Source organism: Populus trichocarpa, chromosome 8 (genome assembly GCF_000002775.5).
Source record: "Populus trichocarpa isolate Nisqually-1 chromosome 8, P.trichocarpa_v4.1, whole genome shotgun sequence".
NCBI lineage: Eukaryota > Viridiplantae > Streptophyta > Magnoliopsida > Malpighiales > Salicaceae > Populus > Populus trichocarpa.
The window spans coordinates 2,291,565-2,353,801 of NC_037292.2; the positions used below are offsets into that span (position 1 = coordinate 2,291,565).

The window sequence follows — 62,237 nt, forward strand, 5'->3', positions numbered from 1 at the left end:
CGACGCCAGCAACATGCAAATAACTCAACCAGGATTCATCATCGACATCATGGACGTTAAAATAGGCCGTAAATCACAGAGCTCAATGCAAAGCATCACAAATAGGTGCCGACCTCGGTTACACCCTTTGTGAATAGATGCACTTTGTTTCGTGTTGGAGCACGGTGCTTCCGTAGCTGTTTTTTTTTTTTTTTAAGGAGGCTGTAGGAAAAGAAAATATCTTGTTTTTAGAGACAACCTTGGGCCTTGAAAACCGTTGCTTGTAAATTGGACTGAAACAATGAATCAAGGAGGAAAAAGCTTTTTAAAGGTGTTGTTTGTGAACTGGATCGAATCCAATCTCTTGAAGATGTTGTTTCTTTTTGGTCCTTTGGGCCCCTCTTGTCATCAAAAACCCCCAAGAAAAAAGCCTTTTATCCTGCGTTGACCTGATGACTTTTTCTAAATATTTTTTTTTTTAATGTCTAAGAATAAGGATGAAAGGTAGCCTTGATCAACTTGCTTTTTTTTTTTTTTTTCCTAATTAACTTTATAAGTCTATCAATATTTAAGAATCAAGGAGGATTATCTTAACACAAACCCTTGTTCCAGAAACGCACCTTTGTGGGATGCGGCAAGTTATTATTGCTGGCAAAATCCTTTTTAAAATAAATTATATTTTTAATTTTTTAAAAAAACAAAACAATAGATTTACTGGTTAAGAACCGGTCGACCGGTTAAGTTCATAAAATTATTTTTTTTAATTAAATTAAATTTTTCTTTGTTCGGTTTAATCTATTATTTGTATAGGATTTTAAACCTATAAATAAAAAAGTTGTATAAAAGAGAAAAATACCTAATAAAACATACTTTATTCTCAAATTTTTTATTGTTTTTTAGTTTTGTAATTTAGTATTATTATCCATAATAATTAAGCTAAAGCATTAATTTTCTTCCAACATCCTCGTGATTAGTCTTCCTTTCCTGTTGCTTTTAATGAATCTTAAATCTGGTCATGAGATTGGATGTTTTTAGTTCTTCAAATAATTATATATTTAAATGATATAAAATCTATGGTTTAATTCTTAGTAAGTTCAGTATCGTTAATTTACGAGGCTCTTCGTTTTTAACTGTGTGTTGAACAGAGTTTCGTAATAAGAGGTGCATCAAAAAGCTGATCTACAGTTTTAAGGAGGTTTCAAATGGAGCAGTCCTTGGATTTGTTGCTGGAAAAAGATCTTGGTACTATCAATTTTGTTTCTTTCATAGAACAAAGTCCTGTGAAACGACTCGTTTCCTTTTCAACGATGATATAAGATTCCTAAGCTCGAGATGCATAGAAATTTTAACATTAAAAAAAGAGAGAGAGGATAGCTTCTAACGCTTGCAGGGAGGAAAGATCAATTATTGCCTACCCTTTATGCTACTATGGTGCATAATTGACAAACTCAACTCGATCGGACCTGTCTGGTCCAAACCATTAGCCAATTGCTTATCAGTTCAATTGTCGGATTGATTGTTGAATCGAAAGGTGATGGACGATATAAAATAATCGGTGCAACGAATTTTAAAAAATCACTAGATTTTAAAATTAATAAAAAAATCCTGAAATTTCATGAGAAGAGAAACCAATTATATTGTCTCGGAATCAAGAACAATCAGAATCATATATAGGCTTCTTAAGAGCCAACGAGAGCAACTATAGAAAAAGAAAAAAACAAAGAAGGAGATGATGAAGAAACACAGCTTTAATTTTTATTTTCTTTTCCCTTTGGCTAAGATTTACATACACGATGAAGTCCGAAATACGTAATATCTAAAGAATCTTATGCTTGTACTGCACATTTCTAAACGTTATCGTCACTGCAGTTTGATCCACAGAAGCATCTCACACAACTTATTCTCTCCATCAACATCATCTTCTGCAACTGATCCAAGCAGCTGATGCAAATAAATCCTTTAATTTAGCCCGGAATTTATTTTTACCCTTTCCCTGGCTCTGAACTGGTTGAAGCCTCACATGATTAATTCTTGCAGGATATGCGAGAAATCTAAGAACTCGGAGTACAGGGTCCTCTCCAATCCCAGATTCTTTCAATTTAAAATGCAAATAGCTAGCAAAACCAGGCTTGAGAAAGCTACGAGTATATAGTTAGACTGAACTTGAACCCCTACCATAAAATATGCATGTAGAATCAACTCCATAATTAGTTGAATCTTCATTTATCTTACTCTTTAAAGAAATTACGGTAATAATGAACATCTTCTTTAGGTCCAAATCCTTGAAGAATTAACTATACATGACACCGAGGAATTTGAGAGAACTCCATGGTAAAACCCAACGTGCTTTTGATGTCAGTTGATATATTGGGGTTTTACCATTTTCATGAAAGAACACGGGAAAAACGTATTTTTAGTTAAACGTAGGAAAAAGAGAGAGGTGTCTGCCAGAGGAACGACATCATGCATGTACCTCCCCCCTCCCCCACCACCCTACCTTCCAAACATAAACGTGCATAACCTTGTCTTTGAAAGAAGATTTGAAGGGTGTATGGAATACAATTGTAATTGGTTTTTTTTTTTTTAAAGAATTCATATAAAAAGTGTGTATTTTTTTATTTTTATGAGATATAATTTGTGTTTGAGGAGAATTGTACCTTTAATAAAAACCAATCATACTTTTAAGCCAAACATACAATATTTTTTTTGCGTATAAATTTGAAATCATGATCTGGTATTGTTAGAGAATAATATAAATTATATTTTGAGAGTTTACCTAACAATTTAAGTTATTAGATTGAATTAGTTTTTTGATATGATATCAGAGTTTTGATGATCAACCAGTTACGAGTTTGAATTTTATTATTTTTATTTATTTAATAAAAATTAAGTACAAATTAAATAATATGTGATTGTATAAATTTTAAATTTAAACTATTGAATTGGATTAATTATTTAAGAGATATAAAAAAAATGTTACTGGTGGATATTATTACACTTGATACTTCACCGCCATTCATAGGTAGACATAGAATAACATAGAGTCTACTTTCTTCGACAAAACAGTGGAGAGGGTGGTCTTTAAAAATATCTTACGTTATCAATAACAAAGTTTGAGATATTGTTTGAAAATATTTTTTATTTTATGTTATATTTAAAATTATTTTTTTATTTTGTATTGAAAGAATATATTTTTTTCTTGTAAATATAGAGTATATATATTTATTAATTTTTAATTTTACATTGAAAAAATAAATGAAAATCTATAATTGATTCTATTATGCACATCCTGATGAACAACCTGTTGAATCTTGGAGGATTTTCTTGAGTTAATGAAATATATATAGATAATATTTTTACATGCATCAGGTTTAATATTTGTTGTTTCCTGTACACGCCTCGGTTCTGTTCTTCGTAATCTTACAGCACAATCTTCTTCTTTTTGCACCATTTATCCCCTAATCAATATATAATCAATATAAGTAGGATAACCATCTAGATGGTAGTCTAATGATAAGAGTTTGGAATCAAGAGGTTTGCTTCTTATATGGTTTTAGGTTTAAACCTTGTGGTTGCTCATATGATGGCTACTGGAGGCTTACATGGTCGTTAACTTGAAGGCCCGTGGGATTAGTCGAGGTGCGCGCAAGCTGACCCGAACACCCACATTAAACTAAAAAAAAATAATAAATAGAATGGTTTCTGTAGATTATTTGGCTCCCTGGTTTTCTCCCCTTTCTTACCAAAAAAAAAACGAATATATATATCATGAAAAAGAAATGGAAAATTAAAAAAATCCCATTTCAACAGTAGATCTCCAATGTGGTCCCTCAATTTGCCTGACAGTGTCCTTTAGACCAGCTTTGACCGTATAATATATACTCGAGTGGCCAATGAAAAAGAGAGACACAGAGTAAGCGGGGTCCATTTCTTTTTGTATGAGATTCCCAAGTAGCTGTAATCATAAACCTGCTGCTGCCCACCCTCCACTTTACTTTCCCTATAATCCATACTTCTTTTTCTTTCTTGAATCCCTGGCCCGACGTCCGTGTGTGACCAGCATGATTATGCCTGTACTTTTTTATGCAGATTAACCTAAGCATCTAAAGCATGCTGTTTTCGTTGTACCTGGGCTTGCAGGTGATATCACCACTCCACAAATAGTATAAATTTTTATGTGTAAAACAAGGACGACGACAACAACGACAGTAATTTGTGTGTTGCTATTCATCTTTAATCCATTAATTAGCCTTTTGCTTTTGATTTATTAAAGCAGGAGAGCTAACTATAAGAAGCGTGGTTTTCTTGTGCTTTCATGACACTGAAACCTAAAGCTGGACACTACTCCACCAACTATCCTCCAGAGCAAAAACACCACCGAAAAAATGGGCTGCGCAAGCTGTTTTATAGTTAATTGAATGCATGATTGTATCCACCAACAACAAATTAAAAAACCCTTCGCAACTTTAGGTTCTTTAGACCTGTTCCACTACATAGACGGAATGTGTTAATTTTCAAGTTCCTTTCGCCTTTACACTTTGCCTAGCAACATGCCCGAAAGAGAAGTCTCACACACTTGGTAACCAATTTCAGTTGTAGTCTTTTAGCATTGACTTATAGGAGTTTTAGTTGGTGTTTTGTTAAATACAAGACAGACCTTCTTTTTCACAAGATTTAACCAACACTGCTCCAACAGCATAGTATCTAATTGCCTTAGATCAATAAAAAGAAGAACAACACTAGTAAGCCTACGGCCACAGAAAAAGCAAAACGTAGACCTAGATGAAGCTGTGTTAATGGTAGTTAATCAAGCTTAAAGGGGAAGTCAAGGTTACTCAGAGTAGATTAACATCCAAAACCAAACATGGAACGCGCAACCAGAAAATTTCAAAGAATATTCCATCGATGTAAACATACTAATCATGGCGGTATAAATATCACTAACAGTTTTACTTATTAAAACGTACTGTGAAGAAATATCTCGTCGCTTATATTATATTTATTGTTAATTTCATGGGTGATTTTTATACCAATGAATATAATGATGAATTATTGCTGTCGATCTTTAAAAACAAGGTCGATCAATATTTGTTGTCAAATTAGTTGAATATTAGCCCGTTGGCAAATGTCTGTCTCACCGATGATTTTTCTAATATATAAATCTCTAACGACATATTATGTTGATAATTCTATGGGTGCGGTATTATCGATGAAATTCTGATGAATATTTCTGTTGGTAATATATCTGTCTCATTGATGTTTTTTTTTTCTTCTAATATATCACTTACGATATATTATGCTAGTGATTCTGTCAGGGTGAATTAAAATAATTAATTAATAATTCCATGAAATTTTCTAAAAATATTTATCATTTACCATTGAAAATTTCACCTGTGTTTAAACAATTTCACAATGAATAAATTAAACAACAACGAACAAATTTTATATAAAACAAATCAATTATTCCATATTTATCTATACCACCTAGCACCAACTTGGAGTCTCGGACACTAGGTACAGCACACATGACCAGGGTTTCCAGTCTTGTTTCCCATGATCAACGAACTGCGATCAAGATCAACTGTCTTTCTCCCCCTTTTTGTTAGTGGTCAAAGCTCTAGGACATGATAGCTTGACTTTAGGTCATATGACATGTACCTGAGGCAAGCATGTGTTACAAGAAGATGAGATGGATGATATGCAACTCCTATGTTGTCAGGAACAAAAAATTATAACTCATCCACTGTAATATTTTGAGAGCTAAGAAGATAGATTTATAATCAGATCTCTCGATACAGATGCAGTACCTAATATTCATGTTAAATCACTATCAAGGAAACATACATGAGACTATTTGTAATGAACAAATTATGCTGAAAAGTAACTATTATTCTCTCCTGCAAAAGCTTTTAGATTAGCATCACATCATGAAAACCCTAAAAACTATACAAGAGAAGAGGATAGGCAAATACCTTTGCATCAGAAAGAACCTGATTCTATTGAAAATTACAATGCTGCCCTTGCAGACTTTTAAGCTTCAAATTTGGACAAAGTGATAGAATAAATTTTCCTTCTGCGAGCAAAATTAAACCATGTATAATATACATGCGAATATGCATGGCTCCTCATACGCCATCCACGGAGGCCATCGAGGATCCGTTGGGCTCTGCAAATGGCATACAGGGAGCCAGGCACATATAATATATATGGATGCATGGTGGTGAAAACATGTATATATGTGTGCATTATGGTTTATACTTATAGACTATAGCGCATTTCTAAGCATGGATGCGTGTGTATAAGAGCTTACCCATAATTGCATAGGATGCACACTACTTAGAATGAATAAATGCATGAACTACAAGTGCATGCATATAGAAGATGATCTATTCTCTACCATAGGTTGTCTTCCCCGTGAACACCATACCTAAAGAAGTTGACGAGAAAATGTATTTAGTGAAGCATCAAAATTAGGGTAGAGGGAGGGAGGGAGAAGGAGGTCGATAGAGGGAGGGAGAGTGGTATTTAAGGCGGAGAGGACAGAGAGATTGATGGGAAATAGAAACTGGGTCATAATCAAATAAGGGTTTCAAAGCCCCACAAAAATTTAGCCCTTTTGAATTGGCGTAACTCAGGGAAACCAACTGCAAACTAGCTAGACTTGAGAAAGAAAGGGCCGGTGTGTAGAAGGTTATTATTCGGAAGGGTTTATGTGTGGTTGAATTGAGAGGGAAAGAAGGAGAGAGGTGGGGTTGTAGTTGCACCCCCAGCTCGCAAATAAATATAGACAGGCACCATCATATGAGAGAGAGATATTCAGACAGAAAGAAAAACGAGAAGTGGAAATGGTGTGGTTGGGTTACTAACCACGCAGTTTCCTAAGCTAACCCTTATGGTGGTTTGAAATCTCCTTTTTCTGAGTCGTAAAGCAAAGGTTGCTTTTCTTCTCAGAAGCTCATTTTGTCTGGGAGTGCTTGGAAACGCATGGATTCTCTCAATCTCTCTACTTTCTTTACCTTTATTTAAATAAAGTGCTCAAAAAAGAAGAAAGAAATACCACATAATTTACCCTATCTACGTACCTGTCTATCGATCTTTCATATCCTTTTCTTTATCTCCATCACTTCCTTCTTTTTATCTTTTCCATTTCCTTTTATACCATCATTTTAATTACCACTCCCACTATTTGGTAATATTACTACTTTGTTAATTAAGCAACTGAGATTCTCTGTGCTAAACCCTTTATCTGTCTGGATCATATCCACCATCGATCCCACTTAAATTCCCTCTAACGGGCATGTCTTAGTGCGAGTATATATGTACATGTTTGTCTTCATATACAAATTAGATATTAATTATGTTCTCTATTAGATCATTTAATCAAGTATATGCATGTTAAACGGTCATTTCGCTACTTACCTTACCTGGTTTTTATCAGCAAGACTCGTGTTTTCTTTTGAAGAATACTATGAAGGACCTGTCCATGTCCAAGTTCTCTCTTAATTCTGATGGAAATCTGTTCTTTCCTTAGGTTACAGTCCATTATGGCATGAGTGATTATTAACTCTATACGGTCAATTGCTAGACCCATTTGTTCTTCACCGCGCGCCTAAGCCCATAATATTTTCAAATGATGCAAGTAACGTCTGTGATTGTTCCTCGAATAGTCAATATCTTTGTGAGAATCTTTTTCTGTCAGTATAAGGCCACTTATACATTTTTAGGGTTGACATAAAAACAACAGGTGTCAGGTTTGCTTGTATGTCCATTCTCAGCCTTTCGTGGTCTGCATGAATAATTGTTGATTGATTTCTGTACTGTGAATAAAAATGTTAACTGACTAAATTGTTTGTTTATGGTAAATGACCGGCAAATTAAGATTGTGAAGATGAAATGATTCTAATCAGTCAAATAGATTTTTTTTTATTCTTATTAATCACCGTTTTCTCTCCACGTGCCTTAATTATTGATGTAGCCGGGCTAGCATAAGTTGAAGGTTTTTTAGCAGTCACATGAAAATCTTTCACAGTTTGATAAAGATTTGTCATAAAAAATTATGCGGATACCTTAGGGATACCTTGGCAGAACAACAGAACAGGGCTAGCTAGTTCTAGGAGAGAATATGGTCGCATAAGATGAACACAGTGATAATAAAAGAACATAACTTTCAAACCAGTTGGATTATGCTTTTTTTTTTGAAAGTTCTCGAGATCCAGTTTTATAAAAGGACAGACCGGCTTCATTGGCTCCATCCAGATAACCCTTAAATTAGATAATAAAACTTACTTGAGCTAATTTTGTTAATTTTTCTTGATTTTTTTTGTATTTCTAGTTTAATTTTGGGTTTTCTATTATTTTCAGTTTTGTTTAGAGATTCTGATTCTAGCTACTCCCTAGTAGAGATTGATTTTTAATCTATTAATTTAAAGAGTTATAAATCTCTTAAAAATACTTTTCAGTGATAAATTAGCTATAAATTAAAATGCTTATATTCTAACTCTACTTCGACCAAGCTCTGTTTTTTCTATCCTTGTTTCTACCCTTATTACAGTGCTTCCGCCTACATCAATTATTCATCTGGTTTATTTTTTCATTTTTTCTTGAGCTATAAAATATGGAACTCCACCTTCAAATTCCCACAATACCTTTTTTGTTTTACTTCCACTGTAAAAAATTCGTTTATTCTTTTCTTTTAATTATTAGATCAAACGATTTGTCTGTCCTGCAAAAGAATACAGAGGACACACGATAGGGGGCATAGTCCGGCAGGTTGAACCAGCTTGCATGCCCTATAAATTACTGAGATATATAGAGTCAGTCCATATAATTAAGGAAATCAATTCTGTAATAAATAAATAAGAAAATCAACATGTTTGTGAGATCTGGGAGGTGACTAAAAGTAAGATCTGCCAAAATCTTAGCTGAAGAAACATTTGATCTTGCTTTATACGAACCATGACTTTCAAAGATCTAATAAAGTGGCCACATTCCAAACACAAGATACTCTTACATGACATATGTTGGTGTATATCGTTATTGCATCAAGAATTACTCTCTGAAGGCGTTTTAGATTAAAGTTTTTTATATGTTTTGGTTTTTAATTGAACTGAAAACGTTTTTTTTTTTGAAAAACAAATAACTACAACGGTATTAATTAGTAGATGCAGTGCTAAACGCACGATATAAGATAATGTCGAGCAATTAGGTATACGAAGCTGATATTTCACTTAACAGGAGTTTTGGTCCCTAGCTTGAATTATACCTCTAGGATCTACTGCTCCAAGCGTAGGCCTGCATTAGTACAAGAGACAAAGACGCACAAGGGATATACAAAACGGTGACAAGAACGCCGATATGTATTTGTTTTGTTGACTTGCTTTTGGGGCAGACACGTAATTAATCCTTGCATTTTGTAAAATATTTGCTCGTGTGGTCTTCTTTTTCTGTAATTTTTTGCCTTTTTGTTTTTCTGGTTTACAGCCACTCATCATCTGAATTCTGAACAACTCCTCTTCAATTCTTTGAAGCAACCTCAAATAATTCGGTCTCCAATGAATGCACGGAGGAAGAGAGTACTGATGTCTTGGACTATATATATGAATTATTAAAGCTAGAGCCTAGGGCTTTTTATAACACGCTTAAACAGGATATATAGTCCTTTGGAAAGTCATAAAAGTACTCCTAGCCCAAAACAAATGAAGGGAGCGGATCGACAATTGATGAAGCAGAGACAGCATTTTTTTATTTATTTGATCAATAGACAGTTTAGCTAAGCAGAGACAGCATTTTTTTATTTATTTGATCAATAGACAGTTTAGCTTCTGAGGTTATACAGGGGGGGGGGGGGATGCTGGCTAAATTTAAATTCATAATCCCTGCTAGGATTAGTTTTAATCTTTTTTAATTTTACCTTTTAAGATACAATTATGCAATGGTTGGTGTGCAGGGCGGAGATGGAATTATATAATAGGAAGGGTCAAAACTTAAGATATAATTTATTATTAGGAAATTTATCTATTTAAAAAAAAAATATTATATTATCTTATATTTAAACACTAAAAATACAAAAATTTAAAATATTTTACCCTGTTCCTGTGTATTATGTAATGGTATGGACAGATACCTGATTGCAACTTGCAACTTGCAACTTGCAACAATGCAATAATAAAACATGAATAGGTTATATATGTCAGGCAATGTACGAACTTGAGTTTCTATCAAAGAAAATGAATAATAATGGTGATATGGTTAATTAACATCCAGCACATAATTTCATGCAGCTAATTAGTTTTGTTTTTTTTTCCATAAAACCACTCTTCATTTTTTCCTTTTGCATTGAAATGGCAAGGCCAGTTCAAGCCTAACCTTTTCTTTTCGACCTGATCATCACTTTCCCCGGAGGGCAATTGAAGAAGACAAGTAGCTTGAGATGTATACCTGAGTGGATAGTACAAGATCAAGTGGGATATGCGTGAGCCAAAAAGTTGAGTTACGATGGCCTTGGCTTTTCCACTTTGTTAGGATTTTGTCATCTGTCTCTAGCCTAATCAATTGATATACCGGATGGGCACAATACATGTGCAATCCTCTAGCATGTTGGAACCTGAATGATAATATAATTAAAGTCACAGCTGCATGTTAAAATCCTAGCACATATATAGATCGATTTCTGTTTCTGGTCAACTTTAAGCCAGCAACATGGCCCAGTATAATTGTCACTACACAGGAACAAAAAGATATGGATAAGAAATTCAAAGGGAGCGAAACAGCGAAGATAGGGCTAGCTAGCTAGAAACAATAATCTACACACACATGCATGTTTTGTAGATAAAACCAGAGGTTAAAACCATCATGGACAAGGGTTAATGACAAGAACTGTCAATATTTAAGACACTAAAAAAATGAAATATGAACCTCGAGCAAGAGAAATGAAGCTATAAGGCATGCATGAGAGAATTAAAGATATAGATAGGAAGAGTAGGTGAACAAACAGCTATTTTATTACCAAAAAAAAAATTAAAAAAACAGCTATTTGTCCACTTGGAATGGAACAACAATGTGAGTGAGTGAGAAAAGATAAAGAGAAGTATTATAAACAAAACGTATGGTAGTCAAAAAGGGGACTGCAGGGGGGGTGGGTCTGAGAGAGAGCGATCGATCTTCCATGTCTAGGAAAGGCTGCAGAGAGGGGAATTTTCCCACTTCCCTTCTATGTAGAAAATGGTAAACGATTCAAAAGGGAAAAAAAAAAGAAAGAAAAGAAGAGGAAACTCCTTATTAAAATTGGAAAAAGTTATTCATCATTTTATCGTGTATAGTGTTGGAAGGAACAAGTGTGGGAATCTCTCCTGTCAGAGATTTATGGGTCTGATAATCTCTTCTCCCTTTTCCTAGCTGTTAATTTGTATATTTGCAAATGTCTCTCACGGTAAGATTCTTCTCTGACCCCTTCTCTCTAACTACTTCTACAGCTATACAATTTTAACGTAATTAATGCTAATTTTTTTTTAACTATCTAATACCTATTCTTGAATAAACCCTACCGGTCGCTGAATCTTTCGGTCGCGAATTCTCGAGAAAAAATGTTCCAGATTCGAGGTTTTTTTATCAATGTATGTGTGCTAATTTATAAAACAGATCAGTTTTGTAACCTTCTCTACTTCTATGCGCCTCGAACTGCACCCACACAGCAAACAAGTATTAGAATCATGATGATGAGGGTGGCGCAGAGTGTCATGTGCTAGCTTTGCAGCATTAATTCTTTCTTTTGCTTTCCACATGTATGCGTATGATCATTTGTGGCGTAAAATCAAGAAAGATTAATATCGCTTAACATTATACACAGTAACACATGGTTTTATTCATTCCTTCCTCGAACTTAACCCCAACACCAACACGCATGTTGCTGTGGTTGTACCATCCCCGCGTACATGTTTTGCATTCGCTTCTCTTCTTTTGAGACTGTTTGCACATCCCGCCGGTTCTCTTAGTCAGCTATTTTGTATCTGTTTTATCAAACCCTACGCCCTCCCTCCCTCCCTCTCTCTCTCTCTCTCTCTCTCTCTCTGGCGCCTGAGCTGTTCTGAAAAGTGAAAACCCTAGTTTTACTTCGGTGGTTACTAGGGTTTCAAAGAAAAAGGGGCTACCAAATTTACTATAACGAGGTACTATTCACACCAAAAAAAGAAAAGAAAGAAAGACTTGAAGGTGGGGTCAGATCGATGATAATGAGGAAGCTGTAGCATATACCCAGTTCATAGGAACGTCATGTACATGTACATGAAATTCACTTGAAACTTACATGTCACTCGTTCAAGGGGGCATCATCATCATCACTACACAACGAAATTGTTGTCACTGGGCCGACATTTTGCGCATCTCGTGGCAAAATAAATCTGTTGTCTTTGCTCTGTATTTGGGATTATACTGTGAAAATCCCAGATGTTAATGTGATATGGCAAATCGTTTAGATGATGAATTTCTTTATCTGCCACCCGGCCACGTATAAACTAGTGAATTTTGCTTGGATCGAAATATGAGAGTTCGATTCATAATCTTACATTAATTTTGAACTCAATAATTTACTAGTTAACTTCAGATTTTCCATGGAACATGAAAATTCATCTTGTCGATATTATATATCATTGATTATGAATTCAATAATCTATCCTAGATGAAAGAAAAAACCAGCAAAAAAAAAAAAAGAATTCATAAATTTAACATTAAACTTTAGATTAGTTAATACCACCGAATATGATAATCCAATCTCCTTATCTCGACTTCTTACGATTTGAACTTTGATGACTGAGTGTTTTTACTCCCTCGTAATTATACTGTGGTGAATTTCAGAATTTGAATTTCAAGATAGCATTCAATATTATGATATTGGGCAAATTAGCCCCGAGCTACAGGTTAAGGGTGAAAAGGAGATGTCAATTGATCAGTAGCCCCATGAGGAAAACGATTGGGATCTGGAAGATGGTTCATTTCAATGAAACATTTTAGTCTCTTGCAAGACGAGAAAACATCTTTCCACCAGAAAGAGACACAGGGGGCTAGAAATCTAGCCTAACCACGACTGCGTGAACATGAAAGCTCGAAGAAGAATTCAAGAGCCAATGGACCATCTAAGCAGTAACTATTCAAATTCAAAAATTTTGATTTTTTTTTTGGGTGGGCAGTAGAGAAAATGTCCTCGACACATGGATAAAAGATTTTATGTTTAAAAAATTAAGTTTTTAAAATAAAAACAGCAATCTCAAAATCACACACTAAGAAATTACAATGTTGGGTCAGAAAATATTATTCAACTACCGCTCCCTAGCCGTTCTTGAGGTTTTTTTTTTTATATATATATAAAATTAGCACAATAAATATAAAAATTTAATAGAATAGAATCATTTGAAAAAAAAAAACTAAATAACACATTTTATTATTGTTGCGCTTCTAAAAAATAATGAAGTAGATGTTACGTTTGAAAAACACGACATTTCATAAATAAAGAGTATAATATCATCGTGATAAAATTATAATTAATGTTGCGATTTATAATAATTATTAGAGAATAATATAAATCATATATTAGAACCTTACCTAATAGCTTAAGTTATTGGGTTGAGATGGTTCTTTGACATAATATCAGAGCCTTGATGACCAAGCGGTCACGAGTTCGAATCTCACCATCCTCATTTATTTGATAAAAATTAAGCACAAGATAATGTAGGTCTATGTAAGTTTCAAGCCGAAAGGACTTTCACTTGAAAGAGTATATTAAAGAATAATATAAATCATATATTAAAATCTCACCTAATAGCTTAAACTATTGGGTTGAGATGGTTCCTTGACAATAATAACATATAGAAACTGCAACAAAGAAATTTTCATCTTCTGTTAATTCGCTATTTGTTTTCTTTTTTCTATGCTAATTACACAATTTACCCGTTCATGTGGTCGTGGTTCTATACCCTGGGAAGGGTTAAGATGAGCGCAGCAGCAGCAGGAGGCAAAAATGTTATGTTCAGAGACTGCAGTCTAATAACAACCCATGTTTAGAACTATTCTATTTGTGAGCCCAAACTTATACTTGAAGCCCACAAACATTAAACCATTTAGGGAGAAGCCCTTGTTTGGACATCTCTGCTTGGGCTCTAGATTTTATGTTCGGCCCAAATATCTAATATCTGTGCAGATTTTTACAAAAACAAGCCTTGCACGCATAGTTACCAAACTCTTCCAAATGGGCCTATTTATCGCATTATAAAGTAAGAAAGGGAGAGAAAAAGTCTCGCATGTGCTTTGGGCACACAAATGGGTTTCTATACATCGTTTTATGCTAAAAGGTTAAGGAAGTTACATGAAAGTATTTACTTAAACTGGATATTTTCTAACTGCTGCAACCAAGTGGACTTGCCGGAGTGGTTATTGATCACGACTAGAAATCGTGGGGGCTCTGCCCGTCCAGGTGTTCGAATCCTGCTGTTCTCGTCATGTTGTTTAAATTCTTAAATATCAACCTAATTTTCACAATTTGATCCTCAATGTAAGCTCGGCTACATCAGCAAGTTTAAGAAGTGATTCCACATCTCTTGGTAAAGGCACATTCCGGTCGATAATGGCAGCTGCCCTTCCCCTCCTTATCAAAGGCAATGCCCACTCAACGATGCCTGGAGGCTCGCAATCTCTATCGTTTGATTTCCTTCCGGTTAACATCTTCAGCAGAACAATACCAAAATTATATGCATCACTCTCCGTATCTCCATTTACATCTGTCATTAGCACTTACAATCCCAAAATAAATAAATAAATAAAAGAAAGTGTGTGATTGTGTACAGCTAAAAGGAAAGAAAAGAGAGGCTGGCTGTGTTTTTTAGGGTATGCGGCTACAAAACTAAACAGCAGAGAAAAATATAGAGAATGCCGTGAGAAGAAAAAAGAAGGAAGATTGAACACTTTCCGTTCAAGTTTTGATATGCAGCGCTGATTCGCTATTAGATCGAGGTAATTTCTTACAATATATTTCAGACACATAACTCTTCATCTTTATTAAAAATGTCTAAACTGGTTTGTTCTTCACATTAGCGTTCTTGTCTGTTTTATAAGATTTGTGTCAACTCTTTCTCTGGTTGACAAAAAACATACAAATCTTGTCTGTTCTTCACAAAAAAAAACATAAAATACATGCCTGTCCTGAGATACGCAGCGCAAACAAATACATTCTTTGTAATTAGTGACAGTGAGAATAGTCTGTGATGTTAATATTAAATTTATGGGACCATTAGTGTAATCCAGAAATCTTTTTATTTGAAAAAATCATTTTGTAAGGTTAGCATCATTCTTGTTGATTTAAATTCTAAAAAATCATGAAATTCTTTAAAATTAAGTCATGATTCAATATATTAACTGAACCAGATATAATCGCACGCCATCAATTATCAATAAATACCAAATTCTTAGAGTATTTATGAAAAAATCAAGTTCAGAAGCCAAGAAATCCCAACGAAGCTTCTTGGCTTTTGGCATTTCAGTAATTTAATCAAATACTTTTTTTTTTTTTTTTGATTTACGTGGGTGTCCGGGCCAGCTTACGCGCACCACGACTAATCCCACGGCCCACTGAACACCCTGCAAACCCAGTGGACATGTAAGACACCGCGAGGATAACAGGCATGCACATGAAGACTCGAACCCAGGAACAGCAGGAGGAGACAAGCCCCTGCTACCGCCAGTCCAAGACCCTCAGTGCAATTTAATCAAATACTTGGCTTCAGCATCGTCTGTCATGTACTGTGTAAGGTGTTTCGCGTGTGGGTTCCTTGCCAGGTAAGTTCATTGGGACAGTTTCTCTGGGCCCTAGGCTTTTATGTTGTTAGTTTTATTTGGGCAAAGCCTTAAAGTTTGCAAGCTTAACATGAGGAATTTTTTGATGATGACAGATTTCTTTTAGTTATTCCTTGGCTTATCTTTTTTTAAAAAAAAAACATAAAGAAAATGTTGGGAATTCCGACCGATGATGTTCTGATTGTTGTCCATTGAAGGCTAAGCACACCGATACAATATTTAACGTGGTTCGGCAAACCGTCTACATCTATGAAAAAAATCAATATTATTAGAGATAGAGAAAGGAAACAACATAGATACATGAAAGAAGAGGATCACAACTACTCTACTTTACTCTCATTGCTCTCACACACATTGTTGCACAAGGCAGCAAAGCTGCTGCTCTTGGCAGCCACTCCTTTTTCTCTCTCACGTGTTTCTCTCACACTCTCTAACTCTCTCTCTCATTTTGCTCTCCAAGTCATGCCTCTGTTTATAGGTTTCGATGGCAGCTCCTCTCGCTCCTTTGTCAACAATGGTGGTCACTCTTTGTCAATAGTTGATGCAGCTTCTTTTAACAATATCCAGCTGTCACCAACAACTCACCATTGACAATGACAACCCTTTTTTAGAGTAGAGCTGCAGATGTTGTTGCCCATTAATGACAACATCCCAATAGAAAAAAGAGAATATAATATTTTGCTAGTAACTTTAATATTTAATATTTATTTTTTTAATAAACTGAAAAGGTAATTAATAGAACACAACTATTTATTTTTAGATCACTATAAAATTTCTCAGATATTAGAAAATAAATTTGACAAGAATGTTATTGGATGTAAAATTTTCAAAACACACTCCTTGTTGCGGGGTAAAAACTCCTTTAGCGACATGGGAAGATATATCTAAACGTGGGAAGATATATCTAAAGAGTAGAAAAATTATATCACCTGAAATCGAATTATTTCTTATTAATGTTAAAATAGCGACATGGGAAGATATATCTAAACGTGGGTATTGGAGGTCTAGACCATCATCAAATGCATTTATTAAAAAAATTATTTTTCATCTTTTCTTTTATTCTATCTCGCGATAGTAACAATATTGATAGCAAACCTATTTATCACTCGGCCGACAACACATCAGGGGTTCTGTCCGGTGATGAGGATTTACAGAATTCTGAACAACAACTAAAACAAATCCCACTGTTGATCATAGAGGCATGGCCTATAGATCAATAAATCTCACATCATTTCATCATGGTTACATGGAATTTACAGTAGATACTCGAAGCAATATTTGATTTTTCAAGGCGAAAGCGTTCTAGGGACGATAATGTCCCCAATGTTGTTGTGCCATGGGTCAGCCAAGTGAGTTGCCAAGTTCTCCAATGGTCCAGTGCCAGGGTAAGCTGACTGCTGCACACAGAACCCAACAAATGCCAACAGTGCTAGACGGCCTACGACATGATCAGATGCGTATTGGATTAGTAATAATTCAAGAACTCACGTAACTTAGCAACAAGAATTGGAACCATACACCAAAATTGTTAGATTACCATTTTTAATTTCTTTGACTTTGTATTCCTCGAACTTCTTAGGGTCCTTGGAGAAGCCCAGAGGATCAAAAGCACCGCCAGGGTACTTCTTCTTCTCTGGGTCTTTCTCCATGCTACGTTGGTGCTCCACAAAGGCGATGGCAACGAATTCAATGGCCAAGACGGTAGGGAGGGTCCCCCATGGAACTGGCTGGCCCAAATAAGTAGCTTGGCCACCTGGGGCTGCAGCCCACTCTTGAGCTTTCACCCAGTTGCCCAGACCTAAGGCCTCTGGTATTAGGATTCCAGGCTGCAAAATGAATTAGAATCAAATTAGTAAAAGTAAAATTATACCCTCCTCAGCTAAAGGGATTTTTGTGGCAATTTAAAGGAGTATTTGAAAATACGGTTTTAATCATCATGTTTTTTTAAATTAAAAAAAATTATTTTTTTTACTTAAAATTTATTTTTATCAAAAATAAAAATAAATTTTTATCGTTGATGTTTTATCAAAAATAATTTTTAAAAAATAAATAAATATTATTTTAATATATTTCTTAATAAAAAATATTTTAAACTATTACCTTTACTATAATCACATTCAGACGCTATTACTTTGTTACCTAGCACAGCTGAAATCAAGGATCCATTTTGTGACGTAGTTTCTTATTCTTTTGCATTGGGAGATTCAATTCTAGACTGTATCGTACCATATTATGCAACTTTAGCAGCTAAAACTTTCCAGCACCCAGGATATGATAACATGGCATATGAAAAATAAGAAACAACTGAGATTAATAAAAGACTTACAACAGCAAGCATAGCCCATCTGCAGTGAATGAGCTCAGACTCCTTGTATCTCTCGAGATTCTCAGGGACCTCACCCAGTCTAAGTGGGTCGAACCCAAAGTCACTGCAACACACCATCCCAACTAACTCATCAACAAAATTTCACAAAAACAGCATGTGCTGTGTAACATTATGTACATGAAAAGAAGATGAAGAAGAAATCCGAAGTTTGAAATTTAATTTACAGTCCATTAAATTATTAGTGGTACTGTTTACCCTGGGGCTGAGCCATCAAGGTAAGGTGGACGAGGCTGGCCAGGCAGCCAGTCAGCTGACATGGTGACACGAGAGGTGCCATTGACACTAGGAAGTGGAATTGAAGAGGCAAATTTGGACTTTGAAGATGATAGGAGTGAAGGGAAAGCAGTGGCAATGCCACAGCTCATCAATGTATTGGTGGCGGCCATATATTCTGTTAGAATCTGTGGCGAAGTGAAGTTGAGTTTGTGAGAAAGGATGATGAAGAAAGCGAGGACATTACAAGTTATTAGGCAAAGGGGGGATATAGGCAAAATCTATGTGGACTGTAATTGGCTAAGGAGACCTGCTTGGGACTTGCTATTGGGCCACGTTGGATATGTTAATCTGGTTGCAGGGGTTCGTGTGACATCCAGTGGCATGTGGTTGAGATTGAGTGCCAGCTACAAGAATCGAAGGTGCGTTTTAGGGAGTAAAAATGGAGGAGAAAAAGTTAATCGTCTATATGCCTCACAGCACGGGTTGGCAAAGGTCCGTTAAACATGAAACACTCGTCATATTAGCGGGTATGTGCTTGTGGATATGAAATTATGCTAGCTTTTGATTTTTGTTCCAGAATACAATAAACAAAGATATTTTGGACTGGAAATTTCTAGCACATAAATATCTTGGACCCTAGGTTCACATGCCTATAGAACATCAAACCATTCAAAAACTTTTGGATGGGAAATGGGATGAACAACTTAACATGAAATCTTCTAATACATGCCAAAGTATTTTTGTGTTGCAAGTTGAATCTTTTGTTGGCAAATCATATTATGATCCAGTCTCAAGCCATCTTTTGTTGTTATTGATGTTGCCTGCTCACATCAGGTAAGGGTCATTTATACACTTGGGGAAGGGGTTTTGCTGGCGCTTCTGATGCTAACTTTCCTCAGCTTTCACCTTCATCAATGGGGTGCACGAAGGCTGCCCTTGGATGGAATCACTGCTTACTGTTGTCAGGTCAATGCATTTCTTTTCCTCTCTATATTCGTAGTCTTGAACAACCCCTCACCTCGCTCCTGTGTTAAGACTTAAATGATGATGTGATATCTTGAACAGGTGATGAGAAGAAGTATTTATGCTTGGTGGCAATTACCATGGGCCGGGTTCTTTGTGATCTTAAGACTCAAATGAGTGCAGTGAAGCACCTTTCAGGTAGTGCATTTATTCGACCTGCATTAGCATTGTTGTACATGAATACAAATATATGTGATAAGTAATGAATAATTGTTCTATATCACTTTCAAAAATGGAAGAAGAGACTTTTGCAGTTCCTTGTTTTTAATGATGGGTAAGGAGCTTCAAGAAATTGAAACTGTTCCTGGGTAGATTTTGTTGCTCAAGATGCTCGAGACTCGAGAGACCAAATCTACAAAAGTATGAATCCAGAAAAGCCCAGCACTGTTTCCCACTCAGAGCTGAATTTTTTTTCCTTTTCACATCAGCTGAGAAAGGTCTGGTTTGTATCTTCATTAATGACCCATCTGCCGAGACTCTATCTGAATGAGTGTTTCTAGGATAACAATTTAGGATCGTAAAAGCCATAGCTAGATGACACTTATGAAACCGTTCTAAGGTTGTTGTTTGATCTTGGATAATTCAAGTGAAAAAACTTGAAATGTTTTCATTCGATCGTCCATGTCATGTCCTTTTCTATACATTAAACAGTTTATGATATCCAGTGTCAGCAGCATCAGTGCTAATTAGAGTCGTTTATTGTTTATTACGTGCTGCATTGTAGTGCTCTCTTTTTATTTATTTAGATTTTAGTTTTGAAGTTGTATTTCAAATAATAATATACAGCTTGCTGTAAGCTAATTTTGTTTGTATACATACATACATACATACATACATGGCAACTGTAGTTGAATATCCTTTTTCTTCACTGGAACTCAACTCCTCTTACCTCAATCTCTTCGGTTTGACTTACTGTCATCAATTTTCCTACTACATGTTTTTTTTTTTTTTTTTATCAAATAGGGACTTAGTTATTATTATTATTATTATTATTTAATTTTGTGGTTGTTAAATGCATTTTACTTTAGATTTTAAATGTTTTTATGTTCACAATTTTTCGTTGCTTGTGAGTTTTATATTGATGTACCTTTTCACTACAGTTTATTTGTCCGTGAATTCGAACCCGTATTTTAAATTATTCGTAGTTTTCTTATTCATATTTTGTTTTTCAACAAAAATTATTTAAAAAAACACTCCAATCCCAAAAAAAAAAGAAGGTTAAACGGCAGGTCGTTTTAAGAACAAATACAAGACCATTTTCTGATCTAAGAAACCCGGGCCAACTCGAGTTGAAACTCTCTTAATCTTTATCAGTAAGTAAACTCACGGAAGCGATTACTAGATCACCCGTTGCATTTTTCAACCAAATCAAACTGATCCGATCAAAACCCTAAATCTTTCCATTATGAGCTCTCCACCCATTCTCGGAGTAATCACTCTATCTCTTCTTGAATTCTCGCTGTTCCTTGCCGGATCTTGACCCGATTAACCTAATTGTTTTCAAATGACAGGGCGCGAGCTTGTTTACAGGATTCACGAAGCTATGCAAAGGTCTCGCGGTTGTTCTCGTCACCTGTCACATCTTAGTTCAGATTTTACCCCCTGCTGTTAACTATCTTGCTCTTATTCCTGCCAGGTATCTTCTAACTTTTCAATTCGTGAATTCCTTGCTTGCTTCATTCATTTTTATCCTTATAAATTGAAAAATTGGTATCTCCGCAGTGTGTATTTTAGTAATGTGTTATTGATTAGCGACGGTAAAGGATCCGGAAATGGTAACGTGAGGCAGAATGTTAGGAGCTGAGAGCTAACTACTCAAGATATGCAGCGTGGACTCAGAGGAATTAAAAAAGAAATTTAGTAATTGAATCTTTCTATATACCCATGAACTTGTAGATATGTTTTGATAATTTCAATGTTGATTTGCTGCCATTTTTTTCTTGTTGTTATTGTCCTGGTTGAAGGAGCTTGAAAAAGTGGGGGTGCATTGTCTGGCGAGCTGCTGGATCTTTGCGTGGGAATTATTGTTCTGGTTAAATACAATAGTTTAGGATTTGGCTGGAATCGCGGTTTTGGTGCTGTTTTTTTTTTAAATCACTTTTTAAAGATCATAAAAACAATGTGTTGGTCCAATGCTGCAAATCAAAGTAACATCTGGAGATAGATTAGAAGTTTCTACTCTTCCGGATACTAATCATGGAATGTTAATCGCTTTGGACAACAGAGTCTTTAAATCACTTTGGACTACTCTGCCTTTAAAATGGGCATGTCATACTTGTATTTTTCCTTGATCTCACGTTTTAGAACACAAGATATTGAAACTTGCCTCGACTTGCTTATTTTAGTGTAATTGCTTGAATTATTGGTAATCATATCCTTGCTGTTGGTATGGCCCTGTCATGGTACAATGAACAGTTGATTGGATGCGATTTTCTCTTGAAATTAGTGGATATTAATGACATACGGTCAGAAAAAAATAATTGCCAGTACAGGGGATCAAAGACGGAGACAGCTATGAACTTACTATACTTGATTGCCCTCTTTGTTAGGTTGTGGAGATTGATATCATTCATGCACAATGCTTTATATGTATAAGCTTCATTTCAATGATAAGAAATTTACTCCTTACATGATTTTTTGGTTTGCAGGACGATTCCTTTTGTATGGAACCTCATAACAGCTGGTTACATTGAACAATCGATATATGGGGTATGCAGTTCATCTGTTGATAGTGTTAATGTTTGTTTTGGTTTGTATAAATGTCCTATGGCTTTTATTTTCCTTCATAAAGTTGCACAAATAACGAAATGGTTCTGTAGGTTGTTGCAAGCACTTTATGCCTCCTCATCATGGGAAAGCTTCTTGAGCCAGTATGGGGTTCTAAAGAGTTCTTGAAGTTCATATTCATAGTCAACTTTCTCATTTCCATCTGCGTTTTCATTACTGCTATTAGCTTGTACTACATAACAAGGCAGGAAAATTACCTGTAAGTATGTGCTTCCAAAGCGTGTTGTATTTGTTTTGCTTCTGCTACTTATACTATTGCCATTATACTGATTATCTTTGTTCTTTGTGGTAGTTATATGCCTATTTCTGGCTTCCAGGGGATCCTAGCTGGTTTCTTGGTTGGCATTAAGCAAATTATACCAGACCAAGAGCTGTCTCTATTGAGAATAAAGGCTAAGGTATGGACTCACCTCTTGCCTTGAAGTATCACCTGATGATTTGTTTTGCAAGTTGAAAAGATGCCTCATTACATTCTCATTGGTGCTGTTTCAAATGTCATGCAGTGGTTTCCATCTCTTATGCTCTTGATAGCTATTGCTATAAGCTTCTTTACCGCAGAGTCTGCAGCATATCTTCCAACCTTAATATTTGGCACATATATGAGCTGGATTTACTTGAGATACTTTCAGAGGAAACCAGAAACAAAACTAAGGGGTGATCCAAGTGATGATTTTGCATTCTCATCCTTCTTCCCTGAATCCCTCAGGTATTTTCTCCTTTTCTTGCAAGACACTGGTTTTTTAGTCCATGGAATGTATGAGTTTGTTTACGTTCTTCCATCTCCCTCTCTCTATCTGCTTCCAGGCCAATCATTGATCCTATTGCATCAATATTCCATCGGATGCTTTGTGGAAGATTTGAAACTTCTACAGAAGCCCATGGTGATACCTTGGGAGATGCTTCATTGCCTGGTTCTGATCCCATTGAGGCAACTAGGAGGAGGTAAGTTTATCCATTCAGTTTCAAACTTTGGATAAGGATACATGTTCTTTTCAACTACTAGGAGATTGTTAAATTAACCCAATTTAATCGAACATCTTCAATATGAGCTTTTATGAATCATAGACTTGTGTATAGAGTATCAAGTAACAGCAGTAACAAAAAATGCTCGGCAATTTTTTGAAGGAAAAAAAAAAAACCAAAGGAACAGTTAAAACAGTGATTCAAAATCACCAATCCCTTCCGATGACTTGTAATATTAAGAATACAGTCATTGCAAACTAAGTTTTAATGGGTGGAAAAAAGTTCCAGTTTCTGACTACTCCTTCCCCTTGCAGAGAAAGGGGAGCTAGAGCATTGGAAGAAAGGTTGGCCACTGCTCCGAGTGCAGAAGAGTTGAAAAGGGATGCCTCGGAGAATGTTTGATCGGTTGCCTCTACTTTCAAACATTGACAGAAAATTCAGAGTTGTATCATTTATGACCACTTCAGAGTTGGTGCAGTGCTCGGAAAGAAGTCTTTTTGGTTGGTTTCCATATTACAGATTTTTTCGTGCATATTTCTGTCGATTCTCATCTCTATTGTAAAATCTTTCCTATGTCCTGTATTTTCTTGGACAATGACAGTTTTTGCCTAGACACATATAGAGCAGAGATTCTGAAGAACTACCCCTTGGATGGTTTTGCATGAATAGATGAAAAATTTAGATCTCCTACGAGGGAGGCTGCTTGCCAAGAGTTTGTAGCCATCAAGATTTTTTTGGGTGGATGGGCCTTTGTTTCCTGCTGGGACCCATTTTTGGTGACAAGTTTTGGAAGTCTAATGCTGTACATTAAAGGATCACAATTGGTATATTGCCTGCCATGTTTTGTATGCTTTGAAAAAACCCTAAAAATGATGAATTGTGCTTCGCAATAAAAGTTTGGCCCTAGACCTGGAGTCCTTGTCCAAGGCTAGAACCAAGAAGAATAAAGAAATTGCTAGATGAGAGGTTGTTTCGGAATGGTGGTTCACGTCAGCCATAGAAAAGAAGCTTGCAACAACCAGGAAGAATAGAAAAACGATGGTGTCGTGCAGGGAAGAGCACCCCAAAAAGGCTGCCCAGTTTGCTTTTGGGATTTTCTTCGCTTCCCTTTTCTTTTACTGCTTTATATTTTTTTTAATTAAGTTTACCTCTCGAAAAATAAAAGCCTACACGTTCGACACAACACCGTTGATTATGGCTTCAACCCTTATCCTCTTTCAAATTCGAGGGATATTCTTCTCCTCTCTTTAATGTTTTCAACTCTTAACTCGTTATCCCTTTACGCACGTGCAGTTAATTCAGCTCAGCCAGGGTTCGTAGGATTTTTGTTCACAGAACAATGGAATTTACAATTGCCGTCTCTTAATTCCTCAATATCCCTTGCTTTCAGCCCGGGCATGCCTGCCCCTTTTTTAATAGCCATTCCGGGTTTTTTTTTTATAATTTTTTCTTAATTAAAATAACATTTTAAAAATTATGAAATTATATCATAATTTTCAAATAAAATTCAATTTTTAACTGTAATATTAATAATTATTTTATAAATAATTTTATATGACGTTAACCAAGATTAATGATATTTCTTCTTTTCATATGATGTCACATGAAGTATACTTTTGTAAGGGTAGAAATGATGATACAAGAGTTGGAATGTACTTAGTTAGTTTGAAGGTTTTATTTTTAAGTATAAATCTGAGGTTTTCAATCAATTTATAGGATCTTAACAATAAAATTCTTATCATAAAGAAAACACTAGTAAAGTTGTATTCCATATAAATAAAAATATCATGAAAAAAAAAAGTAAATAGAAGATTCAAGAGGTAGTGAGAAACCACGAAGTTCCGGTTAGCATAACGTCCAATCGAGACAATAAATTCATGAGTCATTTCTGGAGGATGTTATGGAGGAGGGAACCGGCTTGCGCTTCCGCATATTTTTTTAAAAACAAAATTGCAATGCAAATAAAACATTTGTTTGTTTTTTATGTAGTTTTATCAAATTAATTATTTTTTTAAAATTTTCATGCAATCGATTAAAAGTCATGATTTTTCTGTTTTTTTTTAATGGAGATTTGCTTTAATCAAATCATGACATTTTTTTATTTAAAAAATAATATTTTTGAAAAATAATATTTTTATAAAAATTAAATTAATAAAAAAACAAAATTTTGATTGAAAAGATATTTTTTTCTTATTAAGAGTTTTTATAAATACTTATTTTAATTATTTTTAGTTTGTATTAAAAAACAATGTCGCTAATAAAAAAAGATATTTGTGTTAAAATATATATATGAATAAGAAAATAAAAATAAAAATTTTCTTTTTTATAAATATCTATTTTAATTATTATTAAATTAAATAAAAAAAAATTTAAAAAAATTCCAGCGCATCGCGGGGCACGTACACGTTGCATACATGACCCACTAAAGAAGACAAGTAACTTGTCAGCATTGGGTGAGTGCTAGAGGTTTCCTGGATCTTGAGAAATCTCCATTGAAATGCTGGAGTGAGAGAAAAATGTGAAATGAGTGGCCCTAGTTCCTTGTAGATGTTTGGAAAAATGATTTTGTATCAGGAATCCAAGCATTATTTGATTGTGGTGACATTTTTGGGCATGTCGCAGTTCTGAGCGGGTGTTATTCGTGGGCTCTTCTTAGCTGTTCTATTCCTTTATATGGCTGATGTGATGCCATTTTTACATTTCAATATGCTGGTCAAGATATTATTTTGGCTCATCTAGGTTGTTGCAGCCTCTCACATAGTTTTCCAATACCAAGCAACTCAGTAGTATTTCTTTAGCAAGCAGTAGGGGTTTTTGAGTACTGTCAAGGAGTTTCTGAGAACTGTTCTTTAACTACAACAGATTTGCGAATCTGCCACTAGGGATGAAGAAATGCTAACATTGCCCCTGGAGCAAGCAGTAGGGGTTGTTGAGTACTGTTAAGGAGTTTTTGCTTAGTCTTGTGAAGGGAGTAAATGCATCTGTTCTTTTAACTACAACAGATTTGTGAATCTGCCACTAGGGATGAAGAAATGCTAGCATTGCCTGTAGAATTCATTATCTACATAGAGGAGTGTCACTGCTGGACTTTGAGTGATAGTTGTACTAGCATATAAAAGACATGAGAACCTTCCTTTTCCCTTCCAATCATTTATGCTGTTGTCATTTTTTCTTGGAATTGTGTGTGTTTTCCATAGGATTTTTGCCCTATGAACATTGTATCCTTTGTAAGCCTGCTTATTTAAGAGGCACTTTAGACAGAATGAAGTAGTTATTGTTACTAATATTGTTGTTCTCTCTTTCTCTGTTTTTTTATTTTATTTTATTTTATTTGGCAGCAGGGACCAGTTGAAGTTCATTGTTCTTGAATTTGTTATATGATTTGTTTTTTCTCAGTGCATAAGGATTTAGTAATTGCCATTGAATTCCTGCAGCTGTATAGGATTACTGCTGTATAAAAAAAATCCTGTTTGAACTGTTACTGTCAGCAATTCAGATCATCGAGTTTATTATTACCAATTTTTCTCATTTTTCTAGATTTGATTATTTGTTCATAGATTACCTTCCCCGACTCTGCTTTTCTCTCTTCTCTTATCTCCTTTAGAACAAATGTTTCTCAGTGTTGCATGGCATTTTCTTTTGGGACTTCCAGGAGTAGTTCATTTTTTGAAAAATGTTTTGTTTATTTTTTTGCAGTTCTCGATTCTTCATGGTAAAAATCATAGACACCTTACCTATTGAAACTCTGCAACTTATTCAAAATTGAAAAACTAGATAACCTGTTTACATAGTTTATTTTCTAAATTTGAGACAGCCTGTTTTACATGTCTGTTATCATTTAAATGTAGTCACTTCTGATTTAAGCTTAATCATTATAATTCAACCCTATTTGCTCTTCATTTTAGGAGTTGCTTGAGGGATTCAGTTTTTGTAGTTAATCACTAGGCAGAATGAACGCATTAGTGAGCTTCTGTCCCCTTGATTTGGTTGGCAATTGGTTATCAAATAGATAGCCTGATATCATACTGATTGTGATTATTTCTCTGATGAGTAATTTTGACTTTTGTTTACCCGTCTTAGTAATGAACAACTTTGCTGAAGAAAATCAAACGAATATTATAAATGTCATGTACTCATTTCTTCAACCATATTTTCAAGCATTCTGGTTTTAAGGGTTTGGGCTTTCTGGTATAGCAGGTATAGAACCATTTCGAAGTTCGATCTTCATCAGTTAATCGGAGTTTTGAAGGCAAAGCCTAGTATGATGCCTGCTTTGATGACATGTAGAAACTGATTTATATTGGCACACATACTTGTACATGTGATTTCTCTGATCATTGTAGATGACTTCTATGCAGGTTGGTTCTTCCCCTCGTCAGAATCCAGAACTTTAATCATCTTCTGCTGTAAGGGGCTATGGGACATAAACAAATGTTCAACACATCTCAATACTTTGAGATAGAGCAGGACTGGAGCCATGGCCACCCAGCTTCTGGACAATCCTATGTCCATATGGGTATGTTGCTTTATTATGTGTTACTCAGTAAAAATGCCGGTCTGCTAGTATTCCTTCAAAACCTTGCACAAATGATGTCCAGCTTCAGTTTAGATAGCCACTGAAGTGGGATACTGATGAGGGGTTTGAATTTATCAATGATTATGATAAAGGGAAAATATTTCATTAATACATTGCTTTGGTGATCATTAACTGGGATGATAGCTACAATTTAGCGACATGCTATGCTTGCAAGTGAAAGTATGCAGATTATAGGATTGTTTTGATTTTTAGCCCAATTGAAACAACACTTTTCATATTTTTTGCCATAGAAGATATTGGTGGAATTTGAATAATTTCATTGATATCAGGTGTGAAATTAGCTGTACCCATCCATTGTGTTCCACCTTGGAAATTTGACTTCCTGCATGCCTGGAACAGCTTTTGCTCTTTCATCTGCCCACTGCTTATGTCGTGACTTAGCCTTCTCTTGAAAGCTATTTATGTTCTTAAAATAATTGTTGCAGGAAGGGCAGTCTCTCAGGAAAATGGTTCTTTTTTCTCATCCGATCAATCCTATTTCAACAAGTGGACTCAACTGTGCATCTCGACAGATCCTGGAAAGCGGATCACTTGAGCATTCTTAAACATATTTCAGGTCAGAAGGTCCACAAGTTTACACTCCCATTTCTGGCCCCCCACATGATGTGTTCCCTCACTTTTCAGCTGGTGGAAACTTTTATCCTCCTCCAGAGCTCAATTATGCCCAGGTTCATTCTAATCAATACAACAGGCATGGTATCCATGTAGTTGAGGGTGGTTTACTTGATCAAACAACGAGCACGGGAAGAGGGCCATTCAAAAGAAAAGGCACTGGTGTTTCTACATCGCGGGAAAGAGGCGGCACCAGCGGTATCTACAGTGCAGGAAGTACCTCCAATTCTTTTGAACTTCACCATGAGAAACCAACTTCAGATTATAGAAATAACTTTGACTCTTCTGGTTTACCTCCCTACATGAGTAGCAGCCTGTCAATTGGGTGTGAAGATTCTCCAAGGAATGTGAGAAGCAGGTCTCGACTTGATTTGGAGCCCAACCCAAGGAGAACTCATTTATTAAGTTACTCGTCCCATCCTTTTTCTTCAACATCTCATCTCCGAAACCATCCTGGGCCGGTGGATGCTTCTAACTTAAATGCTGATATAACTGCTTATGAGCAACCATATTGGTATTCCTCCTCCTGCACATGGGAGGTTTCATACTTAAGGCTAGTTTAAGATATATTGCTTGCTATTTTCTACTCTTAGCTTTCCCCGCAATTCTAATATAAATGTAATTTACAATTTACAATTGCAGCAAATAATTCCTTGAGCCACGAGATGAATCAGCATTAATCCTACTGATATTCACTGGTACAATCATGAATCCATCATAAGCAGAAATCCTGCTGCACCACCACGATATCTTCACGGCTTTCATGCCCAGGCTTCTAGGGAGGGGCAGAATAGTTATCCTCGACGAGCTATACCTACATGTCGGGCTGATATAAGCTGCTATCATTTCGGACAAGAAACAACTGCTATTGAAAATGGTCAGCATTTTCTTCAGAAACCCATAATTCCAGATATCCGAGGCCACTTTCTTCTGGAGGTTGGCACAGCAATCATAGAGAAGGAAGTCCAAGGATATCTATTGAGAGATTCCAATCACTTTCTAATGTGGTGGATGCACATGACAGAATGGGATCTGAGGTGCGTGGTAATCGATTGTGACTTGTGCTGTGGACGAGGCTAGAATTTCTTCCACTTTTCTTTCCTTTCCTCTGGCTTTATTTTTTATTTTTTATTTTTTTGTGTTTGTGTTTTGTGGTAATGAAGTCTTGCAATTTTACGTGTTGTAACCACGATAGTGCAAGTTCAAGTCTTAGAGGTAGCCACTTAGTGCAAAATGCTAAGCTGTGGGATGCGTCTGAACTATTTTATGATCCATGCTCTCTCTCCTCTATGCAATATGTACATATCTCCACAAAACCAGAATTTGGCTTCTGCTTGATTGGTGTTTCCATTTAGGGCTTATATATGACAGTCCTGCTGCAGCTCATTGCTTGCTCACATATTTATTTTACATCTTTGCAGGCTCTCATGCTGTTAGATCACCCATATTTATATGGCTCCATAAATTTATTTGATCAATACAGGGACATGAGACTGGATGTTGACAGCATGAGTTATGAGGTTAGTATTTTCAGGAAATGACTTTTTTTGACTGGCAGCTTTTCTTGTTTTTCCTTTACTTAAAATGATCTGCTGTCACCCGGGCAGGAACTACTTGCTCTAGGAGAAAGGATAGGGAATGTCAACACAGGATTGCCTGAAGATGTGTTTTCAAAGTGCTTGATGGAGACAATAAGCCTTTCTTCCGACAAAGGCCAGGAGGAAACATCCTGTGCTATCTGCCTTGTAAGTAATAGTTGTGTTAACGGTGATTAATTATATTTTTAGTAAACCTTAAGATATAGGTGAAGGTATCGTCAAGATTAAGCTTCACAAGAACAATATCATGATTCATGGTCTTGAACCGTGTACTTCACAAGAACCTTGAACCGTGTACTTCACAAGAACAATATCATGATTCATGGTCTTGAACCGTGTACAGGCATACATCTGGAAATATAAATCAGAGGGCAGGATTCTGGGTGAATTAACAGGATGCCCGTGTGAGCTAATTTGTTTCTGCAGCTTAGCATTGCAATTATTGTTTTCAAAATTTCAGACTGAAAGTCGGGTTTAGTGCTGATTTGGTCCAGAATGACATCAAAATTGAAACACGTTTTTTGGTACTCAATGTGGCATTTTAGCGTGCCTAACATTTCCGTACCTTGATAGTGATCAGAATTGTCAGGAAGAATACAGGAGCGTGGACAAAGTGGGCACAATAAAGAACTGTGGGCATGTTGACTGCATCAAGAAGTGGTTGTCAATGAAGAATATGTGCCCCATCTGCAAAGCACCTGCTGTTGCTGATAGTTCGAATGAGGATTGATTTACTTTTACATCTTATTTCTATCTTGTAAATAATTCGGAGATGGAAATCAATGACCATTTATAAAATTTAATTTAAACTCAGCCCATTTTCTTGCCTCGTATATTTATCTTAATCTCGCTTTAAGCACATCTTACGTCCTTTCTGATGGTAATAGCTGTTGTGCCTGATTTCTCCATGGTGCTTGTGCAGGCAAAAGCAGAACTATGCTCCCTTGTGAGCATGGTTTTATACCGCGGTCATGGTCATGCATTGCACACGCTGTCTTTGCAGGTGTCGAATATCAGTCGTCGTTGTTACCATGAATGACCAGTAAGTATGCTTTTTAACAATCTCATTAGATACAGTAATAACACTGAAAAGTAAATACCATAGAAAAAATGCACTGTAACTGTATGTATATAAAAAAAATTGGTGACCAATGTGAGAGTAGGAACTTGAAATATAGGTAACAGGATCCTCATGGAATGTCAATCGAGAAAAAAAATTGGCGCATGATCAAAACAATCCTTGTGATGTTTGACGATTTGAGCCCCACAGGACAAAGCATGATAAAATGCCAAAACAAGAATAAGTCTCTCCGGTTATAGAAGAACCCAAAATGGCTTTTCATTGAATTTGATATTTTGCTTTACAACTTGTAGATGTCCAATGACAAGAAAGAAATATCACCTGCTTAATCAGAGTAGGAAAAGGACTGAAATTTCCTGAAAAATGATACGAGTTGAAGTTTTTTACACGAGAATGTTCATTAAGAGGGTGGTAATACAAGTATCGAAACTGACTCTTCCCCAAAACCTTCAAAGAGCAAATGTGTGAAAGTGTTAACATTTCGGATTTTATCAGGGATAGGAACTGTAGCTCAACTCTCAAATGCTTCTCCAGCATAATACTGTCTGTGGACCATGCTTTTGTAATCTGTGACAAATCCGCATAAACAATTCTCTTCAGTTTATAGCAATGTGGCTGAGCATAATGGTTTCATGTCACCAAGTTCTTCCGAACAAAAAACAGAGTAAATGTGTCCATTCAGACCAGATAGTGAAGATATGTACGTTTTGTTATCCTAGAGCATGTTTCCTGATATTACATGGATACATAAACACCAGTAAAGCTAGGTCTGGTGGTCCAAGAAGAATGAGCATGGTTTTATTTTTAATATGGTAGGTGTCCCTATAAAGAAGAATTATGACCAGCAAGAACATGTAAACAGAAGCTCAAGCTTTATACATTCATGGCAGTTCATCTTGATCTTTAAACAAAAGAAAATGATCTTAGATATGAAGATAGGATATCTATCTAACCTTCCTCGTTATTCCAGAGTTTGGCAGCATAGTTGTTCAGAGGACTGTCTGGGTTCGGTTCTGCACGAAAGAACTACATAGTTAGGCAAAAACAGAAACACGGACAAAGTTCAAGCACATACACAATTGTGAGCAGACCTCCCAATAGACTTTGAATGGATAAGAGAATGGTTCTGCAATCATACGCTGAAGACCATTTATCCTGTGGAGACAAATAGAGAGGACCTCGTTAGTCTCACGAGAGAAATAGCAACTTTCAATGCAAGGCACGTAAGAAAACTCTCTTCAACTGGAAGGGCTACACTTTGGCAATATCAGCTGGGTTTGAACTACAAATAAATTATTATCACCTAATATCATTTTAACATCTGCCGTCTCCTGCATCCTTTTAACTACATGCACAAAGTTTAAAAAAGTATTGTCACAGCAAGTTGATTAAAACCTGAAGAATATCAAGGCATATGTTCCCAAATTGATCAACATTTGGATGGAAGCACATCGTCTCAAATTTGACTTGAGGTGGTTTGAAAGGGTAGTCTAGAGGAAAACGCAGAGAAAGCTTGTATGATAATCCCTCGTAGGCAGTTCCCTTTCCACCCATAATTGTGCCAATCCATGCAAAAATGCTCTCACCTTCAGGAAAAGCTGACACTCCAAGATCTCCTCCAATCATCTGCAGAAGAACAGGCCATCATCACTTGCCACAGTAAAAACTAAGGCTTAATAGTAATTTCCGCTGTTGTGTATATACTATAAACCTTTGAATCCTTCAGAGGATTTCTTTTCAATAAAGCCATTTCCATTACCAAAAACACAGTGCAGCAGCCCACCATATAGGGCAACAGTTCTAGTTCAATACACAAGACCAAGACTGGCGACCCAATAAAACATTAAAATCAAAGTTGATAATTTTTCACAGTAAAGAAACAGAAAAGAAAGGATATTTGCATACCATAAGAGACATTAATTCCTTCTGTAACCTACAAAAAAAAAAAAAAAAAAAAAAAAAAAAAAAAAAAAACAGAACCCACCAAGATCATTTCACTTCCTAAAAAACAAAAACCAAAGAAACAACATATAAGATACTAACAGATACAAGGTCCCTGTCCTTCGATTAATTCAAAGAGAACCAGAAGAAGAAAATCAAGATTATAAAATGGGTTTTTCTTTTTCTTTCTTAAAAAGAAATTTTCCTGGGAATCAAACAGGAAATTCATGAAAGAGAGACCTTTGAGAAACTGAGGCGGTGTCAACTGTGTTAGAAGGAGCAACAGGTTGCTTTGATGGAGTCGCTGGCACATGACGCCGATGCTGCGGAGAGTTATCAACCGTCTGATTTGGCCTAACCTCCATGACAATTCTCTTACAATCAAAAGATCAACCAAGTCGATTCTTGCAGTGATCAAAATCAGGGGCAGATATGCAATCAACAAATGAATTAATTGCTTGAATCTATTTTTTTTTTATATTCTTACAATATTGTTGTTGGAGGTCAAAGTGTTTAATTGCTTTTCTAAAACGAGAGTGAGACTGCATATAGAGCACACAGCCTGCCACGACGTGCCCTCTTGAAACTTGAAAGAGATGGCGATCACACATGTAATCGCATCTTATTAGCTCCTAATCACTCCCATTAGTTTTTATAGTATCAATTAGGCAGGCTTGCTTCGGATGTTAAATGGGTTTTGGTGAGAAATCTTGTCGTAAATATTAATAATTACACTTAAATCACTCTAAGATTTTTCAGGATTTGTTTCTCCTGTTATTATAATTATATAATGACTTTGAATATAATCGAAAAGGGTAGAAAAATGATTAAAAAAAATATTATAAATGCATCGTATGAATATAGTATTTAAAACTTATAGGATCATAATTTTTTTCCTAAGAAAATCAGTATCGATTTTTATATATTTTTTATTTATTTGTCTAGAAATTGGTATAAATTATTTTATACTCCATTGTTTTTAATAACTCGTTGACAACCTGTGATGCTTGATGTTGGACCTCCAGCTTATAATTCTTGGTAAGTTAAGTTTACATGGACCCAAAAAAACCACCATGAGACTCTCATCTCAACTTTTGATTTGTCCCTCCATTTTTCTATTTTTAATGCATTATTTCACATGCAAAATCTCCACATTAAGCAACCACTCTGAAGAAATCCCAGGAAGTAGAGTCATTTTTAAGGTTAAGGTTAAGGAGATGGATTTAAATCTGGTTCGAAGGTTTTTTAAAAAATATTTTTTATTTAAAAATAAATTGAAATAATATTTTTTTATTTTAAAATTTATTTTTATTATCTACCTATCAAAATAATCTAAAAATCATTTTTTTATAACCACAAGAACAAACTTATCGTAAGCCGGGTGTAAGTGGATAGAGTCAAAGCAATATTTGCAGACAATATTTTATTCCATGAAGATGGATCTCCAATAATACGAACAAATAAAGTTCAAATTAAGCTTCATTATGATTGAAAGCGAACCATCAACTTCCAATACTAACAGGCAGTAAGGATTTGATTAAACAAATATCTGGCGGTGGCGGTGGTGATTTTGCCACCCCGCTCATTTATAACGGGACTCCTCAACAGTGCAAGAAGCGTGAAAAGCGTGGCAAAATCACCACCCATATGTGGTGATATAAATCCTGTACAAGTAGGTTTCTATTTTTCTCATGTACAAGAAATGAGCACATGACAAGTAAATAACGTTTGCTGAATAAATCCTGTATGCTTCTGCTATCATCTCCTAAATGTGAAATCACGAGCACTGCCAATGTTAATTTCGTGTTGGGTACGGATGGAGCCAGGCCCTGGAGGCAATTGGATCGAGTTTGGATCTTGAATATGTGTGACTTGGTCCCTAACATCAGGACTTCCATGGTGTACAGACTCATTGAGTTCATAATCATGTACAGAGTTTGCTTCAGTATCCCATTGATCATTGTTGTCGTGATTTGAAAGCCTTGGAGAATTCGGGAAGCTATTAGGAGCAGTGCTGCTGCGGTGGTTACGCAAGAGATGAACCGGCGACATACCATGAGAGGGAGTTTGTGGTCTGCTTGACATCGGTGTGTGAGACTCAGAATTCTTGCCATGTTTACTTTGCTTTTTGGCTGTATGGTGCCAGGTTTTGAGTGCTGCTGCCACACGATCGTTAAACACTGTTGGTCTCATGCTAGAACCCATCTGAGAGATCACCGGAAACAATGTCATTCACAAGATAACAAAATGTCTTACTGCTATGAGCTAGGCATTTTAATGACAATACTAACCTGGGTCACTAGAGCATAGAGAGGCAGAGTCACGTAACTGCAGACGATCTGTATGATGACCCTGAAAATTCCCAGTTTACATCTTGTCAGCTATGCTTGAACCTTATGAAATCAGTAAAATATTGATAAAAAAAAGTCCTAACTATACAGAAGGTTTTAGCTAGGGGGTACTTTTTCATGCCTTTCAATATGCTAACGAAACTCACCCCAATGTGATTCTGATGACAATAGCCTCAGTGCGAGCATGGTAGCAGGATTTTATTGAAAATTCATACTGAAAGAGAAGGAGCAATTAGTCAGGCAGAATGTAAGTGAAAAGTCCACACTTCTTAGGTTCTTAGTAAACTTTAGACAATGAATGCAATGTACTTAGCATTGGTTTGAATTGTCCACAAAACAAGATGATGCTTCTTTTTTTCTTCTTTCAGGAAAAAAGGTGTTAAAGGATACTTTGAAGTACAACGTTTCCTAAATCATGCTGTAAATGTTAAAAAGAAAACAGTAGAATTGCTTACCACACTCCATATGAAGAAAGCAATCTGAAATGCGTTCTGCAATGAAGAAGGTTAAGACAACAAGTAAGCATAAGCATAAACATAAGCAGGAAGCATTAAGATGTTCAAGATAAAATTAGATACCTAGATGTGTTTTGAGTACCTGAAAAAGAACTAGGTGAATGAGAAAGAGAAGGAATCGTGGGCGTCCAAACCAGAATAGGTCATCGCCTGGCTGAACAACGGGAGCACCCTTGACCACATCTCCTCTCTCTTGAATCCTTAGTCCCATTTGAGTTATGATCACTTGTAGCTTAGTTCCTATCGATAAAATTACCTGCAAAATTGCCAGTTAAATGTTATGACTTCCTGATGATCACAGAACTCGCAAGAGTAGGAAATTTATCGATCGATTATTGATGGTAAAAGCAAAGGTTTTGGATGATATTTGTACTCACAACTAAAGGAATGAATGGTAACCAAAGATGAGAGTTCCATCCTGTCATGAGTAACGAAACAATTCTTAGCCCTTCAACCAAATAACTTTTAGTACCTTATATCATCTGGGAACCAGAGCCAGAATATTGTGCTTACCATGTGTATCGGTCAGCAGGAGCAACACTGCCATGAACCATATAATTGGACTGCATACACAAAGTAAGGTTAGTATTCTAAAATAAACAATCAACCCGGGTAATTTACTGCTTCAAATGCTTGTAAGAACAGACCTGATCCCCACCACAACTTTAAAATCCTCATCAAGTGATCTGCTGATGTACTTTTGGAAGTCAAATCTTGTTTCGCTTCCAGGGGCCAAATGTGCCTGAAAGAAAATACCATAACATTGTAATTCCGATAACGAGAATGCCTTGTCAGAGTAAAGACTGCGTAGTTTAAGACTTCAAGTATATATGCTTGGTAACTCACCGTGATAAATCCATGTCTCAATGTCATGTAATCAACCTTAGTTACTGATCCAAGAAACTGTCTGAAGAAACACACCTGATATAGGGGCACCAAAAAAAAAACGAAAAATGAGTTTCATATAAAAAATGAACTCCGGTGTCCTGAAAAGTATAGGCTGCAATGAATTAAAATACTAATCATATCACTCATTCCTATAGTGAAACCGTGATCTACCGTATCTTGAGTTCAATACAGATTATGCAGTGTTTCGGTGATGTTATCTTCATAGCCCACTTTATTATTTCATAAAGGAAAATTCTTTAAGAAAAATCCACATTCAGTACTTACAATCCAAAGGAGAACCGGTGAGTTGCTCCATAGTTGCATATGCCTCCTTCCAAATGATGTGTCTCTTGCAAACCTAAACCTCTCTGGATCTGCATTCCATAAAGTCATTTAAGTATGGATGCCTAAAATAGAAATGGTTGCCACTGACTGTGACATTTTTAACCAACTAGTTCACTGAAAGTTGCTTCCATCCAATTGTAAGTGTCATTTTGCATCTTTAATGAAATTGTAGGCGACAAATTATGATTTGATAATTGATCATTAAGCTAAGCTTTGACGAAAGACTTACCATTATGGTATTGGTACTCAAGTGTCTTTGTTTCATTCTCCCATGTCTTCCACTTCCTCATCTGCATTTCAAGAAGCATTGAAGAGATCGATCCGTCAGAAAAGGGAAAGCAATTGAGCATATGAGAAGGAAGTGAATAAATGTTAGTATTACAGTACCTTGGTTCTGCCTAGGAAATAGGTAATTATGCAGTAGAGCACATGTACAACTGCTAACATAAAGATGAAAATATGGAGCTGGTGGATTCCATATGATGATACGAGGGCCACTGTACCCTGAAACAAATGCAAGAATCAATGTTAAAAACCAGCTGCTAAAAAAATAGAGCTCGAGAGAATATATTCTGGACTTACTTTCACCAATCCTAGCAAATTTATGCAATTAAGAATTGGTAGTCAAAGAATATGCTGATCTTATGATTACCTCGCCACATGAGTCATATTTTGAAGCTAAAAAACGTCTATGACTTTCTCCAGAATCCAAGAACTGAAGGAGCCCTCGACGATTGTCTTTAGAATCTGATGACTTTTCCGCTTTTGCTTTCTCCTCCTGCTTAGCATCGCAAGGATGCCAAGTGGCTGCAACACTTTTTGGAATGCAGATATCAGAGATTGGTCCTTGTAATATTGTTAGGAACAAGGATATGAATCCCATAAGCATGAGCTCTACAAAAAAGCATGTCAGAACAGAAAGGGTCAGTTACCATGTTTTCTGAAATAAAAAAAAAAAAACCAATCGACTTTAAAACTGGCAAGAGCTTCTCAGACTAAAAATGGGTTACCTGCTTTAACTTTTTCAAGCGCTTCAACTAAAGCTATCTTGTGTTTTTTCTTCAACCACTGTAAAAGAAGTACAGAAAACCATCAGGTCTAAGCAACATAAATAGCCATTAAAAATTCTACTCCTTCAATTATATATGGGGACTGGCAGAACTTTAGTTCAATCGTCGGAACTGCTAAATCATTTTCCGTGAAAATAAAAGAGGGGAAAAAACACTTCAAAATATACAAAACATGCTTGCATACTTTCAAGATTAACCAAGGTCTGAATTTCCTAACATGGTGCATATCATCTACCTAGCTAAACCATTCAAAGAAGGCATGGGCATTACCTTTTCCACAACATGAATTAGATGCTCAATAACGATTGAAATGGCAACCAAAACGAAGCAGACCACAGCAACAGCCCATGTTGGCGTCTCCTCAAGAGACACTGCTTTGGTTGTAGAAGACATCCTAGCTAGTATTACTAGTAACTTCTTCTAGTCCCTTCTTCCAGAACAACGGAACCACCCTCCAAAAACTCACCAAGAATTGAAACAGAATAGAAAAGACTGGCTAGAGGTTGATTCTATGAGCAATAAGTAGCAAGCTCAGCACAAAATTATGCAGAGCTCTATGGTTGTTCTCTGCATATATTTTTCTTTTCTTCGTTGCGTGTTTAAAGAAAGATAGGCTTCGCTTCTTGTTTTATACAAGTCTTGAAGGGAGGATAAATGGATACCAAAACAGGAAGTTCAACTTTGACTGGTCCAAAGAGAGAGAGAGATTGCAACATATATCCAATGTTCGAAAAAAGTTCAAAACAACGCGCAGGAAGTCAAGGCAAAAAATAAACAAGTTGATGAAGAAAAGTCTCTCCTATGATATTTATAAATTAAAGGATTCCTCCTCGTTTGCTGTTCTGTTGAGGTCTTGGCCTGTCTATGACTTGGCAAGTGACAAGTGCTTTCTAACCTTAGAAATCAACATGTTTTTTTATTTATTAAAATATTTTGAAGCACATAGAGTTCTAGTTTTATTCTTATTTTTCTCTTTGAAAAAGATTTAAGTATTTGTTTAGCATTACCATGCTGTGATGTGACTTGACTAACGAATTATTACCATGACTAACGAATTATTACCATGCTGTGATGTCTTTTATTCAAGACATGATGTCCACGTAGCATGCTTCGCCAAGAGCTTCTGTTTTTTTTTTTAATTAATGCTGGGTCTACAAAAAAACATATTTTTAATTAAATATTACTTTAGACTACAAGGAAGTAAAACCAGAGATATTATTATAAGATCTTAGCTCACTGGATAATTATTTCTGAATTGATTAAAATTTAACGGTAACGGCCAGTTATATATAGCAGTCATCTAGCCAGTGATTTCACTTCAATGTCAACATCTTTTATTGAAAACGACACGTGTTAACAACTTATTTACTATTTACGAGATCAAATTACTTTGACTTTGCTGGATGGATTTATTTCTTAATTTAACAATCGACGAGTGTATATATATTCACTGTTAGAATTCGACTACTCTCTAACAAACTCAACTTTATTGGCTGAGATTGATTAAAAAAAAAATTATTATTATTATTATTATTATTATTATTATTATCTTGGCCACCATCAATTCTTTATGTGCATGCTGAAGCAAAACACATGATTTGGGAGTTTTTATTTCACAAATTTATTCTGACCCTTCGAAGGAGTGAAGTGGAGGAGAAAAACCATCCATGGCGGGACTAGCTGGACGGGGGGTTGTTTGGTTGCATTTTTTTTAATCAGAGTCTTGAAACAAAGTAATAGCTTGAGAAATAAAGTACGTACACGTGCATTTCCCTGATCTCGATGTGGATATATGTATATATATGCCTTCAATATATCCGATTAATAGAAAAATAAATTTAGCTTGAATATTTAAATGATTATGTTGAGCTCATGGGATTAGCATAATATTTCTTAATCTCATAAGGTTTTGGAAAGTTGGGTCAAGAGATGAATAATAATATTGTCCCCTACTGAATCCCCAGCTAGCACGAACCGTTGACTTTTCTTTCCTGGCTGGCTGATCAACTCTTGCAATCATAAGTTCTTATCATTGAAACAGTCATTGACGACCGATCAGTGCATGCATGTCCATTTAAAAATCATACTAAGAAATATAATAGCCTGTTGTTCTAATCCAAGACGACGCACGAATAATGTTTTAGATTGGCAGTTAGCGCCCAGGAATCAATGAAGCCTCGGCGAAATTCTACTGCTTCTCGATATAATAGTGACTTTGATGACAATTTTGAAGCCTCGGCGATGAAATGTAGAGATGCTAGTGATTCGTGTGAGTCCAAATCCGTGCCAAGACATTTTCAGTCGAGATCCTCCTATTAAATTTTTACTTGTAAAAGAAAACTCAAAAATCAATATATTCTCGATGATTATTCAAAAAAAAAATAGAGCTGAAAGGCTTCCCAGATTGACCGCAAGGAATCAAGAATTGTCCAATAAGTTACTGGTTTATATTGCAGTGGTAGACTAAGCTTTTTGATTATTAAGCTCCCCCCCCCCCCCCCCCGTTGTGCCTTTCACGGAGGCTTGGGATGAGATTATAGAGAGAAAATATCGAGCATTCCTTAGAAATTTCAATGGTTATTGAGTTAATGGGACCATTGAATGAATGAGCCAAAGAGTGTTGTTGTGGTTGTTTTTCAAAATGTTTTTCACTCAAAAAAATATATTAATAATATTTTTTTATTTTTTAAAAATTATTTTTGAGATCAGCACATTAAAATGATTTGAAAACATCAAAAACATATTACTTCAAAGTAAAAAAAAAATTCAAATTTTTTCAAAAACATATTTCTTTAGGCACCATCTAATTATTAGCTGGTGTTGATTAATGAGCCAATGAGTGTTGTTGTGGTTGCTTTTTAAAGTGTTTTTCACTCAAAAAAAATATATCAATAATATCTTTTTATTTTTTAAAAATCATTTTTGAGATCAGTACATTAAAATAATTTAAAAATATCAAAAACATATTACTTCAAAACAAAAAAATTTAAATTTTTTTAAAAATACTTTTAAAAAAACACTCTCAATCACGCTCAAAGTCCAAGATCCAATCGAGTGGCCAAGAGAGAAATTTATGTGATTTTGCTTGTTTTTTCTTTAGCCAAAAGTCCAGGAACATTAAATGGCCAAGAGAGAAATTTATGTGATGTTTTTTGCTTGTGCACGGCTGTACGCAAGTCGTGTTTTCGTACGCATTGCATATGTACATCATGCCGTGCGATTCATCATTGGCAATTTGTGTTTTCCCAGGGGGTAAAGCTCTTAAATTATACATCAATTCTCAGCGAATCCCAAACAAAAATTCCTCAACTGGGTCTTCATTCCATGACGTCACTAAAGAAAACAATAAGGACCAAATCGAGAATTGGTTATAAGTTGGGGGCTTGTACGAAGCTAGCCCTTATCCAAACCAGTGGAGCAAGTGGGATATTCAGTTTGCTAAGGTGGTGGGTCCCTATGTAGTGCTTTGGTTGGTTGGATAAAAACTTAGATAGATACTAAATAGGTGATTTGTGATAGTATTTTGAATTGATTTTTTTCTAATATAAAAACATATTTTAATAATAATATCTTCTTAAAAGCAACAAGAAAAATTTGAAATTGAAATTCAGGTGATTCAATAAACTCTTAATTAATTTAATAATATGATTATATATATAAACATATGATAAAAAAAACAACGATTAATCAGAAAAAATAAACGTAATTAATGAAAATAAAAAAAAATGAGAATAATAACCCTGGTTCGTATTTGAAGCTCGCAAGTACTCAAGGTTGGTGTCCGTCCCCGACATCCATGGGACCATAATTAATGGGCAAGTGTACAAGTTGTCATCTCTTATGCAAGTGGTTCATATCATTTATGAGATCGAAACAGACTCTGTCTAGCCACAAAGGCCGTACATTAATCTATCCATTGAGCTGGCCATTTCATCAAGTGGCGAAATTGAACTCCATGTTTGTTTCATTGAAGTGATGATATCTAGCGATAAATGGTCACCAAAAGTGTTGAATGGTTAAAGAAAAATTAGTTTTATTTATCTTCCATTAGAAATCTAATCTTGGCCCCAAGAACTCCAGGTGCTGTTCATGTCTGAAAGGGAAAAAAAAATGCTTCATGTAATATAAATCTCTGCAGAATTGGAGCGCTAAGCTCTGTTTAGGTTGTAGCGAGTTCTGACGTAACTCAAGCATTCATGAGTTGAACTTCTTGTGTACTAAACAATCTAGCCTGTCATTTTCCTGCTGTTCTGCTATTCAGGACTTTCTGTCATGACCCAAGAATTTAAACCTAGCCAGCTAGTTATGGGACAGCCAACTTGCTAGGGATATGATGAACCTTGACGGCCTTGTAACCCAGGAAGAGGGTGCTGATCTCAGCTGTTGAGCCCTACCGTGGCTATTCTTCCAGGGAGAGTTGACTTGCCCAACGTTAGCTGGGTTGGTTCAATGGATTGTCTTGTGCTGGGAAAAACTTCATGATTAATTCTCTGCGCTCGCATTAATTGGACGGGAGATATTTAAATAGATTTGCAGATTTTAAGGAGCCAAGGGTGACTGCCTCTGCGTGATCAAACAAAGTATGTGGCTTTGTTATCAGCGTTCATGTCATCGGAAGAGCAATCTGTCTTGTCTAACTATAAGACCCCCAGCGTGTGTATCTGCATGTTACAAGACTCTATTTAAGGAAATTTACATGGATTTAGATGCTTCTACTTTCTAGTCATTTTTCTTTATCTTTTAAGGTATTTTCACCATCTTCTATTCATTTAAATCAAGTCAATCTCATATTTGATTCTAGACTAGCTAGTTATCCTTATCAGAACTAAGAAATTTATTTACTTGTAATTTAATTTTAAATTCAAATTTGAAATGATAATATAAAAAAACAAAACTATTTACCATTTAAATTCTTGATCAAATCGTTTCTTTATGCGGTGCGGTGTAACAGGAATATAGAAATCTAATGCTCTTGACTCGCCATCCCAAAACACAATTAATTAATTAAATGGTCAGATTCTAGGTTTGCTTATTAAAGGTCACCAATTCAAGTTCCACAAACCTCAGAGTTACTAGAAACTTACATGGTCATTAATTTCAAAACTCATAAGATTAATTAAATTTGAAATGATAATATAAAAAAACAAAACTATTTACCATTTAAATTCTTGATCAAATCGTTTCTTTATGCGGTGCGGTGTAACAGGAATATAGAAATCTAATGCTCTTGACTCGCCATCCCAAAACACAATTAATTAATTAAATGGTCAGATTCTAGGTTTGCTTATTAAAGGTCACCAATTCAAGTTCCACAAACCTCAGAGTTACTAGAAACTTACATGGTCATTAATTTCAAAACTCATAAGATTAGTTAAAATACGTGTAAACTCATCCGAATACCTATATTAATAAAAAAACACAACTAATTAAAATAAAATGATAAAGAATATGAATAGGATTTATCGTTGATTGTTGACTTGATATCTTAATAAAAAAAACGATTCCATCACAAATGATGCCAAATAGTTACTTGACAGCATAACACACGCAATATTAAAAGAAATATATGTCCCATGAAAAAAAAAAAAAAAAAAGGAAAGAGAAGAAGAAGAAATATAAGCGATAGTGTGATATTAGCATTTAACATATTATTAATTCTTCTTAATCAAAATACATCAAATTTTTCAATCATTAAGCAGTAAAACGTAATAATAGTTAGTGGATAGCGGCATATATATATATATATATATATATATATATATATATATATATATATATATATATATATATATATATATATATATAGCAATACGGCAATTTTGTTGAATAAATAAAATCTCTCTTCAAATGAGAAACGTAATGCTTATAGCATCCCATACGTCTAGTTAAGGGACTTTTCAAGCCTTTTCGGATGCCCGGTCACAGTTTGCCATGAACTGGAGTTTCCGACCTGTGCTCAAGCCACACGCCTATTTGAAATTATTGATGACTAACTTGTGTTTTTTATTTGTTTAGTTGTCAATTCCGTCTGAAATTACTGATATATTTCTTTCCTGTTTAAAAAATAAAATAAACAGGAATATATTTTATCTCACTTAAAATCTCATCTTGTTTTAAAAATTTCACTTTGAATTTTTTTTTTTTTATATAATTTTATTATTTGATACGTGGTTTATTAAATATTAAATTTTAAAATCTATTGTAATTTATTTTTTTTTTGTGGTTATATTAGTCTTATGATCTATGTCACATGTTTGTATGAGTTAATCCAATTGATTTAATTTTTTTTAATTTATTTTTTTTTTAGTTTAATCTTTCAACATTTGGTTGATCATGAATTAAATTTTGTTATTTTTTTTGTTTGTTTTTCTATGAAATTATCTTAATCTTATAACCCGAGTCACATGTATCGTGAGTTAACTCGAATAAACTCAGGTTATTTTATTATGTTTTTTTTAGATTGAATATTTTTTAATTTTATCATTTAACAATAAATTTATTATGAATTAAACTTCATAATCTATTTTGATTTTTTATTTTATTTTGGGTTATCATAGTCTCGTGATCCAGGTTGCGGATATAAAAGGTTAACCCGGGTCGATTCAATATGTTGTCATGTTGATATATATATATATATATATATATATATAATCTTGAATTTTTTTAATCAAAATATATTTTTACTAATTATCCAAGTTAATTTTAAACCATTTTTTATGAAGTATTATATAAGAATATATGATCATGTATGGAGGTTGAATTTGCTCTCGCGCATGGGAGGATTGAACAAGAAACATGCCAGATCTGACCTCACCCAAAACACAAGGTCTCATATCATGAATTGTTAATTAAAAAATACATTTTAACAATGTTTTTTAATAAAACAAAAATTTAAACAAATTTTAAAAAAATCTTTAAAGTTGATTAAGTGTGTTTAATATTATGGTATAACATACATTTTAAAAGTATTTTTTTAAAATCATTTTAATACCAGTATATTAAAATTATCTAAAATTATCTAAAAAAACATTAATTTATATTTTTTTAAATAAAAAACACAAGTTGTTATGCAAAAACAAACTATTTTTAAATCTCACTCAAGTTTTGTCAAATTAATCAAATAAATTAAATTTAAATAAATTAACTAGTTTAATCGAACCATTTTTCAAACCCATTCAAATGAAAACCGATATAATTCAAGTTTCAGATTATTAATAAGTTATCAAGTTAACTCGTTAAGAAAGAAGTTTAATAAATATGATCAATTCAATTAAAAGCTTAATTCATAGTCCAACTATAATATAATTGTTCCGTGGTTGACCAAATTCAACCTTACATGCATGATCATATAGTTTTTATACAAGAGTTCATGTTAGCTTATAAGAATATAATGAAGATATAGAATTTATTATATTATTATGAATGTACCATATGATACGGGAACACGTAAATCAACCTACCACCGTGAGGCAACCCATGTAACTAATTAAATCTCTATTATGAAAATATTTAATAAGAGCACAGAAATTTTGGTAGACGGGGCTGATAAAGATGTTCTGCCCTGCCATCTCCATTCTTTTCAGAATACGAACCAAAAAGAAAACCATTACTCACCGAGTCACCGGAGAGATTTTGCCAGAAGATATAGGCTCGCTTATACTGGGCGGAAAGCTTTTGCCAGCAGATATAGGCTTGCTTATATTGGGCCCAATGCCCCACTTGCCCATCTGTTTTTTTCTTTCGGCAAACTAGCCCACTTTCATTTTCTAGTCCGCCAGGAACAGGACTATATCGGCAAAAGTAATTTTTATGGTTTTATAAGTTTGAAATCAAAAAAATCAAACCGAATTCAAACTGAAAAAAATCGAGACAACCCAGAAAAAACCGTTTTGAACCCGTTTTTGTTCTAAAATAACCGAACCAACCGGTTTCGGTTTTTTTTAAAACCGGTTTGGTTGCTTTTTTTTGATAAAAACCAAACCGAACCGAACCGAAAATGATCACTCCTAATAATTACTAATCATGTATTATTATTTTTTTTTAATTTGAGATTTCATAAACATTTTAGTTTGGACGGAGATAGATAGATAAATAGAGTAGCTAGGTCCTGGTAAAATTATCTCGATGAAGAAAAATATTAGAGTTGTACATAACAAATACAACATATATATATATATATATACAGTATTAATTATTGTCATTACCATTATTAATTAGCACTGGATATATAACAAAACTAAAGAATATTTGATTGTATATGTGTAACGAATATCCTACGCATTTGATCCCAATAAAAATAGTTAGCCTAAATATTTATTAGTGAGATGTATTAATCATATAATTATCACTAAAAGTTTGTAACCTACGAAAGCCAAATGGTTTCTTAATTGCCAACTAATAGCTGTACTTAGTTCCTTAGTGATAAATTTAGAATTAAAGCATGAGATTACGTAACCTCCGAATCTTGATTAATCATAGACAAAAATAGAGAGTGAGACGTCCAGATTATAGAGAAGAGCTTGGAAGAAATGTTTTACCGTATAAATACCCCAGGTATAATTTTCCCACCAAGCATTTGGTATTTGTACGTATATTTGTTCTTCTCTGATATATCAACAGGTTCTTGCAATGGTGAACAAAAAGCCTACCATGGGTCGCCAAAAGATTAAGATTGAAAAAATAGCCAAGAAAAGTCATCTGCAAGTCACCTTCTCTAAGCGACGAGCCGGTCTTTTCAAGAAGGCTAGTGAACTTAGCACGCTTTGTGGAGTTGACATAGCAATGATAGTTTTCTCCCCAGCTCAAAAGGCCTTTTCCTTTGGCCACCCCAGTGTTGATTCCATGATGCATCGGTTTCTCACCGGAAGCCCTCCTCCTCCTCCTCCAAGTTCTGGCCTGCACCAGCTCATTGAAACGCGTCGAGATGCTAATGTCCATGAGCAAAATATGCAGTTAGCTCAGATTCTTAATCAACTAGAGGCCGAAAAGAAGAATGGAGAAGTACTTGACCAAATGAGGAAAGTCAATAGAAGCCAATGTTGCTGGGAAGCTCCTATTGAAGAGCTTGAATTGCACGAGCTTGAACAGTTGAGAGGTGCTTTGGAGGAGCTAAAGAAGACCGTAGCAAAACAAGTGAACAATATTTTGATCCAGTCCACCAGTTCTTTGCCCTTTTTGGCAGTGAATGGTGTTGGAGAAGTTGGAAATCTTGGGACCAAACTAGAGATTGATAATGCTTCGGCTGCTCTTCATTTCAACAATTTTGCTTATGCACAGAAGATTTGTTGAGCCTTGATGAAGGTCTCTTATTTTTCCCCTTCATTCTATCATTGACTAATGTCTCGTTAGCAGTTCTGTGTACAACCACCTCTGCGGATTTACACATTGCAACAACTTGTTGATTATTTTAGAAACCGCGTTTGCTATTCCTGGTTTATATTTATCATTGGAAAATGACCTTCTAGCGTTGAGAGTTCTTGAGTGATTAATGTAACTTGAAAATCAGGAGATTACCATATATGGCCAGTTTAATTTCAAGATCAAGAAGATCTGTGAATATAATTATAGCTTAGTAGGTGTAATTGAACCCTTAACGAATCTGAACCTGCATGATGCAAAGGGGTTGAAAAGTAAAAGGAAGATACTGCTGTGATCTTTGAAAATAAAGGCAAATCCATCTTTGTACATAAAAAAAGAAACAACAAACAAGAAGAGTCCGTAAAAGGGCTGTGAAAGGTGAACTTGAAACTTCCAAGATGTCCCATACACTGAAAAACAACTGAATTGTCCCAACTTTAGAACACCAGATAAAATATGCTGAAGATTTTTGAAAGATCATGGAGCTTCAGCTAGTAAAGTTGTTCTCTCTTGTCCTGCCACCATCTCCACCTGTAAAGGACACCAAAAGCACGACTTAGCAGAGGGATCTTCACTAGCCATCTTACCCTGGGCCCATTAATGCGGGCCTAATTGTAGCTTGAGAAAAAGAATGGAGTACAGCTAGACTTTTGCAAAATGAAAATTTGGTGCATAATTAAAACAAAAAATAGAAAATTTGGTGAATGAAAATAGAAATTTCAATGTAAACTCTTGGTGATTAAATCAAACACTCAAGTTTATCAAATCTCCTAAGTTCTTTTATTTTACTCACAAAGAGATTTTTCTATTTTATTTTTTCCCTTCTGTATATAATATTTAATTTTTGAAATTTCAACCTTGTTTATGAGTGTGTGTTGTACGGGGTTTGCCAAAATCTCCATGATTTTGTGAGAAATCTCAAACCCTTGATCAGAATCTCTTTACATGAATATTACCTTTAAATAAAACGAAAAAAACTAAGGCATGGGTTAGTGAATATAAACACACCTGATGGTTTTTTTTTTATATAAAACAAATTCAAATCTTAATGATCACCAATAATTTATTTTATTATTATTATTATTATTATAAATAAAGGAGTTCTATCCTCGTCGTGTAGCCATTCAATGAACCTCCTAATAATAATTAAAAAAAAAAGTGGTTTGTTGTTTTCTTACCAGTAATAATCCCATCTGGGTCGGACTTTGGTCATCCGGTTTTCCCCATACGGGTAATCAGTCTCAGCCCTTCTCGTATTTTGGAAAGCACAGCATCCTATCGAGTAAATCCCAATCAGAAACACCAGCATCACAACGTTAAGAACTGAAAGCTTGTGCCAGTCCCTTCTAACATCTTCAAGAACTCCAGCTTTACATGAATCACACTCATAGCACAGTAAAGTTGGGGCGTTATTCCACCTGTAGCAGTCTGGGTCTTGGGCTACCGCTGTTGCCGTGTTGTAGTTACATGAAGTTGGTGGCTTGCAACATCCAGACTGCACCAAGAATCATAAATATGATCAGTAAAAACTAGCCACAAGGCCAGAGTTCAAGAGAGAACACGATTGATTAATTATACTGTACCTGTATGGGAGACATGTCTTTCTCAAGATAATCAAGAGGAGTCCAAGAGGCAAGTTTAGCACAGGTCTTGGAACCCAGTATGCAACTCCTAATGGTTCTCCAGTAATCAGGATCTTTAATTTTATTCCTCAACCATGGAGAATAATCTTCAATCCTATACTCCTTATAAACCCTACCAGGCACCTCCACACCACCACCTTGGCTAGTGACAACAAAGCCAAATATGGTCAAACCCATTAAGGCTGCAATGAGGAATAGCATGACTACCAAGTAAACCCAGAGTGCCCATGCTACATGGAAGCATGCACCAATGAAGCCAGCTAGTGAGATTATAAGGACAACGAAACCTACGACAAGAAGTGGGGTTTGAAGGAAACTTTCACAGGTTGTGCTACTCCTTGCCATCCATAAACCTCCACCAATTATTGGTATAGATGCTAAGAGAGTGAAAAGATTCAAGAAACCAATTACTGTGTTGCTAAACCTATACATCTCTGTCTTCGGCTTGAAATCTCTATACGTTAGAACACAGTACTAAACCCAAACATCCGTTACTCTCTCCCTCTTTTGCTCTGTTTCTACTAGTATTCTCACTCTCTCTTTATTGTGATGCTTCTTTTCTTGTTATATGGTGTCTTCTTCAGCTTTTTTTTTCACTTTTTTAATGGTGGCGTTGCTTTTCTTTAATTTATGTTCCTGCAAGATTCAAGAATTCAAATTGCTTGTAAACTTTGCTCTATCTGCTTTTCTTGTATTAATGTATTCAAAAAATCTTTATCTGATGTATGTAGAATGACTTAATTATACCTCTTAGCCGGCAAGTAACTTTGTTAAGCATTTAGATCGACTAATCTGCCCCGCAAGCACACTGTGTTGGGATTCCTAATCTAAGTATTAAACTGGTTACAAACAGTATTTCACTAAATTTTTAAAATTATTATTTTATATTTTTAGATTATTTTGATGTGCTAATGTTAAAAATATTTTTAAAAAAATATTAAAAAATATTATTTTAATACATTTTCAAGTAAACAACACTTTAAAAAGCGCAATCGCTATTACATTTCTAAAAACTATCAAAATTAAACAGTAATTTTCAAAACATATTAAATTATCTTTCAAATAATGAAAAACATCCCTCTTTTTTTTTCTTGATAAAAATGCATGGTTGCTCTCCTTTACTTTTACATGTACCAATGAGATGGGAAGTTTGTTCACGGTAAGAAATGACTCGAGTGATCTCTTTTATGTTACCAAATATTCTCTGAAAATATGGTAATGGCATCAATCCATAACGTAATTGACCAAGGCAAGCAAAGAATAGAAGGTATTTAGGTAATTACAAGCTTGTAGTACAGTGAGTTGCTTTTAGGGCATGGAGCCCTTCTTTAGCTTTCTTTTGAAGTCATGATCAGAACCAGAATTATCTGCGGGTGGTGGATGATAGAATATATTGAAGCTGCTTCCTTATCTCCACAAATCTTTTGTTTTAGTGCCTTGTTTGATTCTGTTTACGGCTCCACTAGACAATCTCATTTCTTAATGGCAAAGAATTTCCACCATGTTTCTTATCCATTGCTCAGCAGTGACAAAAAATAACTAGGAAATGGTTGCATCAAAAGACCTGAAAACTTTTAGTGTTCATATTTTATTCTTAGCTGCATTGAAAGAAAGCAGTGGAAAGATAAATGAGGCTACTCTGTCAATTCTCCTTTTAGTTTGTTTAATCAAATTGCCGCACTGCACCTTTAGAATTGTCATACACAGCACAAACGTGTACTGATGATGCATATGCAGAGGGCAATTTGACCTTATTGCAATAGAAATACAAATGATGATTTGGACAGAAAGAATAAGAACACTCTATAATTTGCTAGTAACCTAGAGTCGAGGCTGAGTCGAGGAAAGTCCTCGAAGACTAAAGTGCTGGCATGGGTTCATTTTTCAGAAATTGCCTAAATAGCAATAAAGCAAGTCGAGGCTGAGTCAAAGGCACTTCATGCCCTGCTCCCCTTACTGTCACATAGGTCAAGCCCTTGTAAACTTGGCTCCAGCCACCAACCTAAACAAACAATCCATGAAAAAGAACCATAGATACCACCAGAAAACTCTTAGTGCTTATAGAATATATGAAAATTATACGTACAAAAACCATGACTTTATATAGCATTGGCTAACCTGTTGATGGTCATCATACCAAGCATACCAGCTTGTGTTGGTCTCAAGCTGTAGAGCATTAATGGAGTATCTGGTCGCAGTAAGTGGCAAAATTGCATCTGCATCACCACTGTCGGTGGAACAAATATCAATTTGAGAAATATGGGCTCTCTTTTTTTTTACTAATTATGACAAGCCTGGATGCAAATTTTCAAAATGAACGACTTGTGATTTTCTTTTTTGAACATGATCTTACCTGAAAACCCATATTCTAATACCAGCTGCTATGAGTTCTTTGAAGATTGGCAACATGGATTTAGGAGAATCACTCCAATTGCTCCTAACAATAGAACTGCAAGTGACCCAAGGATGAGGAACCCTGGTGATGTTGGCGTGAAGAGCCTTTTGCACCTCTGGACGGTTCATGTATCTTTTTGTGTACATCACCACACACTCGTCATTTCCTCTGAATTTCCAAGGCTAAATCCCAACAAACAAAAGCTAGCAACTCATTAGACAAACAAATTCACACGTTGCGCCAATAATTGGAAAATGTGAAAAGTGATTTTTTGAGTGATCCAAGAATATACCAGTGAATGCTTTAGATTGTGTCTAAGAGTACTGATTACATTGCAAGGAGGGCTGTAAATGCTATAAGGATTGATATCTCCAAACTCCGAATATGCCCTCTCTAAAGCACCGTAACATTCATTCCGAGGGAACAAGAACGAATTATTTGGGCAGAACTTCTTTAAATCTTCATAAGTGGAATCGGATATCAATCCATGGTTCCACCAGAACTCGTGCGTGCCAGTGTTATCATGATAATCATCCAAGAGCGGATTGCCTAACTGCAAAATAAAAAATTAAGATTGCATGTCAAGATATTCTTGGACTAATTTTTTAATGCTGTTAATGGCACCGATTGACATACCAAGAAACCTATAAAATTAATGACAGGATTCTTGACCCCCTTATTTCTCCGGGCTATAATCCGTGACAGCTCAGGAATGTAATGGCCTGAAAGTGGATTAACAAAATATTAATTAATGCAAGCAAATTAGTCAAACAGTAGGTGGTGAATGAGCAATTAATTATTTAACCTGCATAGCTTTCTCCAGCAATGTAAAAGGACCTGTGCTTGTATCGAGGGAACCTTTCAAGCCAGTTAATCAGAAATGTGTAGGCATCTTCGGCTGCATTTTCATAATTCAGCAATAATAATCTAGTTAGGATAGGCTAACAAGCTTTTTGACAAATTATAACATAATTATATATATACTTGTACAGATACCTGTCCTCTCGTCACCAACCGTGTATATATCCGATGAAGTATTTGAATAAGAAAATCCCACTCCAGCAGGTGAATCAAGAAACAGCAAATTTGCCACTGCGACAGCCAAAACTCTGTAATTTTATCTATTTGTTTGTTTTTTTTGGTAGCAACATCATGCTGATCAAAATATCACAGACACAGCACTTGCCCCAATGTACATGAAACTATATGCAATTTAATACAGACGCCACCATTATTACAGGTCCCATCTAAATATAAACGTGGCCTTGATCACTGGTTGTAATGAAAAACAATAAACTGTTAATATCACCCATCAATTCACTAACCATAGAGATTATTTGATGATTGTCTTAATCATGTTTACCTTTATTCCAAGCATATGGATTCAAATGAAGGGTCTCGCCATCGGGTCGGACCCTAAATGGGCCGACCTCCTCTGAAGCTCCATAGGCCACAGATGAGCAACCTGGCCCGCCATTGAGCCATAAAACTAGTGGCTTAGATCTGGGCTTGACAGTCTTGGGGGCCTCAATCAACCAATAAAAGAGGGCCCTACCTTCCACTGGGTCTACAGTGATGTAGCCGGAGAATTGAGAGAAGCTCACATTTGGTGGTTGCCCTGGTAGCTTCATAATCCTATCCCTCCTCTGCTCTTCAAGGTGATCATGAGTGGTGACTGCAGGAGTAGAAAGCAAGAGAATAGCAAAATTCAAGACAGAGAAGAGAAAGCAAGAGGAGCTCTTGATGCGCATTGTGACAAGGGAAAATCAGGCTTTGCTTGTCTTGAATGTGTGGGTTCGGAGTCCTTAAAGAGTGTTTTATGTAGTTGTTATTAGTTTGTGATCCTCTGACTTCAGCCCCTGCTTTAGGTTATCTAAGAGTATAATCAAAGCATTTATTTTGAAAAACTGTATAGGCTGCCAAGTCAGTTTATTATATATGTTATCATTTCTTGACTTCTTCCATGCATCATGCACTGTATATTGTACTTCCTTTTGTTGAATTGCATGCACAAATGGCGTGGTGGTCAATATTTTTATTTTTTTTCTTTGTGTCGGTAATTGGTAGTTTGTACTCCTCAGGATTTTGGGGTGGGTAGAAAAATAGTAGTAGTTTACTAGTTTCTTTTTTTTTTTGGAGATTTATTAAAATATTTTTTTTATTTTTAATATGAACACAACTAAAAACAATTAATTTGAAACCAAAAAATATCAGATTTTGAGAAAAACATGTTAAAACTCAATCTTAAACACCCCCTTCATCATCAAAAGTTTTCTATATTTTTTTTCAATCCAAAACCGTTGGCAATTTTGTTCACCTTAAAAATTCATTGAACGAATGTTCTTTTAGAGTGAGTTCCTTTCGAGTACTAAAAATAAAAGACAGGTAAACTATCTTAAATTTCGACAGGAGATATTATGAGACTGAGATTCAGGATGCCTTTGTAATAGAGCCTTGAGAGGGAGAGTTTATGCAACAAGAGGGAGGGGATTCAAAACGAACGTGTTGTTCCACAGTTTTAGCCATGTTTTGGCTACTATGTGGGTGCCAAGCATGAGAATTATAATATTGCAGTGAGCTGGATAAAGATCTGCCGCCCAAGTATTAGACCATGGACCACTTCCTTCGATGGCGTTGGTGGCATTGATGGCGCCTGTGCATTCTCCCATAAGCAACACCCACATGGGGCATGTGGTCCTGCTAGAGCACGCTGTTCCTCTTTGCCTCCAGGAATTCTGGACTTCTGGGTGTTACACTGTTTCCTGGATTGATAGATCACAAAACTAGCAGTACATCCGCCCTGCATTTCGTTGCTTTTGAGGCACGAGTCCATTATTATACCTTCTAATTGACAGTGATGACTTTTTTACTATGTTTTATGATTCTAATGTTTCTGTTGATATTCAAAACGATGTGTTCGCAAGAAAATTCTTTCGTGCAAGAAATTTTGAATTGTGTGATTCGTGCATATAAGTACGAGTTACTGCTCCTTCACTCTATCCATATCAGTCCACGGAGTTTGTCTTGGCGCATATTTGATGTTCAGGCTTCAATGCAGGGTAATGTACATTGAAGAGGAACAGAGAGAAGACTGAAGAAGCCTTTGCACCCCCATGATGTTAATCTGTTAATTCTGAGATTTGTTTACTGGATTTGGAGGTGAAGTTTTAAAAAATAACGCTACTTAGGGCACAAACGTTTTAACTCCATTACCTATAAATCTCTTGCAAATGAGTACAATGCTGTGGTCAAAACTTACAGTTTAAATAATTGAGTTACTATAAAGAATAGTTTCTTACATATGAATAGGCTACAACTTCAAATATAGAAATGATGCACTTGAAGGAAGAATGGAGGGGCACTCGAGAGGAATGCTTCTCTTATTCTGTCATTTGCCGGTCCCTGTATATGAACAATTCTATTATTTTGACTTGTTTATTCACCGGAGATTGATGAATGGAGGACTAAAAGCTTTGGCCAGGCATGGATTTGTTCTTCAAAAATGATCTGAAAAGAATAAATGCTTGTCGAGGGCGATGGAGTGGAACCTCGTGTCCTGCTCCGGTTACCGTTACGAAAGACAGCCCTTTGTATACTTGGCTCCACCCGCCAACCTATTACAGAAACACGAAAAGCTGGGAGATGAGCAAATTACCATGGCCTTGTTCCAACCATGGGCTTCAGCAAGAGTATCATCATACGACCCTTTTTTCAGTACTGGTTATCATCATTTCCATAAACAGAAGAGTATGGCAACATTACAAGAAAATATGCTAAATCCCAACCATAAAAACGTTGCTGTCAACAAGTCATTGGGCCCAGATCCCCAACCATCCAGTCCAACGGTTTCACCAAAATAAGTTGCCTCTAACATTTTGTTGTCGGTAAAGATGCTTACCTTTCCGTTGTCATACCAAGGATACCAATTGATAATAGTTGGTAGCTTTAAGGCATCAATGGAGTATCGAGTTGCAGTCACAGGAACCACTGCATCAGTATCTCCACTGGTCAAAGAGATCAAACAGAATTAGATGCAATGCATGACAAGACTTAAAAACAATTGAAAGCAAAAGGTTTTAATGCTGACCAGTGCCAAAGAGAAAAAAACAACGGACAAATCCTACTTGACAACGATAACGTCTGACCTTTTTTTCATATCTTGGCATTGCAAGGCATGCATGCCATACTGCTAAAAAGTCGGAGAATATTTTATATCACCACAGTGAATTCTTCAAGTTGAAAAACCAAAAAGAAAATATATTCCGTTATTTATATATAACCATAGTTTTTTTGTCATCATTAAGCAGCTGTTTTTCTATCCCTTTTACGCTCAGTTTTCAGATGCTACGTTCGTGTTGACTTTGGTGTCTCTTCTTAGTACATGGTTCATACACTTCCTCCTAACATAAGAAGCACCTTGGCCCAGTGCAATCATTGTTGCTAGGCCACATGATGTGTCTCACCTTCTGTAAACAAATCCGAAGTCATCAATCGTTATCAACAGTCAAAACTACCTACTGCAGACAAGCTTCCCTGTCCACGCATGGAGATTAGTTGGTCGAGAAATCAGCAGTTCAATAGAAAATTGTTTTGTTCCAACTTCCCAGTTCCCAGCTACCATATGTAGATGAAAATATCATTCAACAAAACCTCTAGTCTCTTCGCCAACCAACTTAGCCCATGTATATTTAGTTGCAAACAAAGGTTAAACTCAGTATTCCATAAAAACAGACCACTAGATCCAAATAAATTTAAAATAGATCAACACAGGCTAGTTGGGATCAGCTAAACAAATCCTTTTCTTCGTTCCACTGTCTATGGCTACTGTTCTTTGGGATGTTCGGAAACAACTCCATATCAAAAGGAGGATCCACATGTACAAGCCAGCAAATTACAAAAAGGAGAAAAGTAATTAAAGCAGACATGGGATGTTGGGAATCGTAAATATTTCCTGCACCCCAAACGAAGAGGACAAGGATTTAACCTCTTAATAATTTCAAACACCAAATGGGTCATCAACCTAGTCTCTCCTCTGATATACCAAATTTAAGGACAAGATTTTAAGCCAAGATCATACAGTCCATATTTGCAGTACCGACAAATGTTCAAACCAAGGACAATGAGGAGTACTGTCAATCAGCTTTATTTCGTAATCCCATTTTGAGGCATTTGCTGTGGCAAATTTCTAGGCAAAGTGAAACCATGTCATGGTAAAAACTGATCATTTTGACCATGACTTTTACAAGAAATGACTCCATACTGTTCCTTAATTAATGGGCTATAACGCAGTGAAACCTTTCTCGGATCCCCTCCTCACTGAGAACAAGAATTGAAAAAAGGTTCATGCATAATCAATTCTGCCAATATTCCTACTAGAACCACCATCGCGTGAGTTCTTCAAAGAACTAAACAGATTTCCCTAATTTAATCCAGAACGAGGGAATAGAGGAAAAGATGGGAACTTACCTGTAGACCCATATCCTTAGACCTGCAGCAATGAGTTCTTTATATATAGGAAGCATGGAAAGTGGAGAATCTGCCCAGTAGTCTCCAACAATATCACTGTAAAGTAGTGATTTAGTTAACAGTGTTATTGGAAGATTTGAAACAGAATTCTCAAAAGCTGCAGAGCAAAAATCTTACCTGCATGTTTTCCATGGGTATGGGATCCCAGTTACATTTGCATGGAGTGCCTTCTGGACTTCAGGGTGATTGAAGTACACTTTAGAGTACCTTTCTGTGCAGGGATCATATGCTCTGGACATCCATGGCTGAGTTTCAAAGTAATAGAAATGAGCTTGGTGTAAATATTAATGACCGGTCCATACCCGTGATATGGAAACAGTGAATGCACTTCTGTAAAGCATTTCTAGTTAACTCATCAGGCAATGAACAGTATTTACATTCAGGAATTATTTGGTGAAAGACTTTTTACCTAACATTTATCGTAGGTAATTCAAGAATGGAAAACAAACAAAAATCTGAAGGAAAATCAGACGTGCAAGTAAGAAACACATGTCATCATTTATGTGACACTCACTGTAGTGGAATCTTTTAGAAACTGTAGAGAACATAATCTTACAGATTAGGACCTAAGATCAAAAGAAAAGGAATAGCTCCAGATTACTGTGATTTGAAAAGACAAGAAGATTTTGGCACAAAGATGGAAGAATTCATGGTCAGAAACAGCAATGGATGATGCCAGAACCACAATTTATGGTCCAACAACCACAAACTTGATGTACGTCAGAAACTTAAAGTTAACATTTAACAGCTACCTTCAGTAACCACGATGAGCACACAAATTAATTAGCCATTTTGGAACCAAATCACTGTAAGAAAGTTTTTTAACAACAGACAGAGTATATTTGCAAATCGGAACGAGGTGGATAATTTTGTTTAAATGCAAATATTTTGATAATTGGCATGCGAATACTTTTGTAGTTACTGCGAGATTATCCAGGAAACTTGCATGTACCTCTTCCCGTCTAAGAAAAGTTGCTATCTTCCAATGTCTATTCAAGCTATTGGTGGTAGAATTTAAACATTATTAGAAAAGACCAGACTTGTTCAGGATATTTTACCATACAAATCCAAGACTTAGAGGTTGGTACCAAAAACCACTTGGAATGTCAAAAAAGACTGTTGTTAGTAAATGAAACCATGATAGCCCTTTTTCAAGTAAGAAATATTGTGCTAGATGCAGAGAATCCACTTTTGATAGCTATGCATTAGGTTCCTGGTCCGACTTGTCTTACATGTGTCTTTCTGCTGACAGTTATGCGGAATTCCTTGATAATATTGACAGAGAGAAAGATATGATAAAATCTTACGTAATGACCCCTTAGATTGTGCCTCAATGCTGCAGTGTTATTGCAAGGCTGTGTGAAAATGCTGTATGGATCAATGTTCCCTTGCTCCAACTCTGCAAGCATGAGAGCCTTGATGCATTCTACTGATGGGTGCGTAGAGGATTCAAAATCACAGGTGACGCGTAAAGTTTGATAGGTGGAATCAGAAATTAAACCATGGGTCCACCAGTACTCAAAGGTGCCAACATAATCATGATAATCATCAGTGACTGCATTTCCCACCTACAAGAGAGAAAAGGACATTGAGCCAATTATACACTTGCCATTAAGCAGTGGAAGTTGATAGAATTTCCAAATCTTTATGAATAATGAGTTCTGTGTTCTCACCAAAAATCCCTTGAAGTTAATTACAGGATTCTTAATTCCCTTGTTCTTTTGATAAACAACTTGAGACAACTGAGGTACATAGTGACCTGAAACCGAATTTCAAACAAGTAAATCAGAGTGCAATCTTTAAGATGAACAAGATAGAAAGTTCAACGAAATAAAAGAAAAGGTGTGCAATTTAAAACCTGCATAGCTTTCTCCAGCAATGTAGAAATCTCTATATTTGTATTGTGGAAACCTTTCAAACCAATTGACTAGAAATGTGTACGCATCTTCGGCTACAATTGCACGATGCACAGTTTCCAAAAGCATTTAAAGAAGTCAAAATCAATTAACTTTAAGCTAAAGGGACATATATTCACATTGAATCAGGTACCATTTACGTAGTACAATAATAAAGGCTTTGCCGAATGACGACTGAAAGTACTCAAAAATTGAACAAATGAAAAAAATTACCAGTTCTCTGGTCACCAGCCGTGTACAAATCCGATGATGTATTTGAATATGAAAAACCAACACCAGCTGGAGATTCAAGGAACAGCAAATTTGCCACTGCCAACACCACCAACAACAACAAAATAGAAATGAGGTAAATTACAAGGAGAACAGGTTGTAGCACAGAATAGGAAGTGCATTCCATCAATTATCTATCAGACATACACTTATTCCAAGCGTACGGGTTAAAGTAAAGAGTTTTGCCATCAGGCCTGATGCGAAAAGGTCCAATCTCCTCAGCTGCTCCATAAGCAACAGAGGAGCAACCAGGGCCTCCATTTAGCCACAAAACAAGTGGTCTGGACTCAGGACTACGACTCGTTGGTGCCTCAACCAGCCAGTAAAACAATGCCCTGCCAGCTTGTTGGTTCACAGTCACATAACCTGAGTACTGATTGAACTCTACATTCACTGGCTGCCCTGGTAAAGATGTGATTTTGTCTCTTTGTTGATCTTCTAGAGGAGAGCATATACAAGAATAGACAAAAAGAGAGACTAGAAGGGAAAGAACAGAGAGTAAAGAATGATCCATTAATCAATGAACTAAAGAAATGATACAAATCAAGCAAAACCCAGAAACAGAAGTCACAAAAAGTTTCCGACTCTGCAATGAAATTATCTAGACAGCGCTACAGGGACATGATCTAGAGAGAGACAGAGTCGATGAACAAACGCGAGAAGAAAAAAAAAGGACAAACAGCCACTTAAAGTGACTAAACAGCAGACACAAGCGCAACAAAGAGCATGTCTTTTGATATTAATATTAGCAAACACAAACACAAGTAAAACCAAGTAACAAAAATCCGGAATCACTGCACCGTCAACAAAAGACAAAACAAAATCCAGTAACACGGATCAAAAAAAATGTATCTGGGTTTTTTAGAATGAACTTAACAAGAATCACAAAACAGATAAAACCCAGATCCCAAAATATCTGAGTTTTTACCAAGAAGAAATCAATACAAAGAGAGACCTAAAAAGAAGAGATGTGAGACATTTATAATGAAGAATTGTGGGCACTTAAATTCATATTCCCAGTGGTTGTGATTAGCTGTCTGCGTAAGGCATGGTGTGAATACAAGCTTGCAATTTATTGTTTAGTGTCTCCTTTTTTATTGCTATTGTGTCATGTTGGATAATAACCATTCAACGCCAAGATTTTTTTATTTATTCCGTCTCTTTGAGTGTGGTTTTATCAGGCAAATGCCTGAAACAGGTAAGAGGTACACATGGGCAAGTCTTGAAAAGTATTTGAATAAAACAAAAGGTTTGTAGCTTTTCAACTGGATCTTTTAGATAAAATGATGCAAGGAATGAGGTAAGGCTCAAGAATGGTAGAAGAAAGCTTCTCATGGCCAGTTAAAATAGGTCTATGAATATTCATCGGCCAATAATAGTGCAAGAGTTGCTGTTCTGGTTGACAAAAAAACAAACTCTGGCATGTACTGGTGTGGTGTGGCTAAGCTTGGTGGCCCACTGAATTTAACTACCATGAATGACTAGTGGCAGATGGACATGGTGGACCTGGCAATTGCTAACTAAGCTTTCATCTTGTTGCTTGCTGTTGGTTTTTCCGTTTCCTTTTCTTTTTCCTTGATTGGCAGCAAAGCCATCACACCATTACTAACAGTTTAACTGCATATTTGATTAGATTTCTTGTTTCTTTTTTAGATTAATTTTCTATATATATGAATTCTAATTCAGGTCTGGTTAATAATGTTTCTGAAGATCTAGAAAAACATCAGAAAGCTTAAATTGGAATATACCTTTTGCTGGAGACATGACACATTACGTACCTTGCCCGTCATCTACGTACATTATAAAGAAAAAAAGAAGGAGAATATGCGAAGAGAAAGAAAAGAAATGGAGGGAGGAAAGGAATATTTCGTTTCAGAAAAGTCATTCTCGTGTTTTCAAAATTTTATATATGTGTTATTTGTGTGCATAAATGAATGTATTCCTTTCTTGCAGATGACTGCCATTCTTCCCACAGAGGTCAGAAGAGAAAAGTGGAGTCATTTTCTTCATTGGTCCTTAAATTGTACCCCCATCTATTGATTGGCAGAAAAAATACAAGGATAACAAGGAGCGCTGCTGCGCATGTTGATGCTCAGGAAAGCAACACTGCGAAGGCATGAAAATGATGGCTTCGGTATGGGCCAAAACATGCGGCCATGTTCGAGCTAAGGAGCGCTACTCGTGCAGGATTATGTTCGTTGCGGTAGTTTTTTTTTTTTTTTTTCTTAAAAGATAAAAATACAAGCTTAGTGTGGCTGCTGGGATTCGAGCCCAGGTCTCCACGGCCACAACGTGGAATTCTTACCACTAAACTACAGCCACTACATGTTTCACTGGGGAGGATATTATTTAATTATAAATTTAAATACCATTGTTTCTTTCCAGTTTTTAATGGGTGAGTGATGCTTTTCTTGGCTGTTTGGAATCTGCTTTTCATATTTCAAGACCTCCCTCTTTCCTGCTTATGACTTCATGGCGGGAACTTGAACTTTCTAGAAAGTTCACCTCGTTTATGAGATATAGGGTTTGTTTGTGTGGTTACGGTTATTTTTTAAAATATATTTTATATTAAAATATATTAAAATGATATTTTTTACTTTTTAATAATTATTTTTAAGATTTATGCATCAAAACGATTCAAAATATATATATAAAAAAATATTTTTTAATAAAAATAAATAAATTTTTTAAAAAACATGAGTTGTTACGCGTTTTCACGTTTCTCTATTTATTTCATGCAAATCATAAATACCCATAAATTCGATCTTACTGGTGTGCAACGCCTAGAGCGAGGCATCCAGCAATTTGAGGCCCGATAATTGAATTCAGCTGGACTTTCATCTCAGTCTTTGGGCCTCCGGTGTTCTTTAATTTGCTTACAATCGGTTAAGCTTATGGTTAAAAATTCTTCCAATTAGCTGCCCATTATTAGATGTTTTTT

The 62,237-nt window shown here is 35.6% G+C and overlaps 10 protein-coding genes, 1 long non-coding RNA gene and 1 other non-coding gene across 13 annotated transcripts; 4 read left to right on the forward strand and 8 right to left on the reverse strand.

The window, feature by feature from the left end:
- Positions 1 to 5,330: 5,330 nt before the first annotated feature.
- On the reverse strand, positions 5,331 to 6,972 carry LOC112328401 (uncharacterized). The gene is made up of 2 exons (XR_002983266.2): positions 5,952 to 6,972; positions 5,331 to 5,637 (listed from the first exon to the last, which is right to left on the reverse strand). It is a non-coding gene; the product is annotated as an uncharacterized LOC112328401 (long non-coding RNA).
- A 9,840-nt stretch (positions 6,973 to 16,812) lies between these two features.
- Positions 16,813 to 18,669, reverse strand: LOC7457873 (chlorophyll a-b binding protein 6, chloroplastic). Its single transcript, XM_002311983.4, has 4 exons — positions 18,398 to 18,669; positions 18,143 to 18,245; positions 17,354 to 17,642; positions 16,813 to 17,254 (listed from the first exon to the last, which is right to left on the reverse strand). The coding sequence occupies exons 1-4, from the start codon at positions 18,586 to 18,588 to the stop codon at positions 17,103 to 17,105; spliced, it is 735 nt and encodes a 244-aa protein (XP_002312019.1). The 5' UTR covers positions 18,589 to 18,669; the 3' UTR covers positions 16,813 to 17,102.
- A 1,896-nt stretch (positions 18,670 to 20,565) lies between these two features.
- Positions 20,566 to 23,901, forward strand: LOC7479886 (rhomboid-like protein 19). 2 transcript variants are annotated; one of them, XR_002983502.2, is made up of 9 exons: positions 20,697 to 20,870; positions 20,953 to 21,077; positions 22,090 to 22,150; positions 22,261 to 22,427; positions 22,521 to 22,626; positions 22,732 to 22,934; positions 23,033 to 23,170; positions 23,506 to 23,691; positions 23,793 to 23,901. XR_002983502.2 is itself a non-coding variant. In XM_002311064.4 (8 exons), the coding sequence occupies exons 1-8, from the start codon at positions 20,847 to 20,849 to the stop codon at positions 23,591 to 23,593; spliced, it is 912 nt and encodes a 303-aa protein (XP_002311100.2). In that variant the 5' UTR covers positions 20,566 to 20,846; the 3' UTR covers positions 23,594 to 23,901. The 2 variants fall into 2 exon arrangements, 1 of the variants encoding a protein (XP_002311100.2); XM_002311064.4 differs by having other exon boundaries at positions 20,566 to 20,870; positions 23,506 to 23,901.
- Positions 23,902 to 26,880: 2,979 nt separating this feature from the next.
- LOC7457874 (E3 ubiquitin-protein ligase MBR2) lies at positions 26,881 to 30,811 on the forward strand. The gene is made up of 6 exons (XM_052455024.1): positions 26,881 to 27,707; positions 28,214 to 28,914; positions 29,043 to 29,437; positions 29,822 to 29,920; positions 30,008 to 30,145; positions 30,342 to 30,811. The coding sequence occupies exons 3-6, from the start codon at positions 29,426 to 29,428 to the stop codon at positions 30,474 to 30,476; spliced, it is 384 nt and encodes a 127-aa protein (XP_052310984.1). The 5' UTR covers positions 26,881 to 27,707; positions 28,214 to 28,914; positions 29,043 to 29,425; the 3' UTR covers positions 30,477 to 30,811.
- Positions 27,608 to 28,963, forward strand: LOC112328435 (uncharacterized). Its single transcript, XM_024606961.1, has 3 exons — positions 27,608 to 27,707; positions 28,214 to 28,274; positions 28,345 to 28,963. The coding sequence occupies exons 1-3, from the start codon at positions 27,608 to 27,610 to the stop codon at positions 28,961 to 28,963; spliced, it is 780 nt and encodes a 259-aa protein (XP_024462729.1).
- Positions 30,812 to 31,312: 501 nt separating the features above from the next.
- LOC7457875 (uncharacterized) lies at positions 31,313 to 33,713 on the reverse strand. The gene is made up of 6 exons (XM_002311984.3): positions 33,261 to 33,713; positions 32,985 to 33,012; positions 32,475 to 32,705; positions 32,171 to 32,234; positions 32,033 to 32,092; positions 31,313 to 31,646 (listed from the first exon to the last, which is right to left on the reverse strand). Exons 1-6 carry the CDS (start codon positions 33,383 to 33,385, stop codon positions 31,591 to 31,593), a joined length of 564 nt encoding a protein of 187 aa, XP_002312020.1. The 5' UTR covers positions 33,386 to 33,713; the 3' UTR covers positions 31,313 to 31,590.
- Positions 33,714 to 34,412: 699 nt separating this feature from the next.
- On the reverse strand, positions 34,413 to 38,810 carry LOC7479887 (MLO-like protein 6). The gene is made up of 15 exons (XM_002311985.4): positions 38,460 to 38,810; positions 38,130 to 38,187; positions 37,772 to 38,013; positions 37,507 to 37,623; positions 37,349 to 37,409; positions 37,060 to 37,148; positions 36,733 to 36,807; positions 36,534 to 36,628; positions 36,400 to 36,449; positions 36,264 to 36,304; positions 35,969 to 36,142; positions 35,827 to 35,862; positions 35,518 to 35,585; positions 35,312 to 35,372; positions 34,413 to 35,225 (listed from the first exon to the last, which is right to left on the reverse strand). Exons 1-15 carry the CDS (start codon positions 38,580 to 38,582, stop codon positions 34,779 to 34,781), a joined length of 1,737 nt encoding a protein of 578 aa, XP_002312021.2. The 5' UTR covers positions 38,583 to 38,810; the 3' UTR covers positions 34,413 to 34,778.
- Positions 38,811 to 46,782: 7,972 nt separating this feature from the next.
- Positions 46,783 to 47,633, forward strand: LOC7479888 (agamous-like MADS-box protein AGL62). The gene has a single exon (XM_002311066.3). The coding sequence runs from the start codon at positions 46,818 to 46,820 to the stop codon at positions 47,475 to 47,477; it is 660 nt and encodes a 219-aa protein (XP_002311102.1). The 5' UTR covers positions 46,783 to 46,817; the 3' UTR covers positions 47,478 to 47,633.
- Positions 47,634 to 47,811: 178 nt separating this feature from the next.
- LOC7457876 (tetraspanin-6) lies at positions 47,812 to 49,791 on the reverse strand. Its single transcript, XM_002311986.4, has 3 exons — positions 49,130 to 49,791; positions 48,725 to 49,041; positions 47,812 to 48,077 (listed from the first exon to the last, which is right to left on the reverse strand). Exons 1-3 carry the CDS (start codon positions 49,619 to 49,621, stop codon positions 48,038 to 48,040), a joined length of 849 nt encoding a protein of 282 aa, XP_002312022.2. The 5' UTR covers positions 49,622 to 49,791; the 3' UTR covers positions 47,812 to 48,037.
- A 948-nt stretch (positions 49,792 to 50,739) lies between these two features.
- Positions 50,740 to 53,485, reverse strand: LOC7479889 (serine carboxypeptidase-like 27). Its single transcript, XM_002311987.3, has 8 exons — positions 52,948 to 53,485; positions 52,581 to 52,676; positions 52,390 to 52,482; positions 52,221 to 52,306; positions 51,877 to 52,137; positions 51,543 to 51,766; positions 51,308 to 51,416; positions 50,740 to 51,191 (listed from the first exon to the last, which is right to left on the reverse strand). Exons 1-8 carry the CDS (start codon positions 53,333 to 53,335, stop codon positions 51,048 to 51,050), a joined length of 1,401 nt encoding a protein of 466 aa, XP_002312023.1. The 5' UTR covers positions 53,336 to 53,485; the 3' UTR covers positions 50,740 to 51,047.
- A 1,283-nt stretch (positions 53,486 to 54,768) lies between these two features.
- LOC7479890 (serine carboxypeptidase-like 27) lies at positions 54,769 to 60,506 on the reverse strand. The gene is made up of 9 exons (XM_002311988.4): positions 59,444 to 60,506; positions 59,240 to 59,335; positions 58,969 to 59,061; positions 58,784 to 58,869; positions 58,418 to 58,678; positions 57,228 to 57,355; positions 57,051 to 57,146; positions 55,483 to 55,588; positions 54,769 to 55,198 (listed from the first exon to the last, which is right to left on the reverse strand). Exons 1-9 carry the CDS (start codon positions 59,808 to 59,810, stop codon positions 55,049 to 55,051), a joined length of 1,383 nt encoding a protein of 460 aa, XP_002312024.1. The 5' UTR covers positions 59,811 to 60,506; the 3' UTR covers positions 54,769 to 55,048.
- Positions 60,507 to 61,546: 1,040 nt separating this feature from the next.
- TRNAH-GUG (transfer RNA histidin (anticodon GUG)) lies at positions 61,547 to 61,618 on the reverse strand. Its single transcript has one exon. It is a non-coding gene; the product is annotated as a tRNA-His (tRNA).
- Positions 61,619 to 62,237: the final 619 nt, after the last annotated feature.

Coding starts and splice junctions, on each gene's coding strand:
- LOC7479887 (XM_002311985.4), bottom strand. CDS start 38,582: ATGTCTTCTACAACCAAAGCAGTGTCTCTTGAGGAGACGCCAACATGG. Junction 36,808..37,059: donor CACCGGTTCTCCTTTGGATT/GTAAGTACTGAA, acceptor CCCCTATATCAG/GTGTGTTTCTTCAGACAGTT. Junction 35,226..35,311: donor TCTATGCTCTAGTGACCCAG/GTTAGTATTGTC, acceptor GTGATCTCTCAG/ATGGGTTCTAGCATGAGACC.
- LOC7479888 (XM_002311066.3), top strand. CDS start 46,818: ATGGTGAACAAAAAGCCTACCATGGGTCGCCAAAAGATTAAGATTGAA.
- LOC7457873 (XM_002311983.4), bottom strand. CDS start 18,588: ATGGCCGCCACCAATACATTGATGAGCTGTGGCATTGCCACTGCTTTC. Junction 18,246..18,397: donor CTTGATGGCTCAGCCCCAGG/GTAAACAGTACC, acceptor GGTGTGTTGCAG/TGACTTTGGGTTCGACCCAC. Junction 17,643..18,142: donor GATGGGCTATGCTTGCTGTT/GTAAGTCTTTTA, acceptor TTCATTTTGCAG/CCTGGAATCCTAATACCAGA.
- LOC7457876 (XM_002311986.4), bottom strand. CDS start 49,621: ATGTATAGGTTTAGCAACACAGTAATTGGTTTCTTGAATCTTTTCACT. Junction 49,042..49,129: donor AAGACATGTCTCCCATACAG/GTACAGTATAAT, acceptor TTCTTGGTGCAG/TCTGGATGTTGCAAGCCACC. Junction 48,078..48,724: donor CCCAGATGGGATTATTACTG/GTAAGAAAACAA, acceptor TGTCCTTTACAG/GTGGAGATGGTGGCAGGACA.
- LOC7457874 (XM_052455024.1), top strand. Junction 29,921..30,007: donor TTGACAGCATGAGTTATGAG/GTTAGTATTTTC, acceptor TCACCCGGGCAG/GAACTACTTGCTCTAGGAGA. Junction 30,146..30,341: donor CATCCTGTGCTATCTGCCTT/GTAAGTAATAGT, acceptor AACCGTGTACAG/GCATACATCTGGAAATATAA.
- LOC7479889 (XM_002311987.3), bottom strand. CDS start 53,335: ATGCGCATCAAGAGCTCCTCTTGCTTTCTCTTCTCTGTCTTGAATTTT. Junction 52,677..52,947: donor TCCATATGCTTGGAATAAAG/GTAAACATGATT, acceptor TGGCTGTCGCAG/TGGCAAATTTGCTGTTTCTT. Junction 51,192..51,307: donor GGTATGATGACCATCAACAG/GTTAGCCAATGC, acceptor TTGTTTGTTTAG/GTTGGTGGCTGGAGCCAAGT.
- LOC7479890 (XM_002311988.4), bottom strand. CDS start 59,810: ATGGATCATTCTTTACTCTCTGTTCTTTCCCTTCTAGTCTCTCTTTTT. Junction 59,336..59,443: donor CCCGTACGCTTGGAATAAGT/GTATGTCTGATA, acceptor TGGTGTTGGCAG/TGGCAAATTTGCTGTTCCTT. Junction 55,589..57,050: donor CTAAGGATATGGGTCTACAG/GTAAGTTCCCAT, acceptor CTCTTTGACCAG/TGGAGATACTGATGCAGTGG.
- LOC7457875 (XM_002311984.3), bottom strand. CDS start 33,385: ATGGAGGTTAGGCCAAATCAGACGGTTGATAACTCTCCGCAGCATCGG. Junction 33,013..33,260: donor ACCGCCTCAGTTTCTCAAAG/GTCTCTCTTTCA, acceptor TTTTTTTTGTAG/GTTACAGAAGGAATTAATGT. Junction 32,235..32,474: donor TATGCCTTGATATTCTTCAG/GTTTTAATCAAC, acceptor TTGTCTCCACAG/GATAAATGGTCTTCAGCGTA.
- LOC112328435 (XM_024606961.1), top strand. CDS start 27,608: ATGGGACATAAACAAATGTTCAACACATCTCAATACTTTGAGATAGAG. Junction 27,708..28,213: donor ACAATCCTATGTCCATATGG/GTATGTTGCTTT, acceptor TAATTGTTGCAG/GAAGGGCAGTCTCTCAGGAA. Junction 28,275..28,344: donor GATCAATCCTATTTCAACAA/GTGGACTCAACT, acceptor AACATATTTCAG/GTCAGAAGGTCCACAAGTTT.
- LOC7479886 (XM_002311064.4), top strand. CDS start 20,847: ATGAGCTCTCCACCCATTCTCGGA. Junction 22,935..23,032: donor TTCTTCCCTGAATCCCTCAG/GTATTTTCTCCT, acceptor ATCTGCTTCCAG/GCCAATCATTGATCCTATTG. Junction 23,171..23,505: donor ATTGAGGCAACTAGGAGGAG/GTAAGTTTATCC, acceptor TTCCCCTTGCAG/AGAAAGGGGAGCTAGAGCAT.